Genomic DNA, 72,089 nt, shown 5'->3' on the forward strand with positions numbered 1-72,089 from the left:
AGCCTACCACAATCGAACCCCCAACAATCACGTGGATGGTTCCCTGAATTGGTCTCTCTTCGAGAGGTTGCTTTTGCGGTTGTTATGCCTGCCTACTGGTCTCGGGAGCATCTCTACTATGCTCCCCCTGTTGACCTGCTTTATTACTACTATTATTTTGTACAAAATTTCTTAGATACCCGCGACGGATGAGCTCCTCTATCTCGTCACAGAGGTTTTTACAATTCTTGGTGTTGTGATCGTGGTCTTTATGAAAACTACAATACAAATTTTTATTCCTTATATTAGGATCGACCTTCAGCCGCGGTGGCCACTTCACATACGAGGCGTCCTTGATCGCCATGAGGATCTCGGCCTGCTTCACGTTGAGGGGCATGTAGTCCCTTTCTGCTGTTGGAGCTCGGAAAGGCTGACTTGGCTTTCCCCCCCAAGCTTGGTTCTTCTTCTTCTTCTTGTCGCCCTGAGTTGGGGGCTCTGGCTCCCTCTTCCTTTTCTTGAGGGCTTGCTCGCCCTTCTGGTTGATCTCTTCCTCCATCCCTATAAACCGGTCCGTGATCTTGAGGAACTCGATCGCGGTCTTAGGCTGATTGACAACCACGTGCCACTTGATTCTTTATGGGTAATACTTTGCTTGGCCGCAGTGAGACGAACTGTGGGGTCCAGATCGAGTATTTGCAAACAAGCATTGTTGAAACACTTGATGTAACTCCTAATGGACTCCCCTTCCTTTTGAACTATGCCGAGGAGGCTTTCTTGAGTTCTTGGCACCTCTTGCTGGTGACAAAGTGGGAGGTGAAGACTTGCACGAACTGCACCCAACTTCTTATCGATCCAGGCGCGAGGTTTCAGTACCAAGTGTAGGCTACCTCTTTGAAGGTGGTGGAGAAGGCCACGCACATACATGATTCACTGGCTCTTGCTAGGTGCATTTGGGACTGAAAAGCGTCCACATGATCATTCAGATCGAAGGATCCATCATATTTATCCAGGGGAGAGAGCTTGAAGTCCCTTGGCATGAGGACAGCAAGAAGTTCTGGCGACAACGGGGAAGGAACTAAAAGGAGAGGAGTAGCTTTTACTTCATCTAAGCTTACCTCCTCCTTACCTTTGAGCTCGGGCAAGATGCGAGTAGCAGTTCGGCAAGCTCATCGACGTCTCCACTACTGATTCATTGACTCGGCGTTGGTGTTGCTTGCTTTAGTGTTACCAGGCTCGATGGGCTCGGATTGCTGATAGTAGCTCTGAACCGAAGGGCCCTGCTTGTAGTCTATGGCTAGGACCTCAAATGGGTTTTCTACGAGCGGGAGCTCGAACTGAGAGTATTGGGGCGATGTGGGCTTGTCCGGCTGGGAGGCCCCGGACCTGCCCACAGGCTGCGAGGCGAGGGTGGCTGGCCTCTCCTTTCTGCCTTGAGACGAGGCTTGGCTCTTGGAAGGATCCTGGGCCTGAGAGGGTTCTCCCCGGCGAGGTCGTTTGCTCCGACGGGAGGTCTTGACTTGCTTCGTGGCCGGGTGCCGAGGGGGAAGCGGCTACTGGGCCTGAGGCAAAGAAGGGAACTGCTGCTCGTACTGGTACTGAGAGACCCGATGCGACACTTGTTGCTAGTAGAATTGGAACTGCTGGAACTACTGCATTTGAGCTTGCATGGTTTGCATGCACTGCACTAGGTCTTCCAACTAGTTCTAGTTGGTCACTAGGGGCACAACCAAAGGTTCAATAAAGGTCACTCCAACCGTGGAAAGGAGTTGAGCTCACAGGTGCTACTATGAGAGGCACGTTCGAGCTAGGGATTCCGTCCATAGAAAGGGGATGGTGAACTGTCCAATACAGAGAGTGAGGCATTGGGGTTGCTCCCCAAAAGCGTTCCGGTTGGCACCACGTCCGGCGTTGCTGGAGGAGGCCATGAATGCTAAGTTCTCAAAAGGAAATTGTAGAAACATAGAGGAAGGGTTTTTTGAAGCGATTCCCACAGACAGTGCCAAATGATGCTACGCAATCTGGGCACTCCTATCTGGCAGTTGACTGGTTCCTAGCTGGCGACGGACGGTACTTGAGAAGAAGACGGTGAAGGATTCCCGGGGGGTTTACTCGGTGGGAATACTTCGATGCTTAAGTTAGAACGCTGGAGAAAGCAATAAAGAGTGCAAAGAATGCTAAGAGTGATGGTTGCGCTAGATCACTGAGTGTTCGAGATTAGATCAAGAGAGAGTTCAGATATATTCCAGGTGTTTAAGTAAGATATAAGATATCTTTCCCCTTCGACCATGGGGCTCTTAAATATGATCGTTCTTGTCAAATCGAGCGTAACCGCCACTAGACCTCTATAGTAGCCATTATTTGCCAGGGTTGTGCAAGTGACCATTGCAGAGTACTACCCAATCGGATGAGTGACATGTCTTGGAAGGACAAACATGCCACCATCTGTCGAGAGACGTGGGTGCAGTCTGTCGGGCTAGCAGGGACTGTGCCACTAGTCAGGAGATGTGGTGTCGTCTGACGGGTACGATCTTGATAGATAGAAGCTTCCTGAAAACGTTGTGTTGCTTAGTAGCGAGTTGCCTTGTAGCGAGCTACCTTGTAACGAGCTCCCAGGGGTACTTCGAGGTGATTCCTCTTGAGGTTTCCCTTAGGGCAATTTTTCTACCTAAGTGTTTGAGCGAGCTGGTTATCTTAGCTCGCGAGCTGGGATAGACTTATCTTGGAGTATTCCCTTTCAGTACGTCGGGGGTCCTCGAGCTCGCGTTATAGCGAGCTCACCCTGTGGCGAGCTGTGACGTAGCGAGCTGCCCTACCGGCTCATTACTTAGTTGCGGTCAAGCTATTGTGCTGAACTATTACTTATGCTGAATCATGTCCACATGTCACCATCTCAAGAGGTTGGGTCAAATCACCCTCCATCACAAACCAATATTGGGATAATGCAAACTATAAACAAACCAATATGTTTATGGACAATTTTTGTGCTGATTTTGGTGATAATACAAACCAATTTTTGGATGAATGTTGTTGATAAGTAATAGGGTATACACATTCGAGTTTATAGGATGAGTAGTGGTAAGCTCTTTTAAAAGTGGACAAATGAAATTGATGAGGATCATGGTGTTGTACTATTATTATCATCACAAAATAACAAAGGTCGTTGGAATGGGTTAAAGGGTTTAAGTGTTCTTATGTATAATTGCTAGTTTCATTTTGACTCTTAATGGTCAAATACTATGTTGTGTTCAAAGGATGTTGCCCTGGGGTATACTTCACATGGGCAGAACGTAGCGCCCCAGTGCATCGATTTATGGGGCAATTTATTGCTCATACAACACGTACAAAGAAGTTGTACATCAATTTCGCATGTACTATAGTAAAAGTTCCACATCGTATAGCACACATCAGCCTAAACTCGAAGAGAAATGTTCTTTCATGCAAGAGAATGATGCGAATAAGGAATCTTTAATTAACAAATTCAGCCGCAATGGTTAATCATTAGTTGCCTCGTGGTTAGCCTACTAGCCATGATTATATTATATTGTCTAAAATGTAGAGAAGATTGGTTAACCCATTTCCCATCAAAGAACTATCGTTTTGTCAATTTTGATTGCCACGTGGCAATAAACGACATACATAGCATATTATATGTATGCCACGTGGCACAAAAGACACGTCCATATCAGCAAACATATCATAGTATTGCATATATTGGGGTGAACAATGTCAAGCAATTGAAAACATCACATTGCAAAATTGGTGATGCGAAATTGGGATTGAGCCTAGGGGGCATGTGACATTCCATCATTTCTCATCTCATCCTTTCTCCACAATCAAATGGACCATTAATATTTTAGGGTCTAGGGGGCATGTGTCTCCTGGTGGGGGTGTGGAGCCACCAAATCCATACAAGGGGAGTTTGATAATTTTATTTGTATTGGGATTGAGCCTATCAATGATACTCAAAAACTTTGCAGCTTGATTTGGCATTTGATCCGATTATCTGAAATTTGGATGATCTATTTACGTAGATTTGGATTTGACTCCATCCGATACAAATAAAATCCAACCCTGATTATATTATAATATTTGTTGATTTTAATATATAATTTTATATAATTATATTTAAAATTATAAAAAATATTTTTTATATTATACTTTGTATGAATTTATAAATATAATAAATTCACTATGTTATGTTTATATTAATTTATTATATATAAAGTTGAAAAGCAATTAACTTTTCAATGGTTTTATATTTAAAAAAAAAAAGTAAATCAGAGTTAGATTAAATCTAAGGGGCGTTCTTTTTTCAGATTTTGAGAGGGGAGAAGGTTGGTCAATGGGATATCCATCTCCTACGTGGGTCCCACCTAGGGGGAAAGCTGTCAACACTTGAATGGGAAAAAAATGCTCTTTTTAATAATGAATTTTTATAGTTAAAATGGACATTACCTTATTTACATGAGAAATAAAAGAGCATTGGCAAATGTACTTAGTCGGGTAAGTGTTTCCTAGGAAAAACTTACCCAAGTATCTGCATTTACCTGAGTAAGTAACTTATCGAAAATCGAACAAAGCCTAAATCTTATCCGAATTTGTTAAAATTCAAATTCGAATCCGAGGTCTTCAAATCTAATCGGATTTGGATTCAAATTTTCAATAATCAAATCAGATTCAAAATTTACTGAATTCAATCTGAATCTGATCCATTTATAGCCCTAATTGGAATATACATTTTATTTATTTTCTAATATAAAGTAAAATTAGCTTTCATGAGATATTTAAAACATAGAATCAGGGGGCATACCAATAGTGATTATATTATCACATGTGGGTACATTAAGATATAGAGTGGCATATTAGAAATATTATATTTAGTACGAGAAAAGAAAATTATACATCTTTTTGGTTAAAAAAGATATTTGAGATTTTTTTTTTAATTTAAGTTATCTTTTTAATGGTTAAAAACCAAATAAAGTTTTGCAAACTTTTAATGCTGTTTAGATTCTTAAAAAATAATGCTGTTTAGATGAGGCATACGCCTTGCCAAAACTAAGGTGTAAACCTCTAGTTGCAGCAAAAAGGTGCTGAGACAAGGCCTTTTGGCTCCACCTCGTCTCAATGCTTTTTAAAATCATGAACTTAATGACATTACTACTACTACTTAGGGGCCTTCTTTTTTTTTTGGATTTTGAGAGGGGGGAAATTCAATGGGATTTTGATTTCCATTAATTAAAAAACCCATGTTCCTTTTTCAAATTTATGTGGCGATCAGGGAAAGTTTATTTTCCTAGGTATATCTCCTAGGTTTTTAATAATAGATTTTTATGGCTAAAATGGCGATTCCCTTATTTACATGAAAAATAAAAGAACATGGATAAATACACTAATCTGGATAGTAAGATACTGAAAAAAAAAACTTCTACCAACTATGTTATAACTAGCGAAAGACCTAAACTTCACAAGAATGATGAGAAATGGGAATTGATAAATGACCCACCAAAATAAAAGAGAACCAAATGGAAATGCAAATAAGGTACTAATTCTTGAAACTTTGCACATAGAAATGATTGATGACCAAAATGTAATGATTCTAGCAACCTGCACACTTACCATAATGGCTGTAATGCATGCCATTATCAAAATTGTGTCGGAGTTTGACTACTCAAATAGTATTTTCAATCCATTATTGATCCTGCCGCTTGGACCGTTTGATTTATGATCCAGCCATGTTTCTGGTCCAGATTAACTTAAATTTAATATTTCGTTGACTTGGTCAGCAACCTGCTGATCAGGTGATTGAACCGTTGGCTGACTTTACCTGTCCAATGGGTCTCAGGTTGCAAGTTAAATTAAAGGAAAAAAGCTTTTGGAAAGCCATAATTTTACACTCAGTGATAGGAAGGACTTAAAATAAAATATAAACTCGTTATTTGGTTGCAAGCAGCCACTTTGTAGCCCCACATGTCGCAGGTAGACTACTGGTTTTGTCTGAGTGGTATTAGGGAAACATGAATGGAAATAGCAACTTTCAGTTCCTTGAATAAATAAACGGACCATTTGTCTACCTTATTGCCAGTAAGCTAGCTACTACTACCGAAAAAAAAAGAAGAAACATCTGAACCTTCTTTTCTTATTTCTGATCTGATAAAGACCATGCATCTGGGTCTGCTCAGGCCTCAGTAGATGGACCTAATGGGAAAAAGAGATGTATATATAGCTAGAAAGCATGTAAAGTGGGTGTTCTTCTGATCAGCACTCCCTCTGATCACATGCAAAGCTGATGCTGTGAATCCATCCATCACGTAAGGAAAAAGATTGAAGACAAAAAGTAAATGAAAAAGGATATAATTGAATGAATGGGCTCAAGAGAGAGAGAGAGCAGGAAGTGATGTATGGCCATTGAATGACCATTCACAAGAATTCACGTCTGCCCTCATCTCTGAATATCTTGTCCTAATAATTGGTATATTGATGGTAGAGCTAGCTAGCTAGTCAAACTGTCGGGATCCGAAATATAATGTTGAGAGAGAGAGAGAGATTTGATAGATCAGTAGAGTGAGGTTGAAGGAAGGAATGTGAGAGATGGTGTTTGAGTACGTACCAGGAAATTAAGGACGGGTGTTTTCTATCAATGAGTTCATTCTGAAGATTGAGAGCTAGCTAGCTAGATTCTCGGAAGCCTTGAGACAAACATGTCACATGACCTAGTTATATATATTTCAGTCAATTAATATATATATATACATATATATGTATATATATCTTTAAACCAGTTAAGTCATGCTTAATATAAGATAGTACAGATTAACCTCTCGAAGCCTTAACATCTCTACAAGTCCTAAGATTAATTCCTCTTGATTTCTCTAGTTAATATTCTAATCCATATTTAAGATCATTTTCTATTAGATTAAGTCCTCTAATTTTTATTCTCGGTTGGCGATTACAATTGAAATTAAAAGCTAAAATTCTGTATATAAACACTTCTCAAAAGAATATATTGGAGAGTAAAAAGATCCATTGATTCTGCCCACCTAGAGGTATAATGTGGGCCAAGTCGGGCCAGCCCGTGTGCCTGATGGGTCATTCCTGCCTCGTATGAATTCCCCAAAGGGGAGCCTGCCATAGTCTATGGCCCCAGTGGGCTGCGGGGCAGCACCATTTTTTTTTTTTTATGAAAAACCTAAAAAAAGATAATGAAAAGTAAAAAATTACAAATTTAAAATAAAATTGAAGCAAGAAAAGAATAAATTGAAAAAGATCTTAAAATTTTATTCCATATGAATAATCAATTGATTCAATTCATACGAAAAATTAATTAGATTAAATTAAAAAAATATATTACAACAAAATTGGAAAAAAAATCCATAACAAAATTGAAATATATATATAATGGAACTGAAAAATTACAAATAAATTTTAAGTTGCAAATAAAATTAAAAATCTTAAAATTTACAGTAATCTCAAAAAATTTATTCAGTTTCAAGTTCCACTTCTTCACTGGATGATGTGCCATGTCCTCCTTTATCTTGTAACTCATCTTCTGCATCCAATCAGTCTTTTAGACAAATGTACATCTCCAATGTTTCATCAATATCATGTTTCTTGTATTAAAACAAGATCCTAATGTTAATGTGGACACCGAAAGGGTTAATAGATCACATATCATGGCAGCAAGCACAAGATAATTATTTTCTTATGCTTTCCATCAGGGTAAAATATCAAAATTATTTATTTACTCATATGAGAGGAAACATAAAAGAATATTTTAAAAATAAAAATTAAGTTTATCAAAAGATGAACTTGAAGTAGAAAAATAAGAAGATGAGGAAACTTTTGGCAACATATGATTTATTTGTATTCCTAGAAGCCTTTTTATATGTAAGATTAATTGATATTTATACAAAATTTTCAGATCTAGTATTTTCATCAAATATAAATGATTGTTCAGCAGTTTTTATGCATCTAGCTAATGCTTGTCTCATTTTTCTTGGGAATAATGAAAATTGGAATGCAAAACCAATTTGGGTTTGGGTTAATTCATTTTGAACTTGTTGAATATGTTTTAGCATGTGTCTTCTTAAACTGTCAATGCGACCCACTACTTTGATAATTAAAACCACTTTTTCATTTAATGCAATTTGTTCTTAATCCCTTTTTTTATGGTTCTTTTAATTATAAAATATTTCCAGCAATTGTTAGATTTTTTTCTTTGATGCTTTAGAACCTAAAGACCCTAAACCATTGGGACTAGCTAGCCTCATCTTGGCTTTATCAATATCATTTAGCACCAATTACAACATTGGTGCTATCGTATTGCAATTGGGTTTGAGAACCATCAAAGCTAGAAAAGTCAAAGTGAAAATGGGTATGAGAGGAACCAACCATTTTAATAAATATTAAAATTTATATTTTATAAAAGAAATCCAACTAACTCAATAATTGCATGTCTTCAACCCGCCGGTTTGGTATTTCAACTTAAATGCAAGCCTTTAAGCCTCCCAAATTGAGACACTTAAGTAAGTTGCAAGCCTAAAAAAGAGTATGAGAGTATGAGAGTGATCGATTGTTATTGTGATGAAAATAGGTAAGGGATAGGGCATTTATAAGGGTTGGAAATAGTGGAATTAACAGAAATGGTTTATTTGTAAAGTTTGGCTGTTGGAAGAGGTAATAGGGCATTCATAGCTGTTGGAAGAGGTATTTTGGTCATCTGTAAAGTTTATTTATTACTTAAAATGCCCCCCTAAAATAGTTGTTTATAGTTGTTAGCAGGGCACTTAAGTCATTTTGTACACCCCTTTGGCAAAATACACAAATATCCCCTCCCCAAAGTAGTTGTTTATAACTGCTGGAGGTATTTTTGACATTTAACCCCCGTAAAATGGTTATATAACAGCTATATAGCCATTGCAACGGCCACCAGGCAACAGATCATACTAGCTAGCACAAGACCTCATGGACCACAGGCCATGAACCATTGGCCCATCCCAGCATGGGGGTTCGAGCCATGCCTAGCATAACCCAACATAGTAATTGCTATGTAGGTGGCACAACCCATTTTACACCTCTATGCCCACCTTTTGACTCTCTCTCTCTCTCTCTCTCTCTCTATCTATATATATATATTTTAGTTCCCTGCTTTTTTCTTTTGATCCCCCCCCCTTTAGCAACAAGATTGAAGTGGTCCAAATTCTTGAAGTTGTTCCCTATCATTTCAATGGGAAACACCTCCAACTGTAGCAGTGGTCTCCCACCTGCAATAGAAGCCTCATTATAGGTAGGTACCAGAAAGGGTGAGTGCATACTTCTATATTCCATTTGTTAGTTTGGAGTTGGGCAACTTTCAAAGGTGATGAGTGATGCCTTTAGTGGCTTTTCAAGGGTTGATGCTGAAAATTTGGAGGTCTTTAATTTGGAATTAATGAGGCTTGTAGTTTGTCTAGGTTTCCCTAACTCAACTTGAACTTGCTACGAGTAGAGGTCAAGTGGGAGGTGTTTCAGTCCAAGGTGGTATGGTAGTAGAGGACCCTGTCTTAACTAAAGTCCAAGAGTGTGGTGCTCGGAGCTTAGTCTGATGGGGGTTACAAAGGTAAGGTTGTAATGGTCAAGGAGGATCCCTCCTCTTGGTTTAGCTAGCTAGGTTTCATAAGAGGCAAGGGATGATAGTGTGGGTGATAGCTAGGGCTCAGGTTTGGCTGGGAGTGGATAGTGTTTGGGGCAGATGTTGGGGTCATGGTTGATGTAGAGGTAGGCTATGACCTTTCAAAGCTCAAGCTGAGGTCAAATATGGGGTTGGTTTATATAAGAGAGCAGGAGAGGCTAAGGGTGAAGCTCGTTAATATAATGTTGACGATCGACAACAAATTACAAATTAGTAGGATGGGAGTGGCATTAAGAGGGGAAGTTAGGCCATTGTTGAGAGTAGGGGTAGCCGTGACCCGTGAAGTGGTTGAGGGACATGATCGTGAAGGAGGGTAGCATCCTGTCTGCAGGCAGTTCAGTGTACTTGTACGGTGGAGCACATTGATCAAGTTGGAAAGGAGTTTGGACTCTTTTTCTATAGAGGAGAGTGAAAGTAATAATAACCCAACAATATAATTCATGGTATATATTGGGTTTGACTGAGGAAGAAGCAAGAGGCAGGGGATGATGTCTCTTCTGGGCATGATGAGGAGGACTTTATTTTGGTTGATTTTGACAACATAAAATAATAATCTATCCTTTGGTGGGAAATCAACTGGTAGTGTAGGAATAAAGTTGAGTAAGGTTGGTGGAGTTGTGTAGTTGAATTGGTCAAGACAAAGCCTGAAGTTGGAGGCTTAAGGTACAGGGGGGACGTGGAAGGCACTCGAGGTAATTTACAGGACTGTCTTCGGTTAGGGACGTCCTTAATTTTGATTTTGTTAATTGGTAGTGGGAGGGGCATCCTCTTGCATTCATTGGGCTGGTTTTAGTGGACTTCATATTGTATATATAGTTTGATCAGTTTGATATATCTATGTTTTTCACTGTGAACACAATAGTAGTTTGATTGTCTCCATCACAGGATAATTAACAGAAATGAGGTTTTTGCATATATAAATATAGCAGAAATATATAGAGGATCTAGAATATTTGTGAAAAGACACAGGAGGAGGCTTAAGTAACTTTTTCGATATATACCCATAAGTTAAAAGGGTATTTTCAGCCTTATTTTGAACGTTTAATTTCTATATACTGCAATTATTAATTTGTGAACGATTTTGTAGAAGAGATATGATGGATGGAATAGACCGAATATCATGCATTGAATCTTCAGCCTTCACAATGAGGTGAGGTAATAAGCGCGCATTAATTAGTTTTGGCTGTACAAGGCTCCACAATGGACCAACTGTGTCAACTGGTCCCTTTTCTCTGGTGCTGTCGACAACTACTTCATCTCTAACATGTGCATGGTCTAGATTCATGACCAAGTCTGCCAAAATGTTGAACATCGACATCAATAGCATAGAGAAATTCCTAATATATATGAAGCCAACCTGCCCCCAACCCCAGTCCCCAGGTTGAGAAAAATCAGTTTGTGGTTTTCATATTTGTTTTTCTTATTGCTTTGGGCTGTGTTTAATTTGTCGACTCAGTTTGTGTTTTTTAAAATGGAACTTGGCAAATCAATTTATTAATATAGAAAGGAAGTGGATCCATTCAAAGTTGTATGCAATATTGCTGGTCCAGAAGGCAACATCAACTGTACTGATTGAACAAACGTACATACTTTGGAGAAAAGAAATAAAGAATAGAAACTTTGGTACGATTCATAGAAACAACTGTATTTTGACATGACCGGCCGGCCGGCTCAACCAACCACCCTGCCTTTTCAGGTCTGTATCCAACCATTGGATTTGGCTGGCTGTCTCCAGCTTCTATAATTTCAAAAGGTTGAAGTCCCAACCAAGCAGCTGAATAATCCAGTTCCTGTATTTAATCAGGCCTAAACAATGGTCCTTGTCGGAATTTTAAAGTTCTTTGGTTCTTTTTCTTTTTGGTGGTGGTGGTGGTGTTGGGGATGAAGCTTCCTAGCCATCTAAAAATTCATTTATTTTCCTGTGAACCTACACACTTACACAGTACGTAGTTAATAAATACTCGTACGAGAGAGAGAAGAGTTTGCATGTATAATTTGGTTTCTGCAATTAAAACCCCAGCCAAAAACTTAGTTCAAACAAAAGTTGGATGGTGGAAGATCAGCTACAAAAATTTCTTCTTTTAATTTTACCCTAAGGCTATATTTGTTTGAGCTGTAAATACATATATTTACATTGTTGATTAGGAGGCTTCTGGTTCACTGAACCATGTAAAAATGAACAATTGATTTTTTGAGATTTACACAATTGTCGTTTGGCAGTCATCACGGTGTAAAAGTGTAAATACAAGTTTCCATTGAATTTTGAGAAGAAGATGGAGTTTTACATCAATTTTATCGGTCGTAACTTTCCACCCAATCTTGATGTAAAACTTGTCTAGATTGGAATTTTATGCTCATTTGCGATAAAACAACCTCACATTCAAACGCTAGTAAAATCGGGCCAGAGTATAAAATTTACCCCGGTTCTCTATTTACACCTCAAACAAATGCAATCTAAGACTCAATTTGGAAAGAGTACAAATACAAATATGTAGAATACAAATTTTGTATACATTTGTATTGTAGATATTTGCATGCGTATAATATACAAGGGTACAAGTATTTTGCACATATAAAACAGGTGACACTACCAAAAAGCATATCGCTAGCATTGCTTTTAAAATTCAGTTGAATACCCTAATTTAGGAAATCCATATTATTTGAATATCATAATTTTCTTTCCAAATCTTGAATTGTTTCAATATATTTTGAAAGTTATGTTATAAGCACAGCACAGTTTTCTTGAATAAAAGAGCCATGACTGATAAACATGTATTATGTGCCCTAGACCGGTCCAAGACTAGGGGCGGATAGAAATGATAATTTGACCCATCCCTATTAGGGTTCCATATGTTCCATTATTACCAGCGGAATGGAATAAATGGCCACCCTTGCTCAAAGATAATCCACTGAAAGGGGAGGTCCATAGTATAGTCTTTTTTTATAATGCGACAAAGTTGCATAGTGTCTATTTTTCTTTGATTAAGAGGTATTTACATGGGTTTGCCTTGGTATCATGTTCATACCATTGTATATAGTTCTAGTGTGAGTGTGTGTATATGTGTTTAACGTAAAAAAAAAAAATATATATATATATATATATATATAGATTTGCAAATAGGAATGACTGAGGCAGGGTGGGGCAAATTCGGAGATCCTCAACCGTTCCTTGTGGGGATAGACATGAATCAAGCTATTTGTGAGATATTCGATCTCAACTCATAAAATGTCTGATTCAATTTAATCCAAATTGAGCTTTGAGGCAAGACCACGCCTAATATACAGGCTTGATTGCTAATTGAACCGAGTTTAAATAGAATGAATTTCATGAACCTAATCAAGTTTATATAAAATATTTTTAAAATTTTATATATAATTTTTAATTTTTCTTTTTATATGAAGCTTGGCTCATTATCAAATTTGAGGTAAGCCAAACTCAAACATATGAAATTTTGAGTTGAACCAAATTCAAGCTAGTATTTCTATCTCAAATTTAAACTTGAGCTTTATTCTTTTCTATCAAGCCAAGATTGAATAGTCTATTATTTGTGTGTTCACTCATATCCACCCCTATCCGGGACCATGCATGGTCATTAATATTTTGGGGTCCATGCTAGCCAATAGCCATCCAGAGATGGCTTAATGAAAGAAAGGTAGCCTAACATCGTACACATATATATGTCACATATGTAACACCAATAACTGCATGATATGTTGTTGGAGAAAACAATAAACTATAAATGATGGTACCATGAAACTTATTAATGGGTGCGAATGCATAATTAGTGTTGATAATCTAATCCCAGCAATATTGAGCCACGGTGGAGAATTTGTAGAGATAAAAGCAAATTTATATTTCAATCTATATCCATGAGAGAGAGAGAGAGAGGTATATTTAATCCTTAAAGGCATCCCTAAATCTGGCAGACTGCAGATAATTGAGTTGAGTTGAGTAGCTCGACCGTCACATCCTATAAAATATCTCCTTCAGTTGTTTCCGTCTTTGATATGTGGTAACAGGTTAGTGAGAGAAAGAGAATTCAGCGTTGTATAGATAGATTTAGAAGGATAATAAGAGAAATCGATAGAGGATGGGGATGTCGGTAATGCCCGTGACCTAGCCTAGGGCCCTTTCTAATTTTTGAATCATTTTCGCTTTATAAAAATCAACAAGAATAACCAATATGCTTCCGATTAATCATGCACAAATCTCGAGGCATGAAGACTGATGATCCGAAAAAAATAATAAAAGAAAAAACAAGTATATAGTATTTGATTTACAAGGTCAACCACTTCAGTAACTGGAAATATTTTGTCATCAAACCAGGGTGACAAAAGGGTTCTATTGCACAGCATTTATACTATGCACCAGAAGCAAACCTATCTGGAGAGAAAAAGCCAAGGACTGTCCTAGAACAACCCCATTTTGGAGCAAAGCATGAGATGGGCCCACCACAAGATTTTACCATCTGGGTGGGGTCATCTCTGCTGATCAAAGAAAAGAATTGATTCCATCAGAATGAAGTGCAACATGAAGTATGGGAATAAGCTTTCTTCCAAGCCTATATATTGCACCAAGCAGGAGTGGTTATACGTACCACAAGGTTCGTATCATTTGAACTCTTCTTTGATGATCATTCCCATAAATCAAATATAATGTGAATTTAATATGAGAAGAAGGCAAATAATGGAAGAATCCAATTAAGCGCTCTCTCTCTCTCTCTCTCATGAGTCTCATCTCAACGGAATTTTGATGAAAATATAAAGGAAGAGGGTGAATGATGGGGTGAAAAGTGAGGGGGCAGGGGGGTAAAATAAATGAAGACAGGAGGGCGACGTTATTGCTCGAGACAGAATTGACAGGCATAATTTAACTGCAGGAACATAGACGGACAGACATGTTCCTTGAGATAAATATTTTAATGATGATTACACCATCATTCATTCACTTTGTTTTTCTTTTCTGTGACCGAGTGTCTGCACCCACTATTGACTGCTGTTAAGAGTAGTGTGCTCTCTGCAATCCAAGCCTATAACCACATTCCTTCATTTATGACTTTCCTTATATAGGTATTTATGCGACCTTCAAAATTTCAATGATCTGTCTTGTCGATCCATCACTCCTGAAACCCTAATCCACTTTGTTTCTCCAGATTAGGCTTGGTATTGTATTGATTTGTTTTTGCTCTAATTATGTAAAAGGGATTCACAGGTAGGTAGGTGGTAAGTTGTTTGTACGTGCGTGGCGTCCAAAGAAGAAGCAGTTCAAAGCAAATTGTTTAATTCAAAGCTTCACCATTAATCCTTGATACAATGTTTAGTTGGATGCTTTAGATAGAATTATTAATTAAACATGGAATTTAATTTCAGGAAGAAAAAGTCATGGGGAATCTAATTAAGTATTTATAAGTATTGAATGTAGCCAAGCCAAACCTTTCATAATTACTCCATGGGTCTTAGTTATTTTTTTACAAAAGAAATGGGAAGTCATAAGACATGGATATTGGAAATTAAAAGAACATTAAATATATAAGAGAAACACTACATGTATATATACCCTCATAGCCCTACAAGACAAGCTAGCTTAGCTTTGAATTCATAGTTGGTCTGTGCCAAATAAGAAAATCGAAGTATTGCACCAACTCAAAAATGGGTAGGTTTTAACAATGACATCGATGGAGATCTGACCTCTGAAGTGGGTCATTAGGGTTTGTGAAATTCATCAAAATGAGTTCATTACTATCTCAACGTTATTCCCTGCTCCTTGTAATAAATATTAGTAGTAAGTACTAAGTAGCCATGAAAAGCCTATAATGTATTAGTTTAAGACTACTTAATAAGAATGGAAGTGAAAGACCAAAGGAGAGCCAAAGTCCACGCCTTTGTAAGGTAGGGAGGGAGGGTATGAGTCAAGGAATTAAAGACACCCAACTGCCTCTAAACTTCCTTTATGATGTGAAAATTTCTTTCTAATTTGAGAGAGAGGGAGAGAAACCAGTAAAGTATAATATTATATTGAAAAGGATAATAATGGAATGGAATGAATATTGAATACTAGAAGGGCAAAGTCATTGTATGGCCCAATTACACATGGGCAAGTAACACAAAGTTGTACAGCTTTGAAGTTGACGTTAGAAAGCTAGAAGTTTGAGTGGATCCAGCTCTATCGTGTCATATTGAGAGAGAGAGATGTCGTAGCCCTAGATGGCCCACTGATCGAAAAGAAGGTATTAATGATGAGGCAGAGAGAGGAGGACTTTTTTGGCAGCGACGAAAAGAAAGAGGAGAGAAATCATTTTGTAATCCATTGCTTTATGATTGAAAGAGGAGAGAGAGAGTAGAAAAGCTTGTTCTGATCTGACGCAAGGAGCTTCAGAGGGTCTATGATGATGATGGCCTTATCATGGGCACAATCGTGGAATGGTGGTTTTGCTTTGCCCTTGCTTTTATTTGGTTGAGTTTTCAGTTGTTGCTTCCGCTTCGTATCACGCTGCCCGAGGCTGCGACTAACGGGCAGCGGTCAATTCACTCAATACTCAAAGTTGGAAGGAAATGAGGGCCACTGACCTTTTACATCACATCTCAGAGAGAAAAAGATAAAAAAAAAAGAGAGGAGAGAGAAATCTTTGGCTTTGCCTTGTTTTTTAATTTCAATTTCTTCTCTCTCTCACAGACTCACACACACACCGAGTGGGGGCCGAGCTGACAATGTCCTCCACGAACGTCGCTGCTGGCCCTGTCTTCTCGGCATTTAAAGCGCGGGAGCAGTGACAAAGATTTACGATGAGAGCCACAACACAAAAACACACAGCTCGAAAGAAATCCCCCACCGTGAACGTGATGGATATACGAACACTATCTACATTCTGCAAATCAACTGCAATACACTCTTGCCTTCTTTAATTACTTCCCTTCTAATCCTATTTTAGTTAATTTTAATTCTGTTCTCATTATGCTTTATAACAATACATCTTAAAGCTTTCAATTTCTCATCCTGAGGCTGAGTTATCACCTCTTTCTTTCATTGATTCATTCATTCCGTACTACTACTACCACCATTATTATTATTATTATTATTATTATTATTATTATTATTATTATTATTATTATTATTATTAAAGATGATGAAATAATATGCTCCTTTGAGTTTCCACCTATATAGATGTAAGTAGAATGAATAAGTGAGTGGGGTAGCCATAATTAACTAGGTTTTATTCAGGTAGAGGAGATTTCCCAGGTAGGACCTATCGTAAGGTAGGCTTTTTGGTGAAATTGATTTTGGACGCTGGTTTTGGAGTTATTAGGTAATAGTAAATAATTCTTTCTAGTTGGGTGATAATAATGCAAAACTTCTTTTGATTGTGACTTTGTATTGAGATGAAGAATAAAATAGATCATACTACAAATTAAGTAAAAAAATTGAAAAAAAAAACAAAAACTGATGTTTTCTTGGCTGATGTCTTATAACCAAAGAGAACGATTGGCTTGGTAGCAGACGTCTTCTTGAGGAGATCAATTACCACAATTAGCAATTATGGTCTGATCAAGATTGTCTGATTGGTTAAATGTTTAACAGCTATTGCAATTTCATCATGGTCATCATCCAAGACTAGTCCCGACTTTAAGGGGTCTGCTACATGGAGCCTTTCATTCTATCCAATGCTATTCATCCATTGTTAGATTATGGGCCCTTAGATCATTTCTCACACTTCAGCCCATATCATTTTTGGTACATCCTTGGGATCGTTTCTACTGACTGGTGCCAGATTCTAATTGCTCACATTGTCAGATTATTATTTACATGGTTAGGATAACTAGTGCAGCTTTGCTGCTATAGCTCTTTCATATAGTTGTAATTTTGACATGCTAATGTGCATAATGGATGCATAATGGGCCAACAGCATCAAACATGGGCTTAGGTCCATTTTGGTGTCTGTACAATATTATAGTTTGTAGTACAGACACCGCGGAAGGTGTTTATTATGATCAATTTGGAGTTTCAAATTGCAGAACTCAATATAGGTTCTGCGACTAAAAAGCAACTTGATTCAATGGTTTCTGCAATCTGGTGGGTAATCGGTTTTCTATGCTAGAAGAGCTGCAATAGTTCAAACCATAACAAAGGAGTATAACTGCTTTGATGGGTTGAATGGTCCAAGTATGTTTTGCCTATTTTGTTCATAGAATAGTCTCCTTGATGGGTTCCATATGGAATCAAGATTTTTAAGGTTAAAGGGTACTTGATTGAGGTGTTCCTTATAAATGGACAACTTTTTGCTGAAATTATCCCACCGAAGTTTGGTCCTTAACTCTAAGCCACTAAAGTTGAACACCATTTGGGCTTAATGAGGATTGCATCACTTTTAAAGGGTCACTGGGCCAAAAGATATAATGTACCTCAGTGATTTCATCACAATTAATCTAAAAAATGGAAAAGTTAATCCCCTTAGGCTGTATTGTTCGCTTTCAAAGGAAGTTTGAGAAAATAGTGAGTAGAGGAAACTTGTTAAGCAATTTCACAAAAAAAATTAAAAAAAAAAAAAGAAAGAAAAACAAAAACAGCCTTACTTTTAGAAATCTAAAATGGTTAAGAAATTTTGGGCTATCCTATCCAGCAACAAGTTTGTGGATAATATAAAGGTAGCACATAGTTTGAAATTACTCAAAATGTATGTTAAGATTAGTGTAAGGAGGATGTCAAAATCACTGAGAAGTGAAGAAATTGTAGGGTATTTTAGGTCTAATTGAAATTGGATATTAGGACAGTTCTGATAGCTGCCAAGCAAGAAACTGAACCTTGCAGAATACTACTATTCACCCCAAATACATGCTTGTACCTCGGCAGGTCCAATTAAAATTGGACATCAGGACTGTCCTGATAGCTGCAATGCAATGCAAGAAAACTGAGCCTTACAGACTCAGACTACTATTGACACCATATGCACATCCTTGTACCCCAGCATTTATTGTGAAAGGGCTATATCGATTGACAAAGCTCCAACACTCATAAATTACTTGTATGTTTCTATATATATATATATATATATTGAGTGAGAGAGAGAGAGAGAGGGAGGGAGGGGTGTATGACAATCAGAGTACATGAATCCAGTCGTTAGTGATCCATCTTGGTGAGAATGATCAATCATCTAAAGGAGTTGGACATGTTCGCGCTGCACCCATATCTGATTTGTCTTGTCTAAATTCTCGTGTCCCTCTGACAAATATGTAAAAGCTGTGAGCCCACTCTAGTAAGGGTTCTACCCTACATTTTTCCAAACAGACAAGGCTTCAGCAATGAGTCTTTGGAACTGCTTTCTTTTCCACCCTAAACCAAGTCATCCATTGAAGATCACACCAATGGACACATTATGAAAGTCAGAAAAGATGCCTGGAAAAATACCCAAAAAAGAAAAAAAATGAGCAATTACCTAGCCCACTTGTACATATTGAATTGTATTTATCCATTCAGTAACAACCGTAGTTGTTAGAACAAATTTCCTGTCATCGAGGTTGCACGTAAATTGCTATCAGTAACAGTTAGGCAAAGATATGATAATAATGATACAAATCACCGATACCATCTTTTCCTCATAGATCCATCTCCCTCATCGTGGAATTATTAAAATCAATCACCTAACCTCACTACAATTGGGCCCATCAGTTAATTACGTCTGTCCCAGTTATAGCTTCAGCCTTCTAGCCCATGCCATCCACCAGTCCGTTCTTGGCAGTTCGAAAATGCAAGGGACTGAACGTTGTTGTTAGGGTTTAGTGTCAACTCACCCCACTATATATGGAATGGCAGTAATCAGAACTTGTAGGCTAATAGGCTTTGGACCGTCAGGTCAGATCACATCGCATAGCGATAATATAGCAAACATTTTGTGTGCATGTAAAATTGAAAGCCAAGTAAACCATTGGTGGCCTCGTGGCAGCCCCCCAAAGGGGAATGTCCTTTTTAGTTGGCAAACAACTTGGCCTCTGATTTAAGGCCCTCATCTACATCCTAGTATCCATCAAATATATATTAGATGGGGTCCCCACTTGTTTCTACTACTGAGGAGATGAAAAAGGTAAAGAAAAAACAAAAGGAAAGCGATTATACTCACCTTTGTGGTCCAGTTATGTAGCAATCGTGACAAAGTTCCTACGAAATGAACTGTTGCAATCGCAAGGCAAGAAATGCAATTGGTAACCATAAATGGCAGACGTAGCTATCTCTCAAAGTTATTCTGAAATGATGAAACACTACTAGATACGTTTCAGACCTTGTGGAGGGGCGTATTTCCAGTGGGACAGCTCAAATCAAATAATTAGGTAGGTTTTGTTCCTTTCATACTCCAAAATCATCCCACCCTATCGAGAAATGGACCACAACCAAGAAAAGATAGAAACCCTTAGCAAAGGTACCCATTACTAAAAAGCATACCTATCTCTGACAATCTATTAAGATGCAGAGTTCAAAATCCATGATTTATTCCGTGAGTACGATAAGCCACAATCAGAACCTCGTACAAATTAGTAAATGGTTTGATGACCAGATATGTGCCATAAAATTGGTACATGGCAATCAATTGGACCTCATCAATGGGCAAGTCTTTGATGGACCTTAACTTGGAAAATAGATGAATTGAAGCCAACGTTCACGTGATTAGCCATGATTGTGAAGTTATTACCTATAGACTTGTTTCAAGCAATGAGGTGCGCAAGCCTTGCTTAAATGAAAGTTTATGCAATCAGTCATCAAACTACTGTTAAAGAAAACTCTTTCACATTCCTATTACATCCATGGGCAGTTGTGTTAATCTTACCATGCAACGACCTGCTTTTGTTTCCACAAGTATTCACAAACATCTAGTAATCAAGCATGTCTATCCACAACATTTTTAAGTGTTTTGCGAAGTAACACGTTAAAGATATTGAGACCTCACTATGGCTGAAAGAAATTTTTTGGTACAGTACCCACTCAGGTGGGGTTTAGAAGCGGCAGCAATGTTGGAGAATTTGGGGGCTGGATTTTGCAATTGACTTGAGAAATTATAATTTAAGTTAGACCTACAGATGGGGTTTTATTTGACTTGGACAACAAACTAGGCAATCTCCACGCAAAGAAAATTAGATTTGAATTGCGACTAAATTTGAATTTGGAAGAAAAAGGGGATAACAAGTAAAACAATAAAGGCATAATAAGGATTAAGGAATTCTTTCAGCATCATAAATTAGTAGCAAGTTCTGAAAGGTATTATCTGTAATACGGCATCTTTACTCCCCAAAAAGAAAGTAATACAGCATCTGGTTTCCCTATGCACATCATATCTCTCCACAGTTCCAGGAGCTGAATGGAATATCCAGAGGGTCCTGCAGTTATTGCATCATGTTGATTAACCACCCAATTGATCTAAACATGCCTTGGTAGAGAGGCTTTGACATCCTAATAGTGATACACATCTCATTAGCAAACTTCCCATAGTCTATCCACTCACTATGCAACTATAATGAAAAATATCAAACATCACTAACAGTTTTCTACCCAGTCAGAGGTTGTATTCTTTGCAATCCCTCTGTTTTTATAGCTCTATCTATTTGGAAAAGGGGAAATCCATGAGTATTGGTCAAGAAAAACAACTTTCTTAAATACTTGCCTCGTAATGGTAAAGAGAACTTTAAGCACACGGCACTATTTTAACCAAGGCCAATGGGTCAAACAACCAGTATTTTAAGCATACAGGAGAGACTTGAATGTTGGTTTTCGAATTTTCATACACCATAGAATACACAATATATAAGACCGTATATAATTCAAATAACACCATACAAAAGCATATCCATCTGCATAGTTCTCTTTTGCAAGATAGAAAACTTCAGTATGCCTCATCATCATCACCATCATCATCATCCAAGTAGGATTCATGTTGCCAACTATATGGGGTTGGCAACATGAATCCTGCTTCACCATTCCATTCTGTTTAATGTCATATCCATTGTTAAATTATGGGCACTTAAATCATTTCTAACTACTTCAACCCATGTCTTTTTTGGTCTATCCCTAGCCCTTCTAGCCCCTTCAACTTGCAACAGATCACTTCTTACAGGTGCTGGTGGTGGTCTTCTATGCACGTGACCAAACCATCTTAGTCTACTTTGGGATTAAAAACAAAGAATTTCCAATCCATTTGAATGTTTACAATACAATCATAAATAACTTCACGAAATTAATTGGTTTTTCCACATTTCTTATTTATTTCTTTATTTAAATGTAGAAGATACTATTGGACTGCTTATTTATATTATTCATTGTTAGTTCTTTCTTACAGGCCATTGCTTGGATGCTAAAATCTCAGGCTGACAAGTGTGAGAATGCAGGTTCAAGTCTTTGAGCATCCAATTTGTGCACCAAGGCATGACCAAATGTAGTCAGATAAGTCATGAAAAAGTGTCAGAACTGAGTTTTTCCTTAACCAGGAGGATGCCACTTCTTGCAAAAGAAGTGGGCGTGGAGAAGCTTCAGATTGAAGGAGATTCTAAGACACTGGTGGACTGGTTAAATAATCTGGAGGATGTCACTTGGGGCTACAAAAGTGAGTCAAAGAAATTCAAATGGCTAACAAGAAATATGTCTATAACAGTACAGTGGGTTGGGAGATCAGCTAATGCATTTGCCAATGTCTTGGCAAAACAAGGGATAAATAGGGAAACATTGTTCTGGGCACAACTGTAGCTCTTGTTGGACATCAACATTCATGTAATCTCTGTTGTAGTTTTTGTATTTGCTGTTCGGAGAGGCGGCACCTCGCGCCTCTAAGGGGATTTTCATGTAACCAATCATTAAATAAATGGAAGATGATTTTATTTATCAAAAAAAACTGGGTTTTTCCTTAATCCTTATTAAGGAACCATTTACATTTCCTATGGGTGGTTTCTATTCCTTTATTACTTTTATTGATGACTTCTCCCTATGCTTCTCTTCCCCTTGAACAAGGAAATATGTTGTGGAGAGTGCAATTGCTCAGGATGTGTTGCCATGTGAAATCAACTTAGGATTAAACCCAACTAATAAAGACTCTGCACTTCTCAATATGCTTCCTGTACTGTTCACCATGAAGTGGGTCCCAAATAATCTATCTTTTCCTACAAACACTGAAGGGAAGAGATACACGACAATGGACTTCTCCAGTTCTCCCATTTTCTGAGATTAAGACTTCCCTATGCAACTAATAGACCCTAGGGGTATCAACAAGTGGAAGTCACCCTATCCCATAAGGCTGCAACTTGGGCCAGGTTGGCCCAAACCCAACCCAAAAAAGCTGGATTGGGTTGAAGTTCAGGTTATGGTTAGGGTTGAACAGTATGAACCCAGCTTAACCTTGGGTTGGGTTAGGGTTACGGCCTTGGCCAAACCAAACCCAACTTAGTAACATTTTTTTATGCAAGCACTTGTGTATATATGTATGTATGCATTGGAATGTCGAGCATGAGAATAAAGCTTCGAGTCTGAGAGCGGCCACTATGCAAAAAATGCCAAAGGTAAGGACTATGTCCACCCCATGAGAATAAAGCTTCGAGTCTCAGAGCAGCCACTATGCAAAAAATGTCAAAGGTAAGGACTATGTCCACCCCTCCCAAGACCCAAATAGCTAGGACCAATATTGGGTAACCGCATTCTAATGCATGTGCTATGTATATATGTATGTCAACAATTTTAATTTTAAAGGTGACACTTTTCAGAAGCATGACAACTATGTATTTTTACATATAATAATGCTAAAACCGGATTGACCTCAACCCTTGAGTCTAGGAAATATGAACATTTGACAAAAGGAAGTAGACAAATTGGGCCAACCAAGCCCAAGCAGAAGTTTCGGGCTGGGTTTTTTAGGGTTAGGATCTCCACAGATTGGACTGCATAAGGGTTGACCTCAATCTGACTTAGTCTGGCCCGACTTGCATCCCTACCATGCCACATGTCCTTAGCTGCAAATAGGAATAGGTTGATGTTCTCATTCTTGTGGCTGAAAAACTTTTCCAGGGGTTCTGCGCACTTATGTAACTAAAGGAAGCTATGATAGCATTTGGAAGTGGTCAAGAGGAGGTTAAAGCTGATGGGATTGTTATGGGCAAAGGACCAAAATAGTGGAAGCTATCAAGAGGAAGCTATGATAGCCTCCTTTTTGTCCTCCATTAAAGTGGTCATAGCTTCCTCTAAAGTCTAGAAAAAGTCATCTACAACTCTATGGAAGTCATCTACATTGTAAAAAAGTCATCTACATCCCTCCATTGAACTCTATGGAAGTCATCTACATCCCTCTAAAGTCTAGAAAAGTCACCTAGAAGCAAAGGACCAAAATATTGATATGGACATATCATATCTGTATCGGTGCACCCAGATACGCATGGATACTGTTAGTGTCGACAGTCCAGGGGTACTTGAGTCATTTCATAGTGTTTTATCTAAGAGTGTTTTGTCTATGTCTGGAGTGTCCCATACATAATAAAGAGGGGTGCAAAGGTCTTTGTACTCAATGCAAACCTTATATATTTGATTCTAGCTAGCTGAGAGGGGTGACTTTTTTCTCTCTCAAAAGACATTTGAACTCTTCATCTTCTTCTTCTTCTTCTTCTTCTTCTTCTTCTTCTTCTCTTTCCCTTTTATTCCAGGAAGGAAATCAGATCTGATCGAACTGATAACATGGTATCAGAGCACTGATTTCCTACCCAGTTTTTTTTCCTTTTCAGCGCCTCCAGCACACCTATTCAGAGATTTCTTGGTTACTACCTAGAGGATCAAAGAGAGGACAAAAAGGAGTGATCGTTTTTTCTTTATGGAGGTATTCATGCCTCTGGTTGATGCAGTGAGTGTTGTTTCAGTGAACTTTTAGAGAAACCCTCTAATCGATGTACTGAAGAGGGACTATCAGTGATCAGTTTGTGTGCAACAGGTCGTGTGGGGTGTTTCAGTGGTCTGAAAGGGAACAGTTGTGGATTTCTAGACCTATTGTGGACTGCCTATTCACAGGTATACATAAGAAGTAAGTTTCTGTGTGTTTCTCTTTGATGAAAGTGGGTGGTAGGTGTGAGAACAGTGCTGAAACCTGTTGCAGAACATGTTTCTGAGTTTCTAGGTGTTTCTTGTTGCTAAAAGTGGGTGATAGGTGTGAGAACGGTGTGTAGTTGATTGGTAATGGTGTAGTGTGGTGCTGTGGAGTGAAGTTGCCCTCTTTTCTAATACCCATGGCAACTGTAGGAGAGTAACAGTGATAAAAAATCTAGTGTTATGATCCCCCCTGATTTTCTGAATGTACAAATGACATCTATCAAGTTGAATGGTGAGAATTATATGACATGGGCCAAGCCCATGGAAATCTTTCTTTGAGCCAAGAAGAAGGTGAAGCATGTTAAAGAAGAAAACCCTCAGCTGATTCCCAAGGATATAGTGATTGGGAACAAGAAGATACACAGATTATGATGTGGTTGTGGAATGGTATAGAACCCAAAATCAGTGTGAATTTTATGTTTCTTGGTACAACTAAGGAGATATGGGACCATGCCAAGAAGCTTTATTCTAGAAAAGACAATACTACAAGAGTGTATCAGCTCTATCAAGAATATTTTAATCTACAACAAGGGAATCAAATACTTGAGGAGTATTAAGCTAGTATGAAGAACTAGTTAGAGCGCAGATTCTAGGAGGCTCTGCTCTTCCCTCTCTTGAGGATGTGTTTGCTCAACTCCGTAGGATTACTATTGGGTCTTCAGAGAGTTCCACTATTTCAAATAGATCAACCCTTACAGTGATGAAAGGGGGAGGTCATGGAAATAGAGGAGGTCATGGAGTTTAGGGAGGTCGCGGTAGACCTATGTTGAATCGTGGTGGTGGATGTAGTGGAGGTCGAGACTTAGGGAGAGGTCGTGGTTATAGGCCTAGGAAGTGTGCACTTTGTGGCATGGAAGGATACACTGTTAATTTTTGCTATAATCTACATGGGCCAATCATGTAGTGACAAGAAGTGGTGGTGAAGCAATTGATGCTTAGTAAGCTGACCAAGCACCCCCCATCTACTAATACCTCTAGGAAGGAGATGATGAGTATTCCACATGATGAGTATGAAAGGTTTCTTCAAGCTACCTCCTACTCGAATATTGTCAATCTTGCCAAATCAGGCATGGCTTGTCTAGCTTCCAAGCCTTCAGCCTAGAGTATCGGTTCTAGAGCTTCCAATCATATGACTAGGACTCCAGGTTTATTTTCCTCCCTTTCTCCATCCTCTATATCACAAATAGTTACTTTAGATAATGGTTCTACTTCTCCCGTTTGTGGTGTTGGCAACGTTGATATTGCATCATTATCTTTAGCTTCAGTTCTACATGTGCCCACATTTCCTTTTAACCTTACGTATGTTAGTAAATTGACCAAACCTCTCAATTGTTCTATAACTTTCTTTCCTGTCTCTTGTGTTTTTCTAGATCTCAATACGGGAATGAAGATTGGTGGAGGGCATGAAACCAGTGGATTATATTATCCTGATGGTGGTTGTTCGATAGTGGCTATGCAGTCTTCTCTTACACCTCTCCAATGGCATTACAGGCTTGGTCATCAATTTCTCAAGACACTTTGGTTACTTGTTCCGTCATTCCGTCGAATTTCTTCATTGGAATGTGAGTTATGTCAATATGGGAAACACCATCAGGTTTCCTTCAATCCTAGAGTTGAAGGTCATAGTTTGACTCTTGTTGCTTTAGTCTATTCTGCTATTTGGGGTCTAAACAGAGTTGTGGCGTACAATGGTTATGAGTACTTTATAAATTTCTTGATGATTATTCAAGGATGACATGGCTTTATCTTATGAAAGAAAAGAGTGAATTGTTCTTCATTTTTCAAAAATTTCATGCTGAAATCCGCACTCAATTTGGTGTTCACATTAAGATTCTTCGTTTTGATAATGGGAAAGAATATTACTATACACCATTTCAAGAATACTTAGAACAACATGGGATCATTCATCAAACCTCATGCACTTATACCTAGACCTATTCACGGGCAAGCTTGGGCCAAGCTTTCACTTGTTGTCAACAGTCAACACAATATATCTAGGCCCGAGCCCAACTCTCATAAAAGCCTAAGGCCCGAGCCCAACTCTCATAAAAGCCTAAGGCCCGAGCCCCACTTCTAGTCTAGATTCCAGATCTAGAATGTATATTGCCTTTGCAGCCTTGTAGGAAGGGTCAACGAACTAGAGGGGGAGAGAAAGAGAGAAACCTGATGGAGTTGTTTGTCACTGGTTGTTGGCTTGCCACCTATAGATGCCACCAGCCATTGTTGGGGAATGGGGACACCACCTACTCTGGTCTATATACTTAAAGCTTAGAGAGAATAGATTGGGGAAGCCGCTTGAGTACTCTAGTCCGTCACCTCGTCGCTCACTGTTGTAGTGTAAATGATACCACTGCTATCGCCGACCACCGCTGTGGAAGGGAAGAAGCCTTCCAAGTTCCAAACTTTCAGTCTAAGTTCGAACTTCGAACAAAATGGGGGAGGACGATAGTGCCGAATGAAAAAATTACGGTCAGGAAAAAAAATATGTACATTATTTTATTTTTAATAATATATATAATTAATATTTTATTATATAAAGTATTGTCGAGTCGGGCCGGGCTTTTATGTGAAATCCCGAGCCCAGCTACCTAGCATAAAATTAAGTCGGGGTTAGATAATAGGTACGGGTGGCAATTTTTCAACCAACCCACCCAACCCACCCAGTATCTAACCCACCCAACCTGCCCATTTACTTGGCGGGTTGTGTGATCAACCCATCACCCAACCCGCCCATTTAAATGGGTTGGGTTGGGTTGTGGATAACCATTGGGTTAACAATTACAAAGATAAGTATTAATTCCTTAGCCTTTTTTTTTATTTTCTTCATTTTGAATTAAATAATTTATAATTAATGCATTAATTTTCTATTAATTACTGACTAAATTTAGTTGTCTTGAATCAACACACTTCACCCAACATAAATCCAAATCAATTTGACCTAAGTTCAGATCAGTTCAACGTAGTCAGACCCAATCCAAGTCAACCCGAATCCAAAAGACCCCGGGCAGATGGTTCGGTACCGCTTTCTCTGCCTGGATTGGGTCGTTCGGTCCAACCAGTATTCACACCACCCAACCCAACCTGGCACAAGCTGATCCGGGTCGACCCGAATCTGAAACAGTTTTGGGCGGGGTGGTTCGGTGTCCGTAGCCTAGACCGTCCAACCGACCAATATCCACACAACCGACCCGAATCCGGACTGACCCAATTTGCTTACGTGGACCCGCTTCAGGTCAGTCGGTCCGGTCCCAAACCCGTGCACAAACCTGATATGGTCCGGTCCGAGTCAATCCACCATTGACTAAATTGGTCCGGTCCGACCGAACTATTCCAGATCTAAATGGTCCAACCACCCTTCATGTGATTAGCTCAAAGATAATCCAATTAGATAGTTCAAGTTGCTCTGACCGGTTTGAACCTATGTGGTTTGGTCAAACCCAAAATCTGAACATAGTCAAATGGCTTTGTCGCTTGTGTAAAAATAGCATGCATGTAATGTGATTTGAACCTTCACCACTTATGTAAATAGTAACTACAATTACCACCAAGCTATGACCAATTTATTTGTTAAGAGAGAGTTAGTTTCTCTTTTAAGTTCATAATTATAAGATTAATGGGTTTGAGCGGGTTGGATTGGGTTAAAGTGGATTTGGGTTGAACCCAACCCATTTAATTTTATAAAACTGGGTCATTAATGGGTTGGCGGGTTAGATGGGTTGGGTTGAAGCTCAACCCAAACCAAACCCAACCCAACCTACCCGATTGCCACCGCTAATAATAGGGCCCAAACCCACGGGCCTAATAATATGTCCAAGCTCGACCAAGGCTAGGCCAGGCCATTGGGCTACCTATCCCATGAACAGGTCTACTTATACCCCTCAACAAAATGGGGTGGCTGAATGCAAGAATCGACATCTACTTGAGACTGCTCAGTCCCTTTTGCATCATATGATTGTTCCTAAACATTTTTGGAGTGATTTTCTTCCCATAGCTTGTTTTCTTATGTTGTCTCCCTTTCCTTCCAGGGTTTTTGGCATGGTTCCAAATGTCGCCAAATGTCGCCCGACATATGTCGATGTCGAGGCTCACCAACATGAAAATGGATGGTAATATAAAATTTACATTATTTCGGTCGGACATTTCCTATATTTTGGAAATGCCGACCAAATCGATCCAAATAAAAAAAAAGACAGTTTTTCCTATTATGTCGACTAATGTTGACAGGATATTGACTAATGTACATTAATAATATAATATATTAGTATTTTATATTAATATAATACAGTATATTAATATAAATTATTCCATTAATAATTTCTATTTAATATTTCAAATAAAATATTTATAAAAAAGAATTAGAAAAATATAAATTGCAAAAGTATAAATTAATTACTTTATAATATAAAACATAAAATATATTTTTCAAGTAATAAAATATTAACTAGTTAGTATTTTTTAAAATATTTATTAAAATCAGAAAATGTTTATTATATTTTATAATAAATCATATTCTACATTTAATATAAAAAAACAGAGTAAATTTATTAAATTTTATACTAAATCATAATTTATTATAAATTTAGCATTAAAAATCATAATAAATTCATGAAGTTTTATAAGAAATCAGAATTTATCATAATCTTAATACTACAAAAAGGAGAATCAATTTATTAAATTTATAATAAAACATAATGTATTATAACTTGAATATTTAAAAAATCAGAATAAATGTATTTCTATTTACTAGTGTGAAATAAATATATTAGAATTTATAATAAATCAGAATTAAAAATAAGAAAAGAAAATATCAGATAACCTTGTAAAAACATCAAAATGCATAATAAATCAGTAAATCGTCATTTACTAATTTATTATTGATCTTAGTTTCTTAGCTTTATATAATGGTTGGGAATAAGATGAAGTCTATAAATATGTATTAATGCTTCTTTTATCATTTTACAGAATATCATTGCATATTTCCACATATTCCATAATATTTCCACAGTGTCTCTAATTTTTACAATATTTCCCCTCGACATTTCCGACATATGTCCTATATTTTAGTAAGCGACATTTCCATCGATATCGACATTTTAAACCTTGGTTTTTGGGTGTGTATGCTGTGTTCATAATCTACAGCCTGGGATGGACAAGTTAGATGCACATTCTACAAAGTGTATCTTTCTTGGATACTCTTGGACTTAAAAGGGCTACAAGTGTTATAATCCTACTTCTCAACGTTCCTTTGTGTGTCCCAATGTCACCTTCTTTGAGTTTGTTCCGTTCTTCGCAAGTAGTGATGTTTCTTCATCTCCTGTGCTCCCACTTCCAGCTCTTTTTTATGATCCCATTCCTCTTATTCTTGTTGTTCCCAAGTCTTTACCTCTTCCATTGCAAGTTCCTACTGAGCGACCACCAATCAAGCAAGTGTATACACATCAATAAGTACCGCCATACCGGCTCCTCCTCTAGTTTCTTCTTCGTCAACAGATCCAACAGTTGCTCCTAACGCTATGGTGCCTTCTTAGTTTGGCCTTGATCTCCTCATTGCTTTGCGGAAAGATAAACGTAGTTGTACTTTTCATCATATTTCTAACTATGTTTCTGTTTCTCATCTTTTTACTTCCCATCGTCAATTTGTTTCCCTTTTGTCTATTGTTTCTATCATGTGGGAGCTCACGACTCTTCCTCCCAGTAAGCATGTTATAGGTTGGAAATAGGTGTATACCATCACATGCTTACCAGATGGAAGAATAAAGCACCTAAAGACTAGATTGGTTGCCAAGGGGTACTCTTAGTTGTATGGAGTGGATTATATAGAGACCTCTCCTATTGCCAAGATTGGCTCAGGTCATGTGTTAATATCCTTAGCAGCTATGTATGACTGGCCCTTGTTTCAGCTCAAAATTAAGAATGCCTTTCTACATGGTGGTCTTAGTGAAGAAGTGTATATGGAGCAACCACCAGGGTTTGTTGCTCAAGGGGAGGATGGTCAGGTGTGTAGATTTAAAAAGGCAATTTACGGATTGAAACAATCTCCATGTGCCTATGAAGCAATGTCAAGTTGACCATTCAATGTTCAGCTATGATTCTGAAGTTGGGAAGATTCTGCTGGTAGTTTATGTAGATGACATTGTCATTACAGGCAGTGACAAGTTGGGGATTGACAAATTGAAGGCCTTTCTGCATGATCACTTTTAAACAAAAGATCCCAACAAACTGAAATAGTTTTCAGGAATAGAAGTTGCAAGGTCAAAGCATGGCATCAATTTGTGTCAAAGGAAGTATGTACTTGACTTGTTAGAAGAGACAGGATTGTTGGGTGCCAAACCAACCAAAACACCCATGGAGCCCAACATCAAACTAAGCACTGATGCGAGTGAAGAATTTGATGATCTTGGAAGATAAAAGAGGTTACTGGGTAAGTTAAATTATTTGACTATTATCCGACCTGACATTTCCTTTGTAATGGGTGTGGTCAGTCAATTTATGCGAAAGCCCCGAGTTCCCCATTGGGATGCAGTTTTGAGAATTGTACAGTATTTGAAATGAGCTCCAAGTTGTGGATTACTATACAAATCCGGAGGAAGTCTTGAAATAAAGGGTTCTACAAATGCATATTGGGCTGGCTCAATGTTCAATAGAAGGTCTACTATAGGGTACAATACTTTCCTTGGAGGAAATATGGTAACATGGAAGAGCAAAAAACAAACAGTTATAGCGAGAAGCAATCTAAAAATGAGTATAGAGCCATGGACACAGCTTGTGAGTTAGTGTGATTGAAGAACCTCCTCCAAGAGATTGGGTATACATTCAACAACCCTATGAAGTTGTATTGTGATACCCAAGCTACAATTTACATCACATCTAATCCAATCTTCCACGAGAGAATAAAACACATAGAAGTTGATTGTCACTTTAGGCCTCACGGAATGCCAATGAAGGATTTCAAAGTATAAATTATAGGGAAAAGGACAAATGATCAGATAAGTGACACAACTGAAACTCTTTATGTTAGGCCAAACAAATTGCCTTAAGAGTTCAAATGGTAAACTATACTACCCAGTTGGACCCCTAAACCTATCTAGTCACTAGTCACTACAATATTCAATAAACTAAAATATTTAGATTTATCAAAATTAAATAAACTAAAATATTTAGATTTGATAAATACTTATGACATACTAACACATGTTGAAAATGTTTAGATTTACCAAAATACTATTTGTGGAGTCATTTTCTACCTACATAGAAAGGATGGAAATGTTTAGTATCAAAACCCAAATCCACTTTTTCCCAACAAAGTAACGCCATCTAGATCTTATTAGCACAAAAGATGCTTCTTTTCCTTGGAAATGGATATTGCCTCCAAACATTCCTTCTTGATTTGTTTCTTCATGTAGATTTCTATTTGGACAAAACCATTGATATTGACCACTTGATGACAGGATATCCAAAATACATGCACATTATGTAGTCTAGATTTATTGAGGAACCATTCCCAGCCGTTGGATAAATTTCAATCATTCCATTAAAGTTTGGTTACATTTGTAAAATTATTTAGGTTGCAACAGGTCACCAAAGGGAATATCATCAATTAAGGATATTTGGTCAGATAATAGCATAGAAATTTCAGTAGAGAAAGTTGCATCCTTTGGAATGTCTCAATGTCATACCATTTGCAATCACTAGGAATTTCTCAAAGAAATACCTTAGCAGGAAATTATTAAGGTAGAATAGCTAATTAATTTTTGAGTATCAATTTTGGTGAATTCAAGGACCTCAAGTTTAGAAATGTTTGTGAAAATCAGGATGGAATTACTGCTTTATGTAACAGCTCTGCATAGACGAATATTTTTTATGTGAGTCTATATCAGGATTATTTTTATAGGGAGTTTATCTCTTCCCCCTTTTTTCTTGCATACCAGTACAACTTACCCATGTTTAAAAAAATGCTACCCATATAAAAGGATCTTTAGTTGATTACTTCCCTGGCAGTTGAACAATCTGTATTAAGAAATGAATTCAACAGATGCTTAAATGCATGAACTGCCATCATCCATGTGATGAAGACCGAATATAATATTTCTATAACCTATATAAAAAGAAAGAGTTTCATGCCCAACTTTAGTTGATGTTTGAATTTTTATTTCACAACCATATTATCCCTATTTTTTTATAACCTTCGTTTTTTGGTGATCTTTTAATGACATATTAAAAGAGAGAGTTCCATGCCCTTGATTTCACTCAATGTTCAAACCTTTAAGTTCCCAAATGTCCTTTCTTTCTTTTGTTTTATTTGAAAGGAATAATCCCACATAAGGCACCTCTTCTCAACAATTCTGTAAATGTGGAGCCTTTTGGTCCACACGCCAGCACAGTTTCATGAACAACTATTCAAAATAGAATGATATCATCACAATCAACTGAGGTGACTTCAATGGATATTTTATGGCCATTAAAGCTGCTAAGCAGGAACTCTCAGTGACACATTTCTCAACTGCATTAATCTATTTTTACTTTTTAAGCATTTCATGTTGTTGCCATCTCTTGCTCAAGAAATTGCTTCCCTCTTTTGCTTTGTGTAGTTAATAAACTAGAAAAGGTCTTTTGTTTTTAGGGTTCCTGAATCTTGGAAACTCTCATTTTGTAGCATTCAAGAATTTTCTATCTTAGAACCTTTGATTTTTCTTCTTTCTGCCTAGTTGGGACTTATTTTTATCTTTTGATTTTCAAAAGTTAACTTTAGTGTTTATGCAACTGAGTTTGCAAAAAGTCCAAAGAAATTCATCTTCTTCCCTTGTCATTGTCCTTCTTGTTTGAAGAATCAAGTCTGAAAAACGTTTTTGCTAGCCAGGTTTGAAAAATTATTCAGGATGATACTTTTAAAGCTTTTCCAATCTCTCGTATGCATATGCTCATTTAGGTTTCCTGAATATGTTTGTTGAGTATTCTCTCTATTTTCAGGCCCAGTGGGAATAGGAGACTCTACAAGGGCTGAGCTTCTAACTGCTGTAAAAGGGATACAGATTGCAAACCAACTTGGAGTGGAGAAGTTACTAATTGAAGGAGACTAAGGTGGTTGTGGGGTGGTTGTCAGACCCAGATACTGTCACTTGGGGCTATAGAGACCTTCTAAAAAAAAGTTATCTGGTTTACAAGGAATATGACTGTTGGATTTCAGAGGGTGGGCAGATCAGCAAATGCTTCGGCTGATTCTCTTGCCAAACAAGGGGCTTCTCGGGTGGGTTACTTTGTATTGGGTTACCGTGTAATTTTAATGTGCTTAGTTTGAGAAAGTATAGTCAACTAAAAGGGAAGGTGGAATGGTAGGAGTTGAAGTCTTCCTCCATCTTCCTTTATCTTAAAGGGGAGGTAGCATCCCTTGCCCCTTCTTGAGCTGATTGTATTTCTTTGTGCTCTTAACTAATGAAACTTTCTATTATATATAGATATATATATATATATATATATATATATATATATATACATATGTTTGTTGGGTGTTGGACAGAAGTCTCAAAGAGATTTTTATTCTTCTTTTTTTTTATTAACAAAGAGATTTTATTCTTACTTTATTTACTTTTTGGTATATACTTATATATTTATTTACTTATTTATTCAATTATCATGTGAACTATATTGCATGTGCAAAGCACATGCCACTCGGCTAATATCTTAAAACAGAAAATGAAATGAAGCAAGAAACAGAATAGCTATCTAATCTTCATTACAAGTTTCTGAGTCTACCAGATCAGTATTAAAAACTTTCCATGTTTAAAAATAAATAAGAAGGTAGATTGGAATTGCCTTTAGAGGATTCTGGAACTCAAAGGTTTTTGGGAAGTTTGGATTAAGTGGATGAAAGGTTGCATCAGATCGGTTTGGCTCTCAATCCTGGTAAATGGCTCCTCAGTTGATTACTTCAAAACTTCTAGAGGCTTAAGGCAAGGTTGCCCACTCTCCCCTCTCCTTTTTACTTTGGTAGCAGACATTCTGGATGCCTTCATGAAAAAGCCTATAGAACTTGATCTTACAAAAGGCTTTTCAGTGGGGCACAAGAATATCCAAATTTCTCATCTTCAATAATGCAGATAATACCATTTTCTTTATTGAAGTAAAGAAAGATTTTATCTTGAACATGAAGAGGATCTTGAAGTGTTTTAAAGCAGTAGCAGGGCTGAAGACAAATTTAGAGAAAAGCAGTATTATAGGCAATCGATACCCCCCCTCCCCCTCAATTGAAGAAAGATCTGAAGGATGCTTTGAGATGTAGGGTGGATTCTCTCCCTTTCTCATACCTAGGCTTCCCCTTAGGGGAAACCAGAGATCTGCATGCAAGTTTTTGGGATGTTGTCATTGAGAAATATGAGAGACGGAAAAGTAGTTGGAACTAAAATTCTCTCTCCAAAGGTGGTAGACTAACTCCCATCAAAGCTACACTCTCAAAGTTCCAGCTAAGGTCAGAAATAAATTGGAAAAAATCCAAAGAGACTTCCTCTGGGAGGGAGGAGGAGAGAAAGGTTGCCACCTAGTGAGCTGGAAAGTTGTATGCAAGGCCAAAAAAGAAGGGGGACTAGGGTTGGGACACATTTCAGAAAGAAATCAGGCTCTCCTTGGGAAGTGGCTTTGTAGGTACAAAACGGAACAAAACTCTCTGTTGGCCTCTATAATCCGCAGCAAATATGGTAGAAGTAGTTGGGGACAGGGCAACTCTCTCTATTTACCGGCTTTTTCCTCTTGAAATCCTTGGAAAGGTATTCCTCATTCCTTTGCTTCCTTCTCTCCCCTTATTAGACTGAAAGTAGGAAAAGGAAACACTATCAAATTCTGGACAGAACTCTGGTGGGGAAATAATCCTCTCTGTGAAGCCCTCCCCTCTCTTTTTAGGCTAGTGTGTCATAAACAAGCTCTCATTTCTACAACCTTGATAAGAGGATATGAAGGCCTTTCCTTTAATCTCAATTTTCGTAGAGAGCTGCAAGACTCAGAATTATCTGAAATCACCTCCTTACTCTCTTTACTCTCAGAGGTTTTCATCTCTCCCTCCACTGAGGACAAAGCTTATATGGTCCTTAACCCCACATGGCTCCTTCACTAATCACTACCTCTTCCTTCTTTCAGCATCTAACCACCAACCCATCCCCCTCCTTTTCCGGGCAAAAAGATTTGGCTCCCGACAGTCCCCCTAGAGTTTCCTTTATGGTTTGGGAGGCCTCTTGCTCAAAGCCGAATAATTGTGACAACCTGCAAAAGAAGTTTCAAAGACATCTAGGGGCAAGCAAAGCTGGACTACCCCTGATTCTGTTATAGAGTTTATCAACTCTTGGCAAGGGCTAAAGATGATTTCGGGCAAGAGAGAAAACTGTCTGGAAAGCAATTATTCATGCTGTCATGTGGAATATCTGGGAGGAAAGAATAGGAGATGATTTGATGAGAGCTACTCCTCCTTGAAGACCATGGTTTTCAAAACCAGACCGGACCGGACGGTCGGACCAGAAAAACCAGGAACTGGTCAGGTGACCAGTTCCGTTTTCCCCAAAAACTGAATTTTCCCCCAAAACCGTTGATTTTGGTCAGCGAACCACTGAACCAAGCGGTTAACCATTCGAACGGTTTTGACCGCTTTTTATTATTTTAAATTTTTTTTATTTTTCGTCAGAAGGGGCCGAGCGTTCGGTTCGAACAGTCGGACCATTCGACCCGTTAACCAGACCCCTGACCAGTTCGGTCTCCAGGTCGGTTTTAAAAACCATGTTGAAGACTCTTCAAGATCGTATTCTAGCTAACATTAGCAGCTGAATGGTGAATCATAAAGTTTTTGAGGGTATCAGTCGAAATGGCATACAAAGGAATTGGCCTGCCCTACTGTCAACCTCTCCATTTCACCCTCAGCCTTTCCTTAAAATCACCCCAAGACAAGATTGTGAGCATATTCTGGACTTTGATGGCAGCTTTAGGAGATCTGCTGAGGACAGCTCAAATGCTGCAATAGGAGGTCTGATTCGAAGAGCAAATGGAGAATTGACTTGGGCCTATAGTGGCCCTACCAAGGCTGTTGATACTTCTGAAGAAGAGGCTAGGGCCCTCCTAGAAGGCCTCAGAATCGCCAAGTCACATCAGCTCTGTTTCATTGCAGTGGAAGGAAATTCGAGGAATGTTATAAATTGGACTTCAGGACAGACTCTGGACCCGTGGAAGCTATTCCATCTGCTGTTAGAAATCGGGGAGCTTGCCTCTTGCTTACAGTGCAGTTTTAGATGGATTCCTAGTGAATTAAATCAAGTGGCTGATGGTCTAGCTAAATCTGGGCTGGGAAGGGATTTTTGTATAGTGCTCATACATTGCCAATTTAGTGGGCTTTGTCTTTTGTTTTTCTTTTTCTGACAAGGCTTTGTATATCACCTCCATATTAGCGCTTCTCCAAAACCCAAGTTCAAGGTATTCAATCATCCAAGAACAAGCTATTCACAATTTATATGACTAATTCTTTTTTTTTTCTTTTTTGATCAATACAGTTTATATGACTAGTTGCTTCCAAACCTCCAGGAAATGCATGAGTATATACTAGTGCCTTTAGCTAAGTCTCATAAGAAAAGGTCATCATGTTGACCATTACTGCAATAGCTCTAAGCTTACACAAATCTTCCAAAAACTTGAAACTGATTCCACGACCTAAAAATTTATGTAATTTCTTCAACTTCACTGATAACATAAGTTCATAGGAATCATCAGAGTTCCACAATCATCATGCAAGCCCCTTTCAACATACTTGGATTACTTGCAAGAAAATTTCTAAATTCAATAGAAATTAGAATGTGGTACTTACTCCTGAATGCCTTGGGCTTAATTTATCTTCAGTGCTATGCTTTGCTAAGTAAAATTGGCTGCCTGCTAGATTTTCCCTCTGAACCCACCCCCCTACCCCATCCTAGATTTCAATAACCTAATACATTGCCATAAGATCCAACTTTTTCAACATGTTCCTACCTGGTCTTTTCCTTCCCATTGGTTATGCATTGGCTGAAAGTACATCATCTCTTCAAGGATTTCTCCTCAGCGGACTTAATTAGAAACTGGAGTGTTATAGCTATATCCTCGCCTTCCTCCCCTGTGGTCAAGATTGTTGGGTATCACCACCTCAGTTCAAGATGAAGCTAAACTTTGATGGAAGCTCCTTGAGTATTCCAGGTCAGTCGAGAGTTGGGGGTGTGTACAGAAATGAGGAAGTAAAAGTCTTGGCCCTTTACTCGGGCCCAATTGGGGTGGGAGATTCATTAAGGGCAGAAGTAGTGGCCTTATTTCAAGGATTGAAACTGGCGAAACAATGGGGCATGTAGCAATTAGAAGTGGAAGGAGACTCCAAGCTGGTAATAGGGTGGATGCAAACTGGAAACCTGGGAGTGTGGTCTCTTAGACAGCCTCTAAGAGAGATTAATAGCTTAGCAAGGGAGATTGGGGTGCACTTTAATTGGGTAAGAAGGTCAGCAAATGGAATGGCTGACACTTAAGCTAAGCAAGGAGTTACTAGGGAGGCTTTGTTTTGGGGCTGTTTGTAAGTTTTTTATTTTCTTTTTCCATCCATTTTGTGGGTGGTAAGCCTGTAGTCTTTTCAATTATCTAATAAAGTTACCGTTTCCTATCAAAAAAAAATGATGAAAAGCAGACTAAGATGGTTTGGGTGAATGCAAGTAGACCATCCAAAGCACCAGTAAGAAGTGATCTATTTCAATTTGAAAGAGCTAGAAGACATAGATGCAGACCAAAATGGGCATTGGTTTGAGTGAGAAATGATTTAATAGCCCATAGTTTAACAATGGATATGACAATGAATGGAACAGAATGGCGGAACAGGATTCATGTTGCTGACCTCATATAGTTGGACAAGGCTTAGATGATGATGATGATTGATAATAGGTTCCCATCTGTTTGTCTAAAGATCATTTAAATCAGTTTTCATGAGCATATACCATTGGACAATCTAGTGGAATTGGAATGAGATTAGAAATTAGTTATTGGGTAGTATTCAGTCATACACACACACACAATGTTGTCTAGCCCTTACCTTTCTGTTTCAATTCAGAAGTTTAATATTATCTCTCTCAACTATATTTTCTTTTGTATTTTTCTGTTCTTTTTAATTTTTCATCAAGGAATAGGGCATTCTAGCAAGAATTTTTTAATCAAAATGGCATTCTTAACTTAGCTACTCAAAATCCTTCAAACATCCTAGAAGAAAGACAAAAAAAAGAGAGAGTGAACAAAACTCCAAACCTACAGTCATCTGAGCTTCTCCTTCCCAACATTCTTCTTTGCTGCTTCCTTAATTTTCTCGATGTAGCCTTCAATTGGTGGTGTTAATGTCGCCCATGAACCGATTAGCAGGAAAAGGAGTCAGATCTGGCACCAATGCTGCAGCTTTTAGATGCTCCGGAAGTGCCTCAATTGCTTCTTTCTACAATTGCAGCAACGTTGACTCTGCTGCCTGCCTAGCCCAGTGCCGCCTCATCAGAACCCTACTGTACTCCTTTGCAGTCTCCGACCATCCTCAACAGTCAATTCATACTTCGGGATGTCCTTGGCATCAACCAGGCCCAACGAGATCAAATCTAATCCTGGAGTCCCAATAATCGTTGGACCCTCTTCCACACTTTTCTCTGATTTCTTTACCTTCAAAGCATCAATCTCACGCTGACGATCTTTACTTATGGGTCCTAGCTTCTCTCTCTCGGCTTCTCGTTCCCTTTGTTTAGGCGTCAGGTATCATATTGGCGTAGGGGCATTCAGACAGGAATCAACCATCCTGTTCAAACGTTCAGTTGCTTCGTTCATTCGACCCCCGCCACCAGAAGAAGTGCCTTTTTTCTTAGGGATCTTGGACCTCTTCAGTGGTTGCCCAGCTTTGATCTTGGCTTTTCCTTTCGCAGTCCCACTCACAGAACATTGTTGCAGAAACCGGTAACTCAGGGTTTCAATAGATGAAGTAAGATATCTTAATCTAGAGATGTTGGAGCTTGGGATCATCTTCCAGTCCCGAAGGAACTAAGGAATTTCCAGGGATTCTCAGGTTTGAACTTCAATGACATTGAAATGAGAGAGAGGGAGAGGAGATTATGCTAATAGATCGAAGGAGCAAGCATAAACTTAATATTACATATACAAATCAGTGTTGAGACTTAAATCCATGCGAATGGCAGAAAACCAAAGTTGCAGTGTTTCTTTACAACAAAATGTTCCAATTCTCTTCCTCTGTAAAACAAATGCAGTTGTCATTCCCAATATTTATATCCTATATACAACATAAAACAGTTCCACAGAACCAACTGTGCTCATTGACCCTTTAGCATTTCTATTTCTAAACTGATGTAAGCGGTACAGTTTTGATTTGCCAATCTGCTCCAAACATAAATTACTATCAACCCTGAAAAGTAGAAATAATAAGGAAAACTATAAATAAAAGGGAACAAAAAGCACTGAATCAAAAGACAGAGTAGCTCATATACTTGCAAAATTTAGTTCTAATGCCACTAGGACTATTTTTTTGGTCTGTCTCTCCTGATTTTTGCAGGCCTGTACAAGAAGATGATTTGGTGCAATGAATTACAGAAGCCAATAATGAACTCTACACAGATATTGAAGCATCCAAAGAAAGAAAAAAAAAATTAAAGGAGAATGGTTACGCTAATAAGACTTTCACTCCGCACTGTAAAAACTATAAAGGGATGAGGAAGAGACATACATACCGGAGGAGAGTTAAGAATCAGTTGTAGGATCCACCTTCAGGCGTAGGGAAGGAAATCGACTGCGAATATACATAACAATGAAGGGAACCAACTACTGCACCACACACATTGATTCAGGCAGAGGAAGGACCAGGTCCAGGAATCTATCGACTACCGCTTGTGTCCAGTGGATAGGGCGTGCACAGCATTTTGTGCGTTCGATCCCAAGTCGGAGTCCTTAGCAACTGGCCAATTGGCACCTTGCTTGTTCAAAGCCCTTGCGGTATCATATCTTTCTGGTAGCATAGATGTTTCGTAAATTATATTATAAAATATTAAAAATCACAATAACTGTAGTTGTATTTTTGGCAATATTATTTAAAAATAAAATATATATTAAAAAGTTATTAAATCATTATAAGATGATTGTTTGATATTAATGAAATAAACTAAATAATTATAAATTATAATTCAAACTTATATAGTAAGAATTAATTATATATGTTAACAATAAGCAATATATTTTCTTAATTAAAGGCATTAAGAATAGTTAAAAAAACACAATAAGCATATTTCTATGTAAAAAAATATATATACGAAAAGAATGTACAAACTAATAATAAAAATGTCAAACTAAACCAGGAGTAGCTCCAACCGTCTGGGTCAAACGGTTAAGTGGTTCAACCGTTCGGGTCAAACGATTCGACCTGTGACATCATAAATAAATTAAAAATAAAAAATATATTTATAAATAATAAAAAATAGTAAATAAGTAAATAAAAAGCAAAAAAAAAAATACAGTAAAATACAAAAATAAAACTATCTAAATAAAAATAATACAGTACAAAATACATAAAAATATAAAAGTAAAATACAGAAAAAACACAAAAAATTCAAAAATACAAAAAAAATAAAATCATAAAACTTCATCACCAGATCTCTCTCTCTCTCCCTCTCTCATTGGATGGTGAAATAGTTATGACTAACCACTGTGAATCCTCCATCTACTTCGTCTGAAGCAAGAAACAGAGCAACCTTTGCTATATGCATTGGGTGGGCTTTAACACAGTGCCCTTCAAGTTAGCTGCAACACAAGTGACAACTTCCATGCTATTTGGGTCCAAATTGTAGGCATTGCAGGCCAATGGGATAGTGACTCCAAAAGGGGAGATGCAGTTGACCCTAATGCCATGAGCCCCCAGGTCATTATAGGTTGATCGGATCAGCCCCACCAATGCGTGCTTAGAAGTGGTGTATGTACGAGGAGCAGAGCCACCCAAGGCCGCTGCCATAGTTTTAGTGCAGACGATCGAGCCGCATATCTTTCTCTCCACCATAGTCCGACCTGTGTGCTTAATCATCAATATCACCCCTCGCACATTGGTGAGCATGGTGTTGTCGAACTCTTCCATATACATCTCTAGAATGCTGCTTAGAGGACCCAAGATCCCTGTTGATTGTTGCAGGTGATTGCCGCTGCAAGTGGCTGCAACTATTACTACCGTTAGAAACCTTCACCCGCCACTGCAAAATCGCCGACCGCCGTTGCAAACTTGGTCGCAGGCAAGCTCGTCGTCCGCTGCAAGGCCCACAACTCTTACTACTGCTTGCAAGTGCTACCCGTTGCCTGCAAGTTCGCCGTCGCTGGTCATCGTCGAACACCAAAGGTGTTGGCTACCGCAGCGGTTCGTGGATTGGGTTTAAGGGTTGAGGAGAAGGTATTTTATTTTTTGTTTTTTTTTTTATTTAAAACATTGAAAATAAAAAGAGTAATCCACGAACCGCTGCCCAGGTTGAATGGTTTAGCGTTCCGACTACTCGGGTCAGCGGTTTTCTGACTTTTTCAATAATTTTTAGAAAATTCCAATTTTAGTAAAACTAGACCCGGGGGCTAACCGGTTACCAATTTTTCCAGTCCAGTCCGGTTTTCAAAACCATGCAAAAAAAAAAAGACATGGGCAAAAAAGCAAGGATCAAACTATTGATAGGGATCAATACAGACCAATAATCAACCCTTCTTTATTTTAACATGTTGAAAAAGGATCAAGGATTCAAGGCAGCCTTCCCGAACTCTGAAAACTCCCATACCCCCTTTTGTATCGGTGTATCCATAGGTTTTCATGACCTTTACGAATACAATATCGTGTACCTCTTGTACTCTTCTTTTAATAAATTCTTACCTCACCAGTTAAAAAAAAAAAGATATGGGTGCTTTAAGCATAATAAAAGAAAAATAGGATTCATGTAGCCAACCCCACATAAAACAATAGTTAGGATAATGTCTCGATGTTGATGATGATGGCGAAGTTTTTTTGGTGACATCTACTTCTCCTTACCTTGTTAAAGATGGAAATCTTTCTAAAATTGACCTAGAAATGGGACCCCATCTTTAGTCACATTCGTTTTTACTTTACCTAATGTGTGGTTGGATGTCATGTTGTCAATGTGTTAGTATGCTTTTTGCTAACAACAAATCCTATAGTGGAAATGGGCAATTTAATCATCCAAGTCAAACTGGTCAATTTGTGATGTCATAAATTGGATAAAATATAAAAATTAAATGAAAATAAGATAAAATTTGAAAATGACAGAAATTTGTGGAAAATGGATGTCTCTAATATTATATGTTTATTATCATCATCATCTAAGCCATGTCCCAACTATATGGAGTTGGATATATGAATCATATTTCACCATTCCAATTTTTTTTTAAGTGCACTCTGCCATATTTATTGTTAAATTATGAGCACTTAAATCACTCCTTACTATTTCAATCCATGTCTTGGTCACCTCAACCCCATCAATTTGCAATACATCATTTCTCCTGAGTGTTGCAAATGGTCTTCTATATCATCTCAATCTACTTTATCTCATTTTACACCTAATGGAGTTACTCCTAAGCTGCTTTGAATGATTTCATTCCTAGCACTGTTCCTTTGAGTTTTTTTTTAACTCATCTTTCTCAGGATGGCTTGATACCATGTAAGAGTACAATACATTAGATAGACTCAATCTCTCGAGGAGTCAAATTGGATGGCATTTTATATTGTGAGTGTGTCTTTACATTTGTACAAGTTTTTCCATATACAAGTGAAAGAGTAGAAGATAATAGTATTGTAACAAAGTGATATCAAGCTGAGAAATAGGAGTGGGAAGACATGTCTTCTCATGGCTAACATTTCCATCACTGACCTACCCATATTTCATTAGGGATCACGGTTCCAACTTGATTTGTATCGGACATCTCACCATAAGATTGAGACCCACCATGTCTGCGATGTGCAAACACAAATCATGTTAAAATGTCGAACAGTTTTTTGTTGTGAGCAGATCCGACCTCCTAAGTAATGGGCTTCAAGCTCTTTTTCTTTTTCTTTTTTTTTAAGAAAAGAAAAATGTATTCATTAAAAAAACAAGAAGGGGAGGGCATAAACCTTACCCCTTGAAGAAGGAATCCATACATGAGAGTGGTGCTCATTAAATTATCTGAACCTAGAAGTAGTTTAATTAGAATAGAAAGGATGATAGCCTCTGTTTGGCCTTGGAGAACTCCAAACCAGTTCCAATTGTTTCTTTGACCACATACCGTGTCCTTCCTTGGATTTTTGACCCTTCTCCTGTTTCACTGTTATAAAACCTTGGTCTATTAAGGCTGAATTTGGCATTCCTTATTTTAAAGACTTATCTAGTTTTTGCAGTTAGGTTGTGTTTGGTTGCAATGGAAATAATTTGCACTGCTGCAAAACTATGACAGTGCAAATGATTTGAGTGTAAATTCTGATCTATTTTTGTTTTAAATTTCAGTTTATTTTGTTTGATTACGATACAAATGAAGTAAATTAAGACATGGAGCAGAATGAAGTAAAACCCAAAACAAAATTAAATGAGAATTTGCATTTTTTTTCATTTGCACTTCTATGCATTTGTACTAGTGCAAAAAAAAATTGTGCTACAATCAAATACAGCCTTAAAATGCCCCTATGAACGACAGATAAGTCCTTAAAATAAGGAATGCCAAATGCAGCATAAATCGGCTTCAGCATCACTAACCCTCATCATTCTGGGGTTTTACCTCTACAAATTGAACTTCCACAACTTTATTTTATCTTCATCCTCTATTGGAGAAATTTGCCTTACATTACTTGGCTGTTTTTCAATAATACCCTGCTTAAGATCTAGCTAATTCATTCCATAACATCCAATATTACCTTCTCACCATGATGGCCATCATCCAATTCATTTATGTTGGTCATTTCATCTACCCCATTAGACATATATATCCAGCACCACATCTTCAGCAACTACTATATCACCATTCACCCGCCCATCAGAGTCTCTTCCACATCTTCAACCTGAATGGAGTTTGATCCATCCTCTTGAACCTTAATGCAATTCATGCCATCATCTTTAGGTTGTCCATTAACAACCAAGGTCTCACAAGTACCAATCGTTTGCTTGGCGTTTATACTGCACTGATTTACTTCATTGATTTTTCCTTCTTCCAAACTCGATATGTATAATAACAACGCTGCCTCTGAGCTTCCTTGCAAACATCCAACTCCATTGTGGTATTTTTCAAGCACCTTCTATTCCATGAACACTTTCCCTTCACTTTGGACCACACCAATTTGATCATCTCTGATGAGGGTAGATTTGGCCCTCCAGTGAAATTGTGACATGTGGCACCTCGTGACAACTAGGAAAACACCCAGCCAATAAACTTACGAAGTTGGTGACCCACCCGGGCACCAGTCTGGCCGGCCTGGCGCGACCTGCGCATGGCCTGACGCGTGCCTGCGCGACCTGCGCGCGGCACACGCGACCTGCGTGAACTACGCGCGACACAGGCGACCTGTGCGGCGCGCACGCGGCCTGCGTGAACTACACACGGCCTGCGCAAGCTGCATGCGGCGTGCGGCCTGCGCGACCTGGCCGACCTGGACCAGCCTAGTGCATGATCCGGCCAAGCCGCCCATAAGGCGCCCACCGACAAACCTGGCTAGACAATGACCCGCCGACTGACACAGGCGCCAGCTTGACGACCTGGTCTAGACACTGACCCGCCGACTGACACAGGAGCCGACCTGACGACCTGGCCTAGACACTGACCTGACGACTGACGCAGGCGCCGACCTGGCCGCCTGACACAAGCGCTAGCCTGATGACCTCGAGGAGTTCACCACCGTACCCCGGTTCTGACGGGATGCGACGAGTCTTACCGTTTGGAGGCTTTTCACCCACCTAACCTGCGAGGACTCCGGTATATAAAGACCTCACCCCCCAAAGGGGAGGGGGATGAAAAAAGGGAAGTAACCCCTGCTCTCTAGCTCTCTCATATTATCTTCAAAGCTCTCTACAATAAGAGTGCTAACTTAAGCGTCGGAGATCCCCCACCGGGAAAATACCCCTAGGACCTCTGATTCAGTTCTCGCAGGTCCTTCAGCTCCCGCCGTCTACAAAGAGGAGGAAAAGATGGAGTTCTCGCAGGTCTCTCAACTCCCGCCACCTACAAAGAGGAGGAAAAGATGAAGTCCTCACAGGTCCCTCAACTCCCGCAGCCTACAAAGGAAAGAAGACCACCTCATGCTGAGGGCAGTCGGATTGCGCCGCACCAGGGAGCTCTAGCATTCTCTAAGTCATCGGCCGCCTAGTAGGCAGTCCGCCACCAGGCAGTTCGCCACCAGGCAGTTCGCCACCGAGCAGTTCGCCACCGAGCAGCTCGCCACCGGGCAGTTCACCACTAGGCAGTTCGCCACCAAGCAGTTCACCACCAGGCAGTTCGCCACCAGGCAGTTCGCCACCAAGCATTTCACCACCAAGCAGTTCGCCACCAGGCAATTCGCCACCAAGCAGTTTGCCACCAGGCAGCTCGCCACCAGGCAGTTCGCCACCAGACAGTTTGCCACTGGGCAGTTCGCCACCAGGCAGTTAACCCCCAGCCAGTTCTCCACCGAGCAGTTCGCTAGTAGGCAGTTCACTACCAAGTAGCTCATCACTAAGGCACGTCACCACCGGGTCAAATAATGAGGTACTTAGCCAAAAAATTTTACATTACAAAACATTGGTACGTGGCCGAAAACGGTTACATCACTCTCCATTATATATCCTAAATGTTGATATTTTCTCCATCTTCTTGCATACCAACTGTTTGATTAAAAAACCCATCTCTGGTTCTTTCCTGATTAGGTGGAATGGAAAGTTCTTCCTTAGAAACTACCTGAATAGACAGATTTTGTACACCTTCAATCAAGTTCAAGGCACCTTCCTTTTCAACGTCCAAAGCTTTACTATCCTATCCATCGTTTCCAACCAAGTTTTGATTCGGCAGAACCTCAGGTTGCACTTTCCAACCAGTGTTATTGCCGTCCATCCTCCTATTCTGTTTATTTTGTTTACAAGCTGCAACACCATGCCCAACTTTATAACAGTTGGTGCAGTAATCAGGCACTTGTTCATCATATATAACATCTTTTCCAAAAACCTTCTCGACCTGTATCGCTCCACACCCTCCTCGAAGGATGTTTAAGAGGATCTATTTCAATGCACAGAGAAATAGTTGCAGGGTCAAATTTCAAAATTGGTCCAATTGACCGAGCTATGGAAGACGGCAAATTTTCTAAGTAGAAATTCACTGGAGCCAAGACTGGGACTAATGAAGGTACCCAGCCTGGATCAAACGCCGGTACCAATTTGAAGGGTCTAAAGAGAAGATTTGATTCTGAAGTTTTCTTTAATCCAAACTTTCAAATAATCTTCCTCCACTGCAGAAAAACCTATGGGCTAGCTTCAAGTTCCACCAAACATTCTTCAAAGCTAAAATATTCAAAACCTTCCCCAAGGATAAGACGAAAAACAACTAACAAGCTGATTTTAGCTACAAGCCTTTTCCTTACTGCAGGAAGCCTGTTAGGTAAATGCTTGGATTGATGACCTTTGCCTTTCAGTGGCTAAAGATCATGCAACAGATGCAAGCAGCAGCAGGTACCATCCATACATGTATGCATTTTGTTGGGTGATGGGAAGCAATTCACATGGGCCCTTGCATGCAGGTCTATAAGAAAGACAAAATCATGAAAATGAGGGTACATCCTACCATCTTTTACTTAGGTTTCTTGGCAAAGATGCTGGCTTATCTTCTCCCGTGAAGAAGAAAATGGCCTCGAGCCCCCTCCCCCATCTATCTCCTTTGTCAATCTCTTGTTCCTCTTTGTCTTCTCCAAATTAACCATGTGGTTTCACCATCCTCTCACATGCTTCCACAATCATTTGCATCACTCTCCACCCATTTGTTCGATTACTTTTATCCAAATTTCGTCATATTTCTTTTCTTTTGTCAGTACATGTTGTTTTCTTCCTTAGTCACGAAAGTTCCTACCTATTTCTTTCGGAGGTTCTACTGTATTTACGAATTGCAGTGAGCCCTGACTCTTGTCATGCCTGTTCCTTTTGGAGCTTCTGTTTGCATCTTAAGTTCTTAACTATTTTTAATTGTGGAAGGAAGCTAAGACTTTAAGTCTTTAATTAGAAGGTTTTTCTTCTAACAATTGAGTTTCCATGCATCTCTTCTAATTAATTACCATTTGTTATAAACTATTTATTTAGGTATCATAGCATTGAAAAGTGTGAAGTGGAAGACAAAGTGCTTCAATCAAACCAATCTAGAATTAGTAAACAAAATTTTCTTATGTCTCTGGTAGCTAGTTTTTGATTCATAGAACAAATAGTAAGTAATAAACTTGCATTTTCTCAAAGGCTAGCTTGGACAGATGGAATAATAGGAGAACAGAGGGTGCAGTGAAGTGGACTCCAACAGAGATGTTAATTATTTGGGAAGAATCTCACTTTGCAAGGGAAATCAGAGAAGTTCGATCCTATTGGATAGGATTGGTGTCCCAAACATGAGAGAGCTATACCAAGAGCAAGGATGTATTAATTACTAGTTGTGGAGGTAGGGTTATGTAGTTTTCCTCACAGCTCTTATATTTGGTCTTGTGTAGGTTGGTGATGGCTAGTTACGTACCTTGCCTGTGTTAATATTTAACTTTTAATAAAATTTGAAGATGGCCCCCTCCACCTGGAGCAATTTAGGGGTTTGAAAGAAAAGTGATATCACACTCTCCGCATGATGCATGTTTAATATATACAAAGTGTTTTTTATGAACCCATTTCAACCATCTTCCGTAAATTCTTCCACTGAGTATGGTGGAAGGGTACGTGCACATAGGGGAGGATGAAGAGATTAAAATATTTAAAGACATCTAGATTTTAACCGGGGGTTGGGGTTTTGAATTTGATTTGTCAAAGTTTTTTTCCGGTATGTTTATAGCTCCGTTCTGATGTTATCTCTCTTTTGAGTTTAAATCAACTCCCCACAAGACTGCACCCCACAGTACATCCCCGCCATATATTGGTAATATCTCCAGATGATGACATCATCATTTCTGATACTATCATCAGAAGATGTTTTTAATACATGGCAGAGATGTATTGTGGGACATTGTGGGATGCAGTCTTGTGGGGGGCTGATTTGATCTTCTCTCTTTTTACACAAAAAAAAAAGCATTTTCTCTGAGTATGTATGCATATATGTATGTATATGGGGCCACTTTATAAAAAAACACCAAAAGTTAGGATTGTATATCCACTTGGATATGTGTTTTTAAGCAGATTCCAGGAATCTGAAGAAAATATTCTTTAAAGAGGTCAGAAAATAAGTTCTCTGGCAGCAGCCCAATGGTTTTGATTTAAACAGGTAAGATCACTAGTCTTCTTTAACCATAATCTAAGATGAACTGAGGATTTATGGACCAAATGGGTAAACGTCATCTAACATCTCTCTGTGCTCCGTATGGGGCACAACTTTTGTGCTTCTCTGTTTTTTTAATATATCAACGTAATAATAAAAACAAAAAAGAAAAGAAAAGAAGACACAAAGATAGCAACTCCCTGCCCAACACCTCAGAGACATCAATGCATTGCCTATCCATCAGTATCACACATTGATTTCTTCAATTAAACATTTAAACCATTAATTTGTTGTGTGACAACCAAAACACCAACCATTCTTCATCTTTAACATATAAAATTCTGAATCTACTTGGTTCATATATAATGCTTCATATAGCTTACCTGTCCCAACAAAGAAAGGGAGAGTATCAAACTATAGATTATATCTTTTATTTAGGTCCCGTTTGATTTACAGGAATAGGGGTTTGAAATTGGAATGGGAATGGTCTATTCCTATTCCAACTGTTTGGCTGGGTAAAATTGGAATTATATTCCAGTTTGATTCCCTCTCCTTTCTTTGAGAATAAAATCTCATTTCAACTGATTCTAATTTTTATTTCGATTTCTGTCTGAACTAAACAGATTATAATAATAGACAATTCTAATTCCGATTCTGACATGCAAACCAAATGGACCTTTAATATAAACTATATTATTTTAGGAGACCTAGTAAAAGAGACTTGAGAAATCTGACATTCCAAAGTTCCAATAACAAAATTTTCATTTCTGAAATGAACAGCTAGAATCCATCGATGCTTTGTTGTTAATCTCACCATCAGCTTCGGTTATTGGCTTGGACCACCATGGTCTATTGTTAAAGTTCTGCTCTCTCTGGCATGGAATACTGTATGCTTATCCATAGCCATGGAGCTAGCATTTCTACTTTATAAGTCGCTATCCACAGTGTCAGATACCAAACTAACCCTAGAGGAGTCTCTCTCTCTCTCTCACATGTGATTAGGTGAATCATCGTTTGAAATATGACAAAATTGCCCGTGCCACATGCTTCTTGAATTATTGTAGTACTATCATTAATTTGGGAAATTATAGTCATTATAATTTGTAAACCCAGAGGCCGCCTTTTACAAGTGAAGGGTGACTTTTGTCAATTTGCAAAACATTTTTGGAGCTTTCTGATTCTAATGTGTTATAGTTTTTGGTCTCTCTTACTTCTTTTACACTTCTATACACGAGAAGCCAAAACTAGAAGTCTATATTGTATATATTATACAAGCAACAAGAAATATAAAAAGATCCACAAAGCCCTCTCTCTCTCTCTCTCTCTCAACAAATGCTGCGCTGCTTCATTCTCTTTTTATTCACACAGGGATTCACTTGGAGAGCGTTAAGGGTCTAATCCGAATCCTGAAGTCAGAGCTCAGAAGTCCAAAAGATAGGCCACTTCTTCACCTAAAAGAGTGGTAGGTACAGAAATTGAGGAAGGAATGAAGAAGATCGAAGAAGAAATGACTAGTAGTGAGGTGGTGAAAAAGGCACAGTGTGGGTGCTGTGGGATGTGGGAGGAATGCACAGTGGGCTATATAGGGTGGGTGAAGGAGAGGTTCTGTGGGATATGGGTGTGCGGCCTATGTGAGGAAGCCATCAAGGATGAACAAGCCAGGCTCGGTGTGGGCGTGGAGGTTGCTTTGAGGGTCCATACCATGTTTAGAGAGACAGCAAATGCTGACCCAGCACTTCATATCGCACGTTCCATCCTTCATATTCTCAAGAAGATATTGTCTTCCTCTTCTGCTTCTGGTAAGGCTTCTCAGCCAAGAGTAGCACAACCCTGGTAGACATATAATGAACTAACTTTGCTACTTGCTTTGTCCGGTACTAGAATTAATATTCCCGACGCCCGACGGTGAGTACGTTTAATTATATATCATAGATGGTGTAAATTAAAGAAGGATGGTTGAACTTTATTCATCAAATCTTGCATTCCAACCTTTTGTTTTAATGTCTTATCAGGGAAAGCTTTTTATTGTCTTGATACGTTCATTTGGTGAAGCAATTCGTCTTTCTTTTTGTGTGTGTGTGTAGAGATATATAGAGAGGTAATTAAGAAATGATTTCAGTGCAAGAAACCAAAAAGAAAAATAGATATACCAAGAGATCGGGGTAGGAATGAGAAGGACCGATAAAGATCAGAAGTGATTCCTCTGAGAAAAATGTTTGCTTTTGGCTTTTCTAAAACATCTCTAGGCCTCTCTTTTTTCTATAAGAATTTTCTTCCATCTTATCCATCACATAAGTATTGTCACAACTCGGTTTTGGGAGGTGGGGTGCATTTCCTAAACTAACAAGATTGTACACTTGAGCAAATTAATCAAATCTCTGTCCTTCAGGGTCACTAACTAAAGAGCTAAAAGGTACAATTAATATAATTGAACCAGGGGTGAGATTGAGTTACCCCCTCCCCCCCCCCTCTCCCAATTGCTTCCTACTAGACTAGGATTATGACTTCTCAGAAAAAAAAAAAAAAGTTGAATTAGAGAGTGTCCTAGGGTTAGTGAGTAAAGGTGCAGCTGTGAGAAGGCTGAACTCTGAAGGTAAATCTTTTTTCCTACTTGAGAGTTGGATTAACTCAGCTAGCTCATGGTCATTAGGAAAACCTAAGGGAGTGTCTGTGTCACTGTGTGTTTTCTTCCAAATCAAATTTTCTTCATGACTATGTTTATTTGGGTATGTATTCTTTATGGTTTCTCTCTGGATGCATGTTTTATATTTGGAGAAGTGTTATTTTTCCAAGAAATGCTAGTACCATTTGGGAAGAGTATGAACGGAAAATTTCCACAAGAGACACCAGCGCCACGGTTGGAAACTACTAGAACCAGCATTGTTAAGCCTCAAAAGAGCAAAACTGATAACTAAAGCTTGGTCTTAAGTCTTAATACCACTTTAGTACTGTTGCTTGCTTAAGTTCTGCCATATTGTGATTTGTGCTCAACAGCCAACAGGGTTGTGTCAACATCTACAGCCACATTGCCCATTAATGGCCATATGGGTATCTCATGGTTCAATTGGAAGCATCAATTTCCTTGTTTTTGACTCATACGAATGATGGCTTACGTGTGTATATGTGTGTTTGTCCCCGTGCTTTCTTGTCTTACTTTGTTTCAACAACCTTGAAGAAAGACAAACACACGTAAGTTACAGAGCCTTAGACAGAAGCATGCACAGAACTTTTTGTGGAAGGTAGAATCATGGGTTCGATCGGGTCTACCAGACCCATAAAACAGTCTTTGGCAAGTAACTAGCTAGCTATGTTTCCCAGATTCACAGGAGACACTGAAAGGTTCTGGCTAGTATGACTTCCTGTTTGGGAGGATTACTTTCACAATATTTCTGCTTTTGGCTTTATAAGGTAGGACTCTTTTGAAAAGCCTATAAGCAATGTTTGGTGAAAGAGCAGGAGAGTCCAAACTCTCCTGTTTCTGGCTTTTCGGAGTGGAATCCACTTGGAAATCCTATAAATAATGTTTGGTGAAAAATCTGGAGGGCCTAAAGAGGGTTTTCAGTTTTCATTCACACAGACATTTTGGCATTGTGAGATGCAGTCCACCTAATTATCTTTCAATTACATGGCACTCCTTTGTTAAAGCTTGGCTTCTTGGAATAAGCTCAGCTAAAGCATTTCGACCAAAGCTTATTAGGCCCTCCCAAACGGAACTACATATAATTATATTTGTACAGTGAAAATAGTCCCTTTGGCTCTGTTTGTTTGCATTGTAAATCTGAATTATATACAAACTTTGCACCTTTTTTCACTTCTCAATGATGATTTGTACCCTTATATATATGATTCAAAATTTGTACTTTTTTTGTTGACTTATTTGCATTCATTAACCATATATGCAAGTTTGCGCTACCTTCCTACTACCTCAATACTACATCATCTTGACTCCTATCCCACTATCCTAAACAAATAAACCTAGCTCCTATCTTCATTATCTTGGACCATGGACTCTGTCCATTAGAAAAGATAAAAAATGCATAAATTAGATGGCTAAATCAAGGTTTTTAAAATTGAATCGGACAACGAACCTTTCAGGAGTCCTGTTCCCGGGTCGAACAGTCCAACTGTTAGAACCGAACGGATGGCATGTTCTGAAAAAACGATCAAAAACCGCTGGATGGTTCGAACGTTTGACCGCCCAGGTCAGCGATTTACTGACCAAATCAATGGTTTTGGCCAAAATGACAATTCTGGGGTAAAATGGAATTGGTCAGCGATTTACTGACCAAACCAATTCCTGGTTTTTTCTGGTCCGACCATCCGGTCCAGTTTTGAAAATCATGGGCTAAACGAATAAGAACAAGGGAGAGACCACAGAGCTCCAAAAAATGTCCAATTTTGCAATAATTTAAAACCAGATTCGTCCAGTGGCTCTGGTCCTGATCCTATCTAAACTAAGGCAAGGAAGCACGACGTTGATACGTCCAGGATTGCGATACCAACTCCCCCACAAGTTGGTACCTCCAAACTCCAATCCATCAAAGACTATTGTTCTTTTCTGCAACGCACGAAGAACTAACATTTGATCTGGACCACCCTGCACTGCAGATCAAACAGAGTCCTTTGGCCCACTCTGCTAACACATGAATTAAACAACTATTTATTAATGAAATAATAAGAGAAAGTTGACGAGTGACGACCCTGTATTCGCATGATGAGCCCTCTTGGATTCTGATCAAACAGTTGACAGATATGGGAGCAGTGAAAGGGATCGTTTCGTCACTCACAAGTTGATGATGGAAGGATCACGGATTACAGTCTGATGGTATAATTGAAAATCAAGACAAAGTAGTACCGAAGGTAGGATATTGTTCCATTGTATATTGGTAGCCCATTTCTGACAATAGTACTAAACGATACACCGAGTGTGCTCTTTCAAGTGTACCATTGTATCAAGTACCCTGCTATATATCTATCTCCCCTCCCTAGTCCTTCCCTCTCTCCCAGCAGGGACCAGGAAAAGGTGATACAGAACCTGCAAGCCTAATTAATGAAGGTTGAAGGGTGGTTCTTATCTCCGATCCGCCTTATGGATGTGTATATACAGGATACATCAACCATGAACATCCCTTGTGATATGATATATATGAGACCAATATATAGTTACCTGACTCAAATAACAACCTGGGAACTACCAACTAGCTCAGGACTGATTCCATTTATATCCTTTGATGGATCAATTGACAAACTGCAATGACATACATTTGGACTCTGAACCTAATAGATGACAATGACAAAAGTTGTCTGAATTGATCTAATAAACCAAATCTAGGTAATAGGATTTACCGGCCAATCCTCCATTATATTGGCCAGGTGATTAAGGCACTACTCCTTTTAAGGCCAAACGGAGCGTTTATGTTAAAAATAAGTGTTTAAAAACAAATGCTTATCTAAATAAGTATTTATTTGCATTTAGCACCCAATTTTTTTAACTGTTTATTTTAAAAAATAAGCATTTATTTTATAATGGGTGTTTGGTGGTGCTTTTCTCCAATAAACACTTGTGATTCTTTTGTCCTTCACTTTCTTTCAAATTTTTAAAATATCCAATCCAAAGTAAAAATACTTTCATATAAAAGTACATTTATAAAAGTGCTTTTGTAAAAGTACTTTTATTATAAAAGTGCTTTCATAAAAGTATTTTACTTTCATGTAAAAGTACGTTTATAAAAGTGCTTTCATAAAAGTACATTCATAAAAGTGCTTTTGTAAAAGTAATTGTTATGTTTGTTCTTGAATTCTTTGTGGCAACACACTTCATGAATCCGCTCCAAATTAATTTGAGAAAAACTTGAAGGCAAATTTTCATAGTGGATTGTGGTGGATACGTAGGGCGGTATGGACCCAATCCATATTCATCTTATAGGTCCGAACCGAATACGAAGAGTTTTGTATTTTTGAGGGTTTTCTCTCTTTTATACAAAGTCTAAGTCTTGTGAGAGTTGAGTGAGGCTTTGGGTGTATTTGGGGCTTAGGGTTTTCTCTATGAGAGCAGAACTTTGTACTTCTTCTCCTTTTCCATCTTCATAGTAGATTTCTATTCCTCCTTTGCCCATGGACGTAGGCTACAAGCTGAATCATGTAAATTTGTGTGTGTTCTTTGCGCTTGTTTCTTTTTATCTCTATTTTTATTTTTAGTTTGGGTGCCATTTGAATTTGTTTTCTTCGGTTTTTCCTAACAAACTAGTATCGGAGCCCTATTTTTCGTTTGACATTTATAATGTCATCAATGAAGTTTGGTATTGAGAAGTTCAGTAGGAGCATCTGTTTTAGTATTTGGCAAGTCAAGATGTGTGCCATCTTGGGACAAGACGGACTACACAAAGCTTTGTACGAGAAGGAGAAGAAACCTGCAACTATGAGTGATGAAGAATGGGAGGAGTTAGATTTTAAAGCCCTAATCATGATTCAGCTGCTGCTATCAAATGAAGTTTTGTGAGAAGTCGTTCATGAGAAAACTATTGTGGGTTTCTAGCGATAGTTGGAGTCTCTATACTTGTCAAAATCTCTTACTATAAAGTTTTACTTAAAGCAACGATTATTCCTATTTTGGATGGCTAAAGATACACCTATAAAATCTCATATTGATGAATTTAATTCTATTATTATGGATTTGCAAAAATATCGATGTTAAAGTTGAAGGTGAAGATAAAGCCCTTTTGTTACTTTATTCTTTACCCCCCTCATATAAGTCTTTTAGAGAGTCCATCATCTATGAAATAGATACCATTAGTATAGAGGATGCTAAAAAGACATTATTCTCTAAAGAGGTGATTGATAAAGACTTGACTATAAATAGGGGTAATAGTCAAGACTCTAGACTGTTTGCAAGAGGGAGGCCTAAGGATAAGGGCTCAAATAGTAAACCAAAGTCTAGATCAAAATCTAGACATAAGAACTTGACCTATAACTATTGTCACAAGAAAGGTCACATTAAGTCAGAATGTTATAAGTTCAAAAACAAAAACCATAATGAAGAAAAGAAAAAGAATAACTCTGTAGAGGCTAGTGTAGATGATGATGAGAATGTGGATGTTCTCTTAGTGACAAATGATAGAACCAGATCCAAGGATGAATGGATTCTGGATTCAGGTTGTTCCTACCATATGTGTCCTAATAAGGACTAGTTCTCTACCTACGAATCTATTAATGGTGGAGTTGTATTAATGGGTAATAATGTCTCTTGTAAAATTGTGGGAAAAGAAACAATTTGAATCAAAATGCATGATGGTGTTGTGAGAACATTAAGAGATGTACGACATGTACCGAATTTAAAGAAAAATATCATATCACTTGGCACTCTAGATGCTGATAGGTGTAAATATTCAGTTGAAGGTGGAGTTCTGAAAGTCAGTAAGGGTGCTCTTGTTGTGATGAAAGGCATGAGAACAGGAAGTCTGTATGTGCTACAAGGTACTACTATCATAGGTTTAGTTGTGATTTCTACATCATCTCTATTCGAGTCTGACACCACCAAGTTATGGCACATGAGGTTATGACATATGAGTGAAAATGGACTGACTATATTAAGTAGGAGAGGTCTTCTTTGTAGCCAAAGTACAAGAAATCTTGACTTTTGTGAACATTGTATTTTTGGGAAGCAGAAAAGAACCAGTTTCAGTACAGGTATTCACAGGGTGAAGGGCACTTTGGATTATGTTCACTCAGATCTATGGGGACCTTCACAAGTTCCACCAAAGGGTGGTGCTCAATATTTTCTTATCATCATTAATGACTACTCCAGGAAGGTATGGGTTTATTTTCTAAAGCATAAGAATGATGTATTTGTGACTTTTAAATAGTGGAAAACTTTGCTTGAAAAGCAAGTAGGAAAGCAGGTCAAATGGTTAGGAATAAATAATGGCTTAGAGTTTTGTGAAAATGAATTTAATGAGTTTTTAAAAAATGAAGGCATTGTAAGGCATCGTACTATTGTCAAAACACCACAATAGAATGGAGTTGTAGAACATATGAACAAATCTCTACTAGAGAGAGCAAGGTGCATGTTGTCAAATTCTGGTCTCTCCAAGGATTTTTGGGCAGAAGCAGTTAATATGGCTTGTCACCTGGTAAATCGATCTCCATCTACTACCATTGAGTGCAAGACTCCAAAAGAGGTATGGTCTAGCAACCCTCCTGATTATTCAACTTTAAAAATATTTGGTTGTCTAGCATTTGCACATGTTAATGTACGTCAAATAACACCAAAAGTTGTGGTTTCAGAAGATGGAATGTCTAATGTTTTTTTTTGCTTGGGGAACTAATTGGATTGTTGCAAGTGGAGCGAATGGGGCAGGCTTTGGAAGAAGCAATCTATTATTGAGCTGTCTTATTGGGAATAACGAGGGCTTCTCTGAATACTCAAAGTTTCATATCTGAGGCGAGTTTTCAAGAAACTGCTCGAGTTTTAGCAAAAGCCACTCTACGAGATCATATCGATTGGTTGAAAGGCCTGAAAGAGAACGTTGTTCTAGGGGGGATGATACCCATTGGTACTGGATTCAAAGGAGGGCAATCTTAAGCCTAGGGCCAAGAATTTGCTATGCTTTACCCAAGAAATGAGTCTTCATTTTCTTGTGATGCAAATAAAACACAAGGTTTAGGAAAAAAGGTGGAGTTAGAAGTTCAAAGTTCTTTCCGCACCTCAGTTTACATCAGTCTAGGTGCCCATTTCTACTGAGATAGAAGAACATGTACAAGAGGAAGAAGATGAAGAGCAGTATTCTATTGTTAGAGGTAGAATAAGGAGAGAGGTTAGACTATCTCAAAGATATGGTTATGCTGATTTGGTTGCCTATGCATTGATAGTTGTAGAGAATGTTGATGTTGCAGAACCTAATACTTATGCAGAAACTATCTCATTTGCTGATTCTGCTAAGTGGTTGACAGCTATGCATGAAGAGATTGAATCCTTGCATAAGAACCAAACTTGGGAGTTGGTAAGACCACCTAAAGGAAATAAGATTGTTGGATGCAAATGGGTTTTCAAAAGAAAAGAAAGTACTCCATGTGTAGAGGATGTTAGATATAAGGTATGATTGGTTGTAAAAGGCTACAGTCAAGTACAAGGTGTTGATTTTAATGATGTTTTCTCACCAATTGTTAGACATAGCTCCATTCGTGTTTTTTCTTGCTTTGGTTATCATGCATAATTTGAAATTAAAACAATTAGATGTTAAAACTGCTTTCTTGCTTGGAGAACTTGATGAACATATTTATATGCATTAACTTGAGGGTTTTGTTGTTAAAGGGATGGAAGACCATGTTTGCTTGTTAAAGAAATCCCTATATGGATTAAAACAGTCTCCTAGTCAATGGTATAGAAGATTTGACTCTTTTATGGTGGCTCTTGGGGTATTCTAGATGCAAGTATGATAGTTGTGTTTATTTCAAGAAACTTGTAGATGATTCTTTTGTTTACTTGCTACATTATGTTGATGATATGTTTATTGCAACAAGAGAAATATCTGAGATCAATAGATTAAAAACACAATTGAGTGGTGAGTTTGAAATGAAAGATTTGGGTGCAGCAAAGAAAATTCTTGGCATAGAGATTCAAAAGGACCGAAAAGCAATGAAGTTGTATCTGACACAACAGAAATATGTTGAGAAGGTTTTAGATCATTTTGGCATGAAATATGCTAAACCAGTAAGTACTCTTGCAGCCCACTCCAGACTTTCAGCAAATTTACCACCACAAACAAATGAAGAAGAAAGATATATGTCACATGTCCCTTATTCTAGTGCAATTGGGAGTATTATGTATGCCATGGTTTGCACATGACCTGACATTTCACATGCAATTAGTGTGGTGAGCAAATATATGTCATGTCCTAATAAGACACATTGGCAAGTAGTGAAGTGGATTCTTAGATACTTGGGGCTCGTTCGCTTTTCGGTAAGTTACTTACCCAGGTAAATGCAATTACCATGGTAAGTTTTTCCTAGGAAACACTTACCCAGGTAAGTGCATTTACCCATGTTCTTTTATTTCTTGGGTAAATAAGGTAATTACCATTTTAGCCATAAAAATCTATTATTAAAAGGGGCATTTTTGTCCCATTCAAGTATTGGCGACTTTCCCCCCAGGTGGAAAAGTTATTTACCCACCTAGGAGATATACCCAAGAAAATAAACTTTCCCTAGTCGCCACATAAATCTAAAAAATGAATGTGGGATTCTTGATCAATGGGCACCAAAATCCCATTGACCAACTTCCCCCTTCCAATATCCAAAAAAAGAACACCCCCTTGAAAGGAACATCATATGCTTGTCTAGAGTTTGGGAGGAGCAGTGGCAGTTTGATGGGTTATGTTGATTTAGATTATGTAGGTGATCTTGACAGGAGATCACTGACATGTTATGTATTTTCTATTGGTGGTTGTGCTGTTAATTGGAAAGCTACTTTACAGTCTATAGTTGCTTTATCTACTATTGAACCAGAGTATATAATAGTGATTGAGACAGTTAAAGAAGCTATTTGGTTGAGAGGTTTGTTTGGTAAATTCAGTTTGGGTCCAAATGTGATTACTGTCTACTGTGATTGTCAGAATGCTATTCATCTGACCAAGGATCAAATGTACCATGAGAGGACGGAACACATTGATGTGAGGTACCATTTTGTCCGTAATGTTGTAGAACAAGGAGATATCATTGTGAAGAAGATTGATACTGCAGATAACCCAGTTGATATGCTAATAGAGCCTCTTCCTATAGCTAAGTTCATGCATTGCTTAGACTTGATTGGTGTTTGCAACATTTCAGTTTGCACATTGGGGATTTTTGTTGGAGAAGGTGGAGGGAGGTTACTATTCTGTGATGCTTGAGAGAAGTCAAGCCAAGGTGGAGATTTGTTATGTTTGTACCTTGAATTCTTTGTGGCGACCCGCTTCATGAATCCGCCCTGAATTAATTTGAAAAAAACCCAAAGGAAAATTTTCATAGTGGTTTATGGTGGATGCGTAGGGAGGAATGGACCCAATCCATATTCATCTCATAGGTTCGAACCAAATATGAAGAGTTATGTATTTTCGGGGGTTTTCACTCTTGTATGCAAAGTCTAAGTCTCGTGAGAGACGAGTGAGGCTTTGGGTGTATTTGGGGCTTAGGGTTTTTTCTGTGAGAGCACAACTTTGTACTTCTTCTCCATTTTCGATCTTCATAGTGGATTTTTGTTCCTCCACCTATGGATGTAGGCTATAAGCCGAACCACATAAATCTGTGTGTGTTCTCTATGCTTGTTTCTTTTTATCTCTATTTTTACTTTCAATTTGGGTGCCATTTGAATCTATTTTGGTAGGTTTTTTCATAATAGTAATTGATATTCTAAAAATTTACTAGGGACAATTTTGAGAGAAAATTTGAGTAAGTGCTTATTGTATGAGCACTTAAAAAAAGTTGGAAGTTTAGGCTTAAAAATAAGCCCTTATTTTTAAAATAAGCACTTGTTCCAAACACTTATTTCCCAAACACCAATAAGTACTTAATGGTGTGGTCCCAACCCAAATAAGCATTTTTTTTCGAATAAACACTTATTTTTAAGCACTTCCAAACATGGCCTAAGTGGTCTTAGCTGCATGCATGCCCAAGAAAGGAAAGTCTTACATGTATTCGAGCTGGCTATACCTTCTATGGCAACTTAATTAATTACCCCACACCAACAAGTTAGTTGAGTTTTAAGTAAGGGTGTCAATGGACTGGTTTTGGACTAGACCCCGTCCAGTCCAAAATCAATTTGGACGGACCAAAAGGACAGTGGATTGGACCAATCCAATCCAAAATATTTATTAGATTGGACTGGACTTGGTTCGTCCGTAATAAATTTATATTGGATTGGGTTGAATTAAGCCAATAATCGGTCCATTGATATAAGAATATAGGTGTCAATGGACTGGGTTTGGGTTGAAACCAATCTGAATTAAAATGAATTTAAATAAATTGGATGGTCTGAACATTGAATTGTACCAGTCCAAAATGGTCTAAATTATTCATTGGATTGGATTGGACCTGGTCCATTTGTAATGGACTCACGTTGGACTGGATCAGATTGGACCAAATCCAATCCAATCGACACCCCTAGTTTTAAGGTTCCCCAAATATGGCATGCTTAGACTAATGGTAGGCTATTTGGTATTTACCAAAAAAAAAATAAGAGAAAAAAAAACTAATGGTAGGGGCTTATGCCTTGCCAACTGGTATTTGGAAACATGTGAAAAATGGAAGTGGGTAAAAATGCAAAGAAAAATAATTGATAAAATGTGTCTGGAAACATGTGAAAAATGGAAGTAGGTAAACATGGAAAGAAAAAGAATTGATAAATTTAATGAGAACCTAAGGGATGACCTCTTCATTAACAGTTTGGTCCTCAAGATTAATCTCTTTGGGTTGATCTTTAGGGTTTTTCTCCACACAATCTTGGCATTCACCTATCATCAGCAATGTTTTTACTGTCAGCTAGAATACTTGCTTAGAAATTCCTTTCTTTTCCTTCTTCTCTGCATTTTTTTTTTTCATCTGACTTTGAAGGAGCCAAATTTTTTTTTTCTCCTTTGTTTTTATCTTGCATTCTTGCTCAATATGGCCCATGTTTGTAACAAAATGAGTGGCATTTAAGTAGTTCTTCACAGATTATTTTCTACCAGTAGTGAACTCTACTCAAACCGGTCGATCCAAACCCTACTAGGGTTTTCCTTTAGAAGATCACACTCGACACAAACTCTAACCGTTGTTGTGCATCAATCGTGGGGTGACCATCTTCAGAACTCTTCCTACAACCTATGCAATAGATTGTAGGAAAAAAAAATCCCTGTAGAGGTTAACCAGTAATCCAAGAAAATTGATCCACAAGGGAACTACAAAGGACTGCCAACCCAACACTCCAATCTTTGCATCCATTTCACCATTCAAAAACGAAAATCCTTGATTATAAAACCCTCCCTCAACCAAACTTAAAGGAACTCCTCTTTGTTTTCATAACAGATCGGTGCGAATCCAAAGATGTGATTGCAATGGCTGCCTTAAGATGAAAAGTTCCAACCAAATGTCACTAAAAGGTCTCCCATAAACACTCTTCCCAACCAAAGCCAACTCTAAAGGTTCAAGAAATAACTCGATCTCTGATTCAGAAGTTCAACGTTGGTTCTCCTTTCTTCAAGGTAAGTTAGTTCACCAGAATGTGTATAACTGGTTACCGGTGGGTCAAGGATCAACGGGAAAGGGGAGATCGAACTTGTCAAAACCACTACAAAGCTAGCTTTTTAAGGGACTCCCCTAGCGGTTCTGACATACTCCCCATCAACGAATTCACATCTGCACCCCACAGAGGGTGCCCCACAGCATATTCCAACTGTGTATTGAAAACATCTCTCTCCACTGACAATTTCGGGACATCTTTGAAATAATTCAGTGAGATTATTTCTCCCTTCGAAAAATTTCATTCAACAAACAATAATTATAATTTATTCCTCAACTTGAGAATTCAAAAAGTTTGAGACAATGGTCCAAGTGTTTATATGAGACCAACTAAATCAAAACTTTAACACATTATGTCCATAACCATGACAAGATCTCAGGGAGTAAACAACTCAAATGGAATAAAAACTCTGCATTATCCTCCTATACAATTCGCAATTACATGTTTTAGGAAAAATCCTTAAATATGTATCGAGGTTTCAGAAATTGACTTAAACAGCTATGGCACATGTGGGATGGTTGGGTTCCACCAGACTCCATCCCCGCTTCTTTTGTTTCTTGGCCAACAACTTTCTAGGAGTACAAATTAAAAGAACAACTTTGAAATCTCTTCCACTTCCGCGTCCTAAAACCTCCTCGTCCAATGGAACACAATGACTATTTTATAATGAAAAAAATATTGGAGCCCAAATTCCAAAAATGAACCGGAAAACATCAAATAAAGAAGATCACCCGTTTGTGATTTGTAATTTTGTACCTAAACAAATTGACATAACAACAAATTAGAAACCTTGATTAGGGATCTATCTAGCGACAACCCAACAAAGACTTGATGCAAACCCAGGCATTCCAATAATATGATAATCTAATTAGGTATTTGGTAGACTTAGAACGTTACGAGCTTATCTTTTCACCTTTATTAAGGTGTCATTTGGCAAGTATTAAGATCTTTTGGTAGATTTGACAGTCAAAAGACGATTTGAGTTTTTGTATCAAGATCTTGGCAGTTTGAAAATCGTTTGGTTAAGGTGCGTTTTTCCATGTAAAGATAAATTAAAAAAAGACGAAAAGTTCTATTTGGAGCTTCCCAAAAATAGATTAAAACGAGCTTCTCACATCTTTTCAGGGTTGCAACTTTCGATGGCTAGATCTTTTCCCAGCCAAATGGGAAAAGACCAAAGCACAGGTTGTTGGGCTTTTAAAAAGCTGACAGCCCACATGAAAAGACATGTGGGGCCTAAAAAAATGTACTAAAGATGATTTGGAAGAGGAATTGAGGATGTACCGGTCTTGGTGTTTAAATTTGAGAAATGGTGATAAAACATGCAATTTTGTATAAACTTGAACCCTATAAGGCTTAAACAGTTAGAATCCATTACCCTCTAATCCAACAACTCTAAGAGTCCATTTGGTTCACAATTGGAATCAAAATCAAAATCCTTTGGAAACGGAATTGGAATGATCTATTCACATAATCTGTTTGGTTCAGACAGGAATGGGAATGAGAATTGGATTCAACAGGAATGGGATTTCATTCCCAAGGGAGGGGTAAGGAGAGGAACGACCATTCCCTCAAATGGGAGAATGCCATTCCAGTAGAAATAAGAATGGGATTCTAATTCTACTCAACCAAACAGTTGGAATCGGAATAGCTCATTCCGATTCCAATTGTAGACACCTATTCCCGCAAACCAAACGGAGCCTAAATCTTAATCCTTCCCCTCTTAGGTTTTGTTTGGTTGAAGTGCAATTTTATTTGCACTAGTACAAATGCATGGGACTGCAAATGTGAAAAATGCAAATACTTATTTAATTTTATTTTAGATTTTACTTTATTTTGCTTCATTCCTTAATTTACTTCATTTATATTGCAATCAAACAAAATAAGTTAAAATTTGAAACAAAAATAGGTCAGAATTTACACTCAAATAATTTGCACTGCCATGATTTTGCATCAATGCAAATTTATTTGCTTTGAAACCAAGCACAGCCTTAGAGACTTGCAGTTGAGGCAAAATCAGAATTTGGATGCCTCGATCCATTTGTAACCTATAAATCATGTAGTAAATGAAATGAATTGAGAATGCTCCTCTTTCTTATGCTATAATTCTACCAATAATGTCGCCGAAGTACAAATTTGTTGGCAAATAGTCAAATCCACCAATGGTTCACAAGGGTGAATATGGTGCTTCCTACAATTCCATTCTTCAGTTTGTCGCTCAACCTTGAACATTACATATTATCCACCTCAATGGGTTGGATGTAATCTCTTGAAGCGAACCTTGATTTGCCCAGGAGCTTCACTTAACCTTATGCCCATTGTAATGTTCCAAGCCTCAGAGCTTTCATTAAGGATGATCATGTGTTGAGCTTAGCACCTGTAATAAGCGTTATAGACTAGGCTCGGGCCTGGCCTGGCCTGGTTCCAGACTTAAAACATAAGCCCTGGCCCAGGCTTGATACTAGGCCTATAATATGTCTATATTAATTATTTTGTACATTTTATAATATAAAATATCATATATAATATGTATTGCTTGTCATCTTATAATATTTATAAACAAAATATAAAATATGACATAAAACAGATAAATTTATATATAAACAAATTAGATATATGCAAGCCAGACCAAACCTGAAGTCATATGAAGTCAAATTGGCCGGCATCAACCCATATGAAGTCAAAAGCCTCCTATTAGATCAGTTTATTCACAACTGGCTGAATGTAAAACTGAAATCATTAGATTGAGAGATCAAAAAACAATACTTTGAAAAATTTATTGTTCTATTTAGACTCATATGGGACACCCAAAATGCTCTCATACACTAGCAGAGAATCTTGTACAGACTGTACAACAAGCATACTCCGAGTACTTGGTCCATACAATAGAGCCTTTGCCTGAATTGAGCATCAGCACAGAGATTCACACAAAAACAATTGAACATCATATTTATGTGGATGATTCCTTTAACCCAGCAAGTGGTGTAGCAGGTACTGGTTGTGTAATTCTAACCAACACCAACTCTGTGGTGATGACAGATAGCAGAACATTTCAAGCATCCTCAAGCTACCAAGCTGAATGGTGGGTTGTAGCTGATGGTCTCAAGGTGGCAATTGCTCACAAAATCACATCTGCTATTTTTTCTTTTTTTTTTTTTTTTTGATGCACAAGGTGTTGTAAATAGTATCAACGATGGTATGGAAGATGAAGAATGGCAAATGAAGCACATCAAGGAAACAGTTCTGAACCTTAGAAGTCTTTTTGTTAATCTTGTTGTTCAATATATTCCTAGATCTATGAATATGACTGCCCATGATCTAGCTTACATAGCATGTAAGAAAGCTACTAATGAACTCAATGAAGGCAATAGCTCATCGAAATGTAACTCTTATCAACATGAGCAATGAATGGTTATCTTTTTTGAAAAAAAAAAAAAAGGATTAAAAGCGCATTACTTCCCTACACTGCAATTATAGGTATAGCGGTGGATTTTTCAGGCTGCATTTGGCATTCCTTATTTTGCAGTTACATTTTAACTGAAAAAAAAAGGAGATAAGTTGTTAAGATAAGAAATGTCAAATGCAGCCTTAGTGGCGCTAATATCCGCCAGTATAGGCCACCGCCTTGTGGTGATAATATTAAATCACCAGTATGGATAGAATATAGTGGTAAAACATCCAACAAAAGTTAGAAAATGCCACTATATAATATCTTTTTAGCAGTGAATAATCATAAATATTACTACAAATTAAGGACAATTTTTCTCATATTCATCAATCATCATGATGTTACGTAGGGAGGTACTACACAAGACGGGGGGACGGAAGGTTAACACGTCCCCTCATATCATAGTTGCAGATCTTCAGCAACCATCCTCATGGCATCTCAATGTGACTCCCTACACCTTTTACACATGTATTAAGGTAAATTCTACCAAGTCAAGTTTTCTAAGAACCCGCCAGACTAAAAAACTGGCTGCATTTTCCTGGTTCAGTGGTTCTGACTTCTGACGGTCCAATCATCCGGTCTGTAGCTGCACTTTCTGGTCTGACGGTCCGAGTCCAAGAACTCTGATAATATTTGCTCATTGACCAGGGTATTTTAGTAATTAAGCAGGATCACTTTAAGCTTAACTTGCCTTATCCCCAGATGGAAAGCAGTCCTCGGAACTCAACACTCAATAGACACGTGTCACAGCATGACTTTAAATTAACAAGAAATTTGTTCCAAAACATACTGCATTCTGGAAACAAAGTCGCTGACTGGCTGGGTATCTACCACGTGTACGGTTCTATTGCTATTAGACACGTACCCTTGTTGTAACTGTCCAGTTACACCAGTGTTAGTATACATTTCTGATTTGAGTTCAGCTAGAGATTCCTACTTGTACCTCTTTGTTTAAACTGCACTCCTCAGAATTCTGAATTAACACTCAGACCCGCTCGTAAATTTCATCAATTCCGAACTGGCATTTAAATCGAAACGAATAATGGGGAATAATAGGGAGAAAACCAAAAACTCATTTCAACGTGTTATTTTGGGGATTCCGCCATTAAAATCCTGCAACGTCCGTCCTGGTTCTTGAGAACGAGAAACTGGTTGAACCTTCTAGGAGTTTTGAGTTACATCTCATATCAGATTGCTTTCTATTTTTGTCATTCTTTTAGAATCATTTTTTAGACGCTCCTGTGAATTTGGCGGAAGTTTCTCCAACGTATAGAATAGACACCTCTAAATTTAGCCAAACTTTTCTCTTTCTCTCCAAACATTCCAGAGCTAGAGAGACAGAGAGGAAAGTTTTTCCTCTCTCTCTCTCTCTCTTGTTGTCATCGCGCTGTGATTCTCTCTGTTTATGATCTGTTTGAGATCGACATTACCGAAAGGCGAAACTGAGCTTTTGATCGTTGTCTGTAATCGATTTCGTGGTAAAAAAAGAGAGAGAGAGAGAGAAGAAGCTCTCTGTAGAGAAGAAATTTGAATTCAGACTATCTCTGTTTGGGAGAAAATCAATGATAATGGACTCGCCTGGAAAGGCGACAGACGCGTCCACGTCGTTGATCCTAACATCGGGCGCGAGTGGGCGTGTAAATGCACTTCTGTCGCTGCGGGTGTTGAAGAGCTTGCTGATGCTGATTAATGCGTTTATTCTGCTCCTGCTGGTGCTTTATAGGGGACGGAAGCGAAGCATTTCGCCGGTGGAGAAATCGTCCAAGGAAGAGAAGCAGGAAATTAGCAGGAAGGTTCCGGTAGCGATGGTTCCTTGGAGGAGTACTTTGTCGGTGACAGGGGATCAAGAAGCGGCAGCAAGGAGAGCGCTTGCTGTCAAGAGGGTGAATCAGGACGATGATGGTAAGTCGGCTAGAGAAGTTTTCCTCTTTGTCACCACAAGAGGTGATACATTGTTTACGCAGTCGTGGACGCCGGTATCAACTAAAATCAAGTAAGCGTCGGTTAGCTGATTTGATTCATTTTGTTCTTGGTTTTGATGAATATTTGAATATGTGAGCTTTTTCATTGGAGTTACTGATGATTTTCTGTAGTATCACTAAATGCCTTTGAATACGCGTTTGTTCGGACGCTCCTCTGAATTTAAGAACTTTGGTTAAGAGAAGATGGAATAAAAAATTGCATATTTTTGCCTGAGACCAATCGTGGTTGCTTTTCCCAATATTGTCTCTATTCTTAGCAAGCCTATTCTCCTATATATGGTCCTACCCCCATTTCTTCCCTGACAATCAGCTTTTACATTATTTTGGCTTATCTTTGCAACTAGTTCAATCGCCATTATTGTTTTTGGTATTGCCACTGTACCTTAGAATTACATTGCCCAAGCAACTCCATGTTTTTCGGTTTGCCTTTTTCTCTAACCTCATCTGTATGAGGATCTTTGTCTCATAGAAAAACAAATAAGAAAACAACTCAAGAACACACATAGAAGATTTATGTGATTCAGCTTATAACCTATGTCCACATATGAAATCCATATGAAAACGACAATGAAAACACAAAGTTGTGCAAACACTTCCATAGAAAACCTAAACCCCAATGCACCCAAGTTCTCGCCCGCAATACTTTCTGTCTTCTCACACAAGCCAAAGATACATAAAAGAGAAAAAGCTCCCAAAACATGTACTAATTAATATGAGTTTTGAGTATCTCTTCAAATGTTCAACTACAACATTCTAGCCATGACATTGAGTGAGCCCATCTTCAAAGGAAAATCAACCTAACTTATTTGGGTATATGCAATATTCTTACTGATTTCAATAAAATAGATTTTCCTTTAAGCTGCATTTGTTTGAAGTGTAAATTCATTTTTACACGGATGAAAAAGGTGGTAACGGTTCAGTGGTCGATGGAAAATGAATCCGAATGGATTTGAATTTTTACACTGATGACGTTTTATTCTCTCAGTGTAAAAAGTGAAGCTTCCCACTCTGTTTTTTCTCTGAAACTCTTCCGTCGAACCTAGTTTTTGCTCTCTGGAACTCTCCCTGCTCTGAAATTCTCCTGGGTGGCTTCTGTGTCTGCTCTGAAACGTCCTCTTCCTCTTTCTCCTGCCTTTGGCAGAGATCATCCAAAGAGGGCTACAGTTGCTGCATCCAAACATCCTCTCCACCCACAGTTGCTGTCTCTATAATGAAGATGCAATGAAACTCCTGGACTCGAGTTCCAACACCGAAGAGGTCAAGAAAACTTGAATGGGAATTCAGTTGCCCTGCGCCATGAACGAGAACATTGATCTTTTGTGCTCTGAGATGGTGGAAACGCCAGTCGAACCCAGTTGACCATTGCAGTGAAAGGAGTCAGCACCAACTTCATTAAGTCGGTTACAAAGCCGACTTAACTTTTGGTTAAAAAGGACCCACGTGGTCCATGTAAAAACCATAAAAAGATAAGAACCGCCTCTAATGGGCGGTTAGCTCATGTATAAATAGGGGCTCACCCCCTACGAACGTGTTGTAATTCCAAGTTAAATGGTAAGGGAGTGGTGTAGAGTAGTCTCGTGGTGAGTAGCCTCCAAGTAAGGTTAGGAAGTGTAATTTTTAAGTTAAAATAGTGCACGTGTGTGATACATTTCATTGTGTATTTTTGTATGCTTTGCATTAGTAATATGAATATTGTATGCTTTGCATTAGTAATATGCATAACTATTTTCAGTTATAATGTGTTTGCTTCTTCGTTTGTTGGGTCTCTACATGCAGTGCTTAGAAGAGGTGTGAAGTCTGGTTCGTTGTCGTTTGGTACCAATGTTGGTGAAGGAACAGATGAAAACTTCTTACGGTTGTGAAGAAGTTTGCTGCATGGAGGCTGAGCAGAGAAGGTAATGTTTTGTGCAGAGAAGGTAATGTTTTGTTCAAATATGATTGAGCCGCGCTGCTCGTCTTGCAAATATGCGCGGTTTAATATAGTCCACAGATCTGCAACACTGATGGTGAACTCTTCATCGTTGGAAACTTAGATTCTTTGCTCTATGGTGGAACGCCGATGCAAGTGAGATATCCAAAAGAGATAGTAACTGATTGGATAAGGGGGAGAACTTCTACTGCCGGAAGTTGCAGTGGCAGATAGGAACAAACAAGAGTGAGGAGGAAAAGAATAAAAAGGAGAGAGAGAGAGAAAGAGAGAGAGAGTTCACTGAGTTTTGAGAAGATGGGGTTTTATATGGATTTTATTGGTGGTAACTTTCCACCAATTTTCGATGTAAAATTTATGTAAAGTGGAGTCATCTATAAAATAACATCTCATCCAAACGTTAGCAAAATTGAACCAGAGTGTAAAATTTATCCTGATTCACATTTACACTTCAAACAAACGCATTCTGAACTATTTTTATTGAACTTTTATTCTTGGATTTGTTTTTTTCCTTTTTGTTATACATATTACTTTTGTTTTGTCCTTATTTTTTCATTTATACATATAACTTTTGTTCTTGGATTTGTTTTTTTCTTTTTGTTATACATATTACTTTTGTTTTGTCCTTATTTTTTCATTTATACATATAACTTTTGTTCTTGTATAGTTGTATTTGATTACAACTGTTGAATAGCATCTAATGGTAGTTTGATGTTTAAGGTAACTAATATTTCCTTTGTTTTTTCCACATTGATCTCCTTATATATGAGATTATTGATAATGCCTCAGGAAGAAAGAAAAGGCTCTTCTAATTAAATTGATCTTAATGGCAAACCTCTTTGGGATTTAAACCCTCATTATCTTCAGGAACAGATGAATTTTCTTGGAAATGACCATTAATGAATAGCTACTAATAGTCGAAATCGTACTGTACAGGGGACTTCTTGTTATTTTACATGGCCTGAATGAGCACAGGTATGCAATTATGTTCTGCTATAAAAGCCTCAAGAGTCCTGATTTGGCAATTTCTAGAACTTGACATATTACGTTACCAACATTTGCAATTTGTGGAACAGTGGAAGGTATAGTGATTTTGCAAAGCAGCTGAATGCTAGTGGATATAAAGTTTATGGAATGGATTGGATTGGTATGTCAGCAACCCTTTTTTAGACAGCCACGGCTGATAACATTTTCATTTATCTCCTAATCTGTCTTATGGATGAATCACGTTTCTACATGTTATATTGAGGTTCCCTCTAGTGCCTACACTCATTTTACTAGATAGATAAATAGATTGAAGTTCCAACATTCTTCGCCAATGCTGCACATGCCAATTGGGAAAAATTGGACATCAGATTGATACCTAACCTTGCACAGTGGAAATTATATGATGTATCTTCCAGAGGGAGATAAGTAAATTAGAAAAGATCAGAGATTCATATTGGTAATTGATGGAGCGCAATTCGGCCGGTCTTAGTTGTTAACGATTTTGTCTCTGACTGGAAAAGCAGGGAGCCTGAAACGGAGAAGATGAGGAAACTCCGGGGGGAATCTGGTGAGATAACTCCGAAGCTCAAGTTAGTATTCTCTCAAAGGCAAAGTAAAGACCAGATGACACAAAGTTCATATACTTTGTTGTTGGGGATAGGGGGCCTTTTATAACCACTTCGCGCACTCATTCCGAGGCCTCTGTCAAGGTCGGGTATGATTATCTCTGTTTCTGCCAGTTCGGGTGTCACTCTTTCTGCTGGGACAGAACTGCCACTGCTCCTTGTCAGAGCCATCTCTATAACTGGAGATGGCAGTGTTAGGTGGCAATGGCAGATGGCCGTTTGAAGTGCGGCCGTCAAGCGTCAGATCCCAAGTCAGTCAGGTGCGCTGCCCCTGGGCACAAACTTTCTCGGTGTCAAGCATGGTATGGTTTGTTTAGTTTGGCGTCCTAGAGGCAAAGTGTTGGGGTGGTGAGCAAGGTGGTCTTGAGTTCGGAGGTATGTCCTGTGTTGCCATAGTACAGGCCAGTTCGGTGAGGCGTGTCCCGAACTACTATAAGGCAGGCCAGTTCGGTGAGGTGTGTCCTGAACTGCTATAAGGCGGGCCAGTTTGGTGAGGTGTGTCCCAAACTGCTATAAGGCGGGCCAGTTCGGTGAGGTGTCCCGAACTGCTATAAGGCAGGCCAGTTCGGTTAGGTGTGCTCTGAACTGCCATAGGGCAGGCCAGTTCGGGTTTTGCTTGGGGCCTAAGGGAGAATTCGGGTTCCCAGTAGTGAGTTCGGGCT

At 38.4% G+C, this 72,089-nt stretch overlaps 1 protein-coding gene, 1 long non-coding RNA gene and 1 pseudogene across 4 annotated transcripts in view; 1 reads left to right on the plus strand and 2 right to left on the minus strand.

Moving 5' to 3' along the window:
- Window positions 1-18,608: 18,608 nt before the first annotated feature.
- Window positions 18,609-20,029, minus strand: LOC148864022 (uncharacterized). Its single transcript, XR_016109062.1, has 4 exons — window positions 19,915-20,029; window positions 19,756-19,805; window positions 19,075-19,144; window positions 18,609-18,971 (listed from the first exon to the last, which is right to left on the minus strand). It is a non-coding gene; the product is annotated as an uncharacterized LOC148864022 (long non-coding RNA).
- Window positions 20,030-38,803: 18,774 nt separating this feature from the next.
- Window positions 38,804-40,699, minus strand: LOC148864023 (uncharacterized; annotated as a pseudogene). Its single transcript, XR_016109061.1, has 3 exons — window positions 40,481-40,699; window positions 40,241-40,307; window positions 38,804-40,158 (listed from the first exon to the last, which is right to left on the minus strand). The product of XR_016109061.1 is annotated as an uncharacterized LOC148864023 (transcript).
- A 26,522-nt stretch (window positions 40,700-67,221) lies between these two features.
- LOC148864024 (uncharacterized) overlaps window positions 67,222-72,089 on the plus strand; it is a 17,433-nt gene continuing 12,565 nt past the window's right edge. The window contains exons 1-4 of one of the 2 annotated variants that reach the window (XM_088981027.1): window positions 67,222-67,898; window positions 69,664-69,782; window positions 70,751-70,789; window positions 70,891-70,961. In XM_088981027.1, coding sequence (XP_088837153.1) covers window positions 69,709-69,782; window positions 70,751-70,789; window positions 70,891-70,961 — 184 coding nt within the window. In that variant the 5' untranslated portion in view covers window positions 67,222-67,898; window positions 69,664-69,708. The remainder of the gene's footprint in view (window positions 67,899-69,663; window positions 69,783-70,750; window positions 70,790-70,890; window positions 70,962-72,089) is intronic. The other variant, XM_088981026.1, reaches the window with a different exon arrangement.

Source organism: Nelumbo lutea, chromosome 3, assembly GCF_056320005.1.
Source record: "Nelumbo lutea isolate HS-2025 chromosome 3, American lotus-T2T, whole genome shotgun sequence".
NCBI classification, from domain to species: Eukaryota; Viridiplantae; Streptophyta; class Magnoliopsida; order Proteales; family Nelumbonaceae; genus Nelumbo; species Nelumbo lutea.